Source organism: Cervus canadensis, chromosome 10 (assembly GCF_019320065.1).
Source record: "Cervus canadensis isolate Bull #8, Minnesota chromosome 10, ASM1932006v1, whole genome shotgun sequence".
NCBI lineage: Eukaryota > Metazoa > Chordata > Mammalia > Artiodactyla > Cervidae > Cervus > Cervus canadensis.
The window spans coordinates 72,956,291-73,027,776 of record NC_057395.1 but is presented as its reverse complement, the minus strand read 5'-3'; the positions used below and the strand labels follow the sequence as shown (position 1 = coordinate 73,027,776).

The following is a 71,486-nucleotide window of genomic DNA, read 5'->3' as shown; positions in this document are numbered from 1 at the left end:
GATTACCTGGAAACTAATCCCATCACCATAAAACCTGAGACTGTAAACCATGTGACAGAGCAGTTCTCCTGGGTTCCCTTACCCTCCTGCTCTCCACCCGGGTGCCCTTTCCCGATAAAATCTCTTACTTTGTCAGCATGTGTCTCCTTGGACAATTCATTCCTGAGTGTTAGACAAGAGCCTGGTTTTGGGCCCTGGAAGGGGTCCCCTTTCCTGCAACAATAGCACTGCATAGAGTTCCATGTGCTATACAATAGGTCCTTGTTGATTATTCATTTTGAATACAGCAGTATGTACGTGACCTTCCCAAACTCTCTATCTCCTCCCATTGGCAACCTTAAGTTTATTTTCTAAGTCTGTGAGTCTCTTTCTGATTTGTAAGTAAGTTCATTTGTATCATGTCTCTTTAGAGTCCACAGGTAAGGGCTGTCATATGATATTTCTCCTTCTCAGTCTGACTTACTTCACTCAGTATGACAGTCTGTAGGTCCATCCATGTTGCTGCAAATGGCATTATTTCATTCTTTTTAACGGCCGAGTGATACTCCTTTGTATATATGTACCACATCTCCAGGTTGTTATCTCTTAAAAAGGCTGCATAATCACTGTTGAGATACCCAAACATATCGAAAAGTTCAAAGAGGAATCTCTCCTGGCCCGTAGATAATCTTTGCTGGTGTTGATATGGGGAGCAATCAGCCAAAGTGCCTGTGATTCTTTTGTCATTCAACAGTGTGTTGAATGAAGATACATATGTTTTTTTATTGCTATTCTGTTTTTTAAATAATCAATTTTTTTTTATTTAGCAAGGCTTTTGTTCAATTTCCAATGGCTTCAAAGTCTTTAACTTTCAATTTTATTTCAACAAAGCCAGCAGGTGTTTTAGATGACAAAGCCTCTATCTTTTTTCAATGCTTCTTGAGCTTTCAGATAGATTGCTATTGATTTTTCTGATACTGAGTGTTTGTGGTTTCAGTGTTAAGGTTCTTTTGCTCTATCATGATCCATTTGATATGGAGTTTATGTGTTTCCATTTTTACTGTTCTCCCACTTTAAATTTTTACTTTTCTTTTTAAAATAAAAAATAATTAGCCATCTACTACTTATCTCTTTTTTAAAAAAATGTTTGGTTGCACGCCATGGCATGTGGTAGCCTAGGTCCCCAGTCGAGGATCGAACCCACATCCCCCGCATTGGAAGGCAGAGTCCCAACCACTGGACTGCTGGGGAAGTCACTCTTTAAAACAATTTAAAAAAGGTCCCTTAAAAAAAGTCAATTCTGCTTCATTGACTATGCTTAAGCCTTTGACTGTGTGGATCACAACAAACTGGAAAATTCTTAAAAAGATGGGAATACCAGACTACCTTATCTGCCTCCTGAGAAACCTGTATGGGGAGCAGGAAGCAACAGTTAGAACCAGACATGGTTAGAACCAGAACAGTTAGAACCAGACAACTGACTAGTTCAAAACCAGAAAAGGAACATGACAAGGCTGTATGTTGTCACCCTGCTTCTTTACCTTAAATGTAGATTACATCCTGTGAAATGCCAGACTGGATGAATCACAAGCTGGAATCAAGATTGCGAGGGGAAATATCAACAACCTCAGATATACAGATGATACCACTCTAATGGCAGAAAATGAAGAGGAACTTAGGGAGCCTTTTGATGAGAGTGGAAGAGGATAGTGAAAAAGCTGTCTTGAAACTCAACATTCAAAAAACTAAGATCATGGCATCTGATCCCCTCACTTCATGGCAAATAGAAGGGGAAAAAGTAGAAGCAGTGCTAGATTTTATTTTCTTGGGCTCTGAAGTTACTGCAGACAGTGGCTGTAGCCTTAAGATTAAAAGATGCTTTCTCCTTGGAAGAGGAGATATAACAAACCTAGACAGCGTATTAAAAAGCAGAGACATCACTTTGCTGACAAAAGTCCACCTAATCAAAGCTATCATTTTTCCTGTAGTCATGTACTTATGTGAGAGTTGGACCATAAAGAAGTTTGAACGCTAAAGAATTGATGCTTTCAAATTGTGGTGCTGGAGAAGATTCTTGAGAGTTTCTGGACTGCAAGGTGATCAAACCAGTCAATCCTAAAGGAAATCATCCCTGAATATTCATTGGAAGGACTGATGGTGGAGCTCCAATCCTTTGGCCACTTGATGTGAAAAGTTGACTCACTGGAAAAGACCTTGATGCTGGGAAAGACTGAGGGCAAGAGGAGAAGGGGGTGGCAGAGGATGAGATGGTTGGATGGCATCACTGAATCAATGGACATGAATTTGAGTAAACTCCAGGAAATAGTGAAGGACAGAGGAGCCTGGTAGGCTGCAGTCCATGGAGTCACAAAGAGTCAGACACGACTTAACAACTGAACAACAAACAACAACTTGTGCAATGAGAATGCCCATCAACAGGGAGTCTTCCCTCCCGTCCCCCCCCTCCCCCACCACAGGATCTTAGTTTCTCAATCAGGGATTGAACCCACTCTTCCTCCAGTAAAAGCACAAAGTCCTAGCCACTGGACCGCCAGGGAATTCCTCCAAGTGGGTCTTCTCAACCTTCTCAGGTGGGCTCAAGAGCTGCATTTTTACTAAGCTCCTAGGGAGTGCCGAAGCTGCTGGGTTTTTTTTTTTTTAATTATCCTTCTTATGTTACATTCTTCTTTCTCCCCACCATGTTTAATTAAAAAAAATTCACAAAAGTCCTTCTTTGGAATACCAGAATATAGTTTTGAAAGACTTCCATGGAAATGACACGAGTCTTGTTTCATAACATTGTGTTTCAAAATAGTCAGAGGCAGGAAACTCTTGAGAACCCATGAATGGGCACCAGGTAGGTTATACCCATGACGTGAGGCCTAGAACAATCTGATCAGGACTCAGAAGGGGCAAGATACTGCACTCTGACTCAACACTTACACAGGAGTAGTTCCTGGGTGAGGGGCTAGGGTGACATCCCTAACCTATGCTTTCTGCCAGTTGCAGAGATATCTCCAAGGCTGTTTCCACAGCCCAAAGGCAGGGGTTGCCATTGATGGAATTAAGCTGGAATGTTTAGCACATTCACATGTGGCTTTGCTCTAAGCTATGGCTCCCCTTACTGTTTATAGTCCTTCGCATATTGGCCTACTCTACACATATCTTTAGGGGCTTCCCCTGGTGGCTCAGCTGGTAAAGAACCTGCCTGCTAATGCAGGAATCACAGGAGATGCTGGTTCCTTTCTTGGGTCAGGAAGATTCCCCTGGAAAAGGGCATGACAACACACTCCAGTATTCTTGTCTGGGAAATCCTGTGGACAGAGGAGCCTGGCGGGCTACAGTCCATGGGGTCACAAAGAGTTGGACACAACTGAGTATGTATGTGCACACACTCGTATCTTTGAACCCATTTGTGAGTCTGGTTTTGATGAGACTATGGATAAGGCAGTTAGGGCAAAGGGGAATGATACTCTATACTCTGACTGTAGAGGTTCAGCTTGGTTTAAGATTTTCAGTTCCCAGCTGCAAAGTCACAATTTCTGTATTTCAGGCACTTGGGAGCACCCGAGACATTTTTCTAGCATACAAGCATTGTTGGGGGTTGGATACTTGTTGATTGGAGCAGAGGAAATAATTTTATGATGATTCTTTTTGTGCCACTTACATGGAAGTCCACTGGAGTCAGTGACAAAATACGAAAGCAAACTCAGGTTTGGAAGGGCACGCCAAGGAGATGGCAACAATGATTGCTTTAATACAGATTGACTCATTATATGGGTAGGTTGGTACCTCAGAGAGATCATTTGTAGTTGATGTTGGAGAAATTTAGGGTGGGAGAGGTGAATTAATTTAGATCAGGGCTTGCCATATAGAAGTTTTTCAGTTAAAATTTTACATATATAATCAGTGTGAAGGGCAAATCTGGGCAAAGAAATTAGTAAGAAATCTGAAAACCTTCTTGCAATATAGCCTGATTTATTTACTCAGAATAATTTGGGCATAATTCTTCATAAGGAATATTTCTTTTCCCTTGTTTCTGCCTTCTGTTGTGTTAACTTGCTTGCTCCTCATTAGTTGTTTCTTTTTCTCTGTCTCTGTTAAAATAAACAAATTTAGTGATTCATACAGACATTGGAAGAATCCATGAATCTTTTGAACGTTAGCAGAACTTCATAGCTATTCTTAAAATGCTCCTATCTCTCCTGATCCATGTATTTATTCATAAAATATTAATGAGCAACTAAAGTGCTAGACCCTGAGAATAGACAAATTAATGAAGTGATGGCTCTGCTCTTGAGCACAAGTCTAGTGTTTGGACATTCACTATGGATACTGAACCACCTACTCTTCTGACACTCCCATTAACTTCTCTTCTAGCTGTGCAAACATAAGGAGTTGGACAGAATCTCCAAGATCTGAGGCCATCATGGTAGTAGAGACACACTGGGGCTGGAAGTCAGAGGGTCTGGATCTATGTCCTTCTTCCAAGTTGTTAGCCTCCCTGGGCATCAATTTTCACAGTTTTGTTTTTTGGCCATACCAAGTGGCGTGCAGAATCTTAATTCCCCGAGTGGGGATGGAAACCAGGCCCCCTCCAGTGGGGGCATAGATTCTTAACCACTGGACGACCAGGAAAGTCCCTCGATTTTCACAATTTTGAAAGAGTTTCATCAGGACTAAATGACTTGAGATGTTGGAAATTGGTGCCTGTGACTGACTTTTCCCAACCCAAGTAAAATATCTCGTCACCCTTGCTCCATTTCTCCTGACCTCTTCCTTGATTTTTCTGGAAAAACCATGGTTCACTAATATTTGGCGTCATTGAAAGTGGAGGAGAGGGGGCTGAGAGATTTACCTTTCAGGAAGACAGAATTTTTCACAGATATATTTTTGTTTAAAGTTGTTTCTGTTGCTTCCGCAGCCACTGAAGATGAAGGGCTCACAGTTAAAGGTCAAAGTGTTGTAGTAGTATCTGGTCAAAGCTAATTTACAGGTGCCCGACACAGGAGGGTAGTTGCAGTAGTCTGCGGGAGAGTCCGGGAGTCAGGTTTTCTTTTCCGGGGCCAAGTTGGCATCCCCCTCCTCACAGACTCAGCCTACTGATGTCCATTAGCCCGTGTGAATCTGCCTGACCCTGTAACACTGGGAGAGTCCCTTGAGCCTGAATTTCACTATGTATTGATACAGAGCAAGGATTCTAGTCTGTAGCCTGGGTCTGTGACTCAGATCCACAGCTGGAGAAGGACAGTAAGGGAGATCTGCTACCTTAGAGAGGAAAGCAGGAGACACCTGAGGCTCCCTGAATTTACCCCAGTACTCCTTCTGGATTTTAAATCTATCCCATTTCCTGACTCTCCACGTCACCAGAGGTCAACATCTCATCTGTTCGCCCAGGCACACGGGTCAGAGCACTGAGTATCCCCTCCATAGAGTGCAGACACATAAGATAAAAAGGCCTTTGGCTCTCTACATCTCCTCCTGAAGGATAGGCTTAAAGTGCTCCAACTGGCACCTTCACCAGAGTCTGTGTCCTCTCCCATCCCTCACCCCCCCACCCCACCCCCTCACCCCTCCACCCCACCCCCTCACCCCCCCATCCCCCCCCACTCCCCCACCCACCCCTGCCACCCGCCTTTAGGCCTAGCCATTCAGACTTACCTGGCCTCACTGAGACCATGGAGATTGGTGGTTAGAGCAGGAGAAATGATGACCATATTGGAGACAAAGGAGGAGTTAATGTCAGTCTTCAAGAAGTCTTCAACCACAGCCTTTACCCACAATGGGGAATTTGCTCCGTTTACTCAAAGTATTTTTAATACACGTCCATTAGAATGTGAATCGAGGGCTTCCCTGGTGGTATAGTTAATCTGCCTGCCAAAGCAGGGGATATGAGTTCGATCCCTGGCCCGGGAAGATCCCACATGCCGTGAAGCCACTAAGCCTGTGTGCCACGACCACCGAGCCCATCTGCTGCAACTACTGAAGCCGGTGCGCCTAGAGCCCAGGCTCCACAACCAGAGAAGCTGCTGCAATGAGAAGCCCGCGCGCGCGGCACCACGGAGTAGCCCCTGCTTTTTGCCACAGCTAGAAAAGAGCCTGCATGCGGCAATGAAGACTTAGCACCGCCAAAAAATTAAAAAAAAAAAAAGGAATGTGAATTGAGCAAATTAATGTTTTTTTGAGCAAATTAATTTAAATAGGTAGAATGTGAGTGCCCTAAGTCTGTGAATGATGACTTCTGCTTCCCTGTATCTGTGGAATGTAACACAGTGGTCCTGGACATATGTGTTACATAGAATTGAGTTCACCTGACACACACACATTCATGCACACATATATTCACACCAGTAAAAGAATTTCCTGGACACTCCTGACATCGATCTGATGTTCACAGTCCCCACTCTTCTTACACTGAAATCTCTTGGAAAAAACTTAACTCGACTGTACTTTCTGTCTCCCTCCTTCTCTCATCCTTAGGAAGAACTTAATGGAAACCCCAACCTTTGATACTCTAAGAGCCATGCTGTTTGAGACGGGAGGGCTTGATTCCTGCTTATTGGCAGCAATGTCTTCCTGGATGCTGCCTAGATCCCTTTTCACAGTGCCCTCCTAGGTTACCCCTTCTATCTTGCCTTACTTCCAAGATATCCGATTTCACACAAGGTTCTTTTGAGAGCTGGAGAAAATATGAAACCGGAACGTGCATGGAGGGGCATGGAAAAGATGAGGCCCAGAAAAAAGTGAATCCATCCAGACTTCATGGTGCTGCAGATAGCAGATAGGAAGAGTCCTGGATGGGGCTGGTGTTATATACTGGGGGTGAAACTCCTTCTCTTAAGGGGAGTTGATCCATCTCTCTGATTCCATCTCCCTAGGGCCCATGTCAGGGCAGGGTTTTGGTGCAACAAGAATCAGCCTAGTGTGTAGGACAGTAGATTCTTGGCTACCCAGCCATGAAGCTTGCAAGGTCCTGTTTTGTCAAAGCCCCGTGGTGAACCCCAGCTTAACCATTTCTCATCCACGTCTAGAGGTCATGACTATTTCAGGATATTGGCATCAAATCAACATCTTCATAATGAACAGCTGTAAATGAATTGTTATCAGTGCTTTAATATATAAATGTAAACATTGGAAATCTTCCCTGGTGGCTCGGATGGTAAAGAATCTGCCCACAATGCCGGAGACCTAGGTTTGATCCCTGGGTCCAGAGATCCCCTGGAGGGAGAAATGGCAACCCACTCCAGTTTTCTTGCCTGGAGAATTCTATGGACAGAGGAGCTTGGCAAGCTGCAGTCCATGTGATCACAAAGAATCAGACACAACTGAGTGACTAACACACACAAACATTGGAGAAATCAGTTAATGTAGCCCTGGACTTAAACTGGAACCAAAATAGCAAAATAAATATAAAATAAAGTAGACAAAATACGTTGATGAGGGTAGTGATGGAAAAGAACAAATTAAAAAAGGAATCACTAAAACTGCCAAATAACATGAGAAGTTTCTACTCTAAAACGCCATTAAGATGACAAAACTTTGGCAAGCATGGTTAAGAAAAACAGAATAAATAAGTGTCTTCAATAAAAGAGAATGTGAAAAGTACAGAACTCAAACATCGAGGAGATGAAAATTCACTAGGAAAAGTTTGTATGTGTTTTTATGGTTTGTTGTTGCTTAGTCACTCAGCTGTGTCTGACTCCTTGTGACCCCGTGGACTGTAGCCTGTCGGGGATTTCCCAGGTAAGAATACTGGAGTGGGTTGTTATTTCCTTCTCCAGGGAATTTTCCCAATTCAGAGATCAAACCCCTGTCTCCTGCATTGGCAGGTGCATTCTTTATCACTGAGCCACCAGGGAAGCCTCATTTTTATGGTTAAAAGTATAAAAATCTCCATAGAATGGAAATATCAAACAGACTCTATATTGCAACATGCCTGAGGTCATTAATAAAGATACACGCAATTTAAATAAATGCTGGCTTAACTGGTGAGATGATTATACTGGTAAGTTTGGTTAAACATCTGTTAATCATTTTCCATGCCTTTTAAACCTTACTAGAGGGGCTTCCCTGGCGGCTCAGTGGTAAAGAGTCCACCCTCCAATGCAGGAGACACAGGTTTGATCCCTGGTCCGGGAGGATCCCACGTGCTGCAGGACAGCTAAGCCTGTGCACCACAACTATTGAGCTTGTGCTCTAGAGAATGAGAAGCACAGCTACCGAGTCCATGTGCCACAACTACTGAAGCCCACACACCCTAGAGCCTCCAACGTGAGAGAAGTCCCTGCAGTGAGAAACTCGTGCACCAGAACTAGAGAGTAGGTAGCCCTTGCTTGCCGAAACTAGAGAAAAGCCTGCTGAGCAATGACGATCTCGTACAGCCAAAAAAAAAAAAAATATATATATATATATAAATAAAATTTAAAAAACGTTAATGGAAGAATATTTAAAATTTACAGAAGAAATGAAAAGATTTCTATCCCGATCAATTTCTTTACTGAACTGAAGAAAGTAAGAAAGTCACTTCTCTCCCCCCTCCATCCAATCTCCAACTTTTCCTCATATGCTTAGAAACCTATTACTTGGTTTCAGCATTCTTTGCTCCTCCAAATGCCAGAATCATCCTTCTGAGGGTAAATTATATTTTTAACCTTCTACTACTTGTGCCTCCCAAGGTGGGAACAAATTATTCAGTTTACTTTATATAGGAAATAGAATGCCACTTAATTAATTAAGTGTGTTTCATTAAGAGAGCTTCTATCTTATTTAAAAGAAAAACAAAGACATAATTGAAATCATACTACACAGATGCATCTGGGACTTACTTTTATCCTTAACATATTGCTGAGTTTTAAAAATAACTACATGGATTACATCATAATTTACATCATTTAAGCATCATAATTTACATAATTATGTATTTACATATGTATTTATATATTACATTTATGGTAACATTTACAAAATAATTACATCATTAAAGTATCATAATTTACTTAAATTTTTGGTATTAATGGCCAATTAAATAGTTTTTTAATTTTATTGAAATACAGTTGATTTTCAAAGTTGTGTTCATTTCTGTTGTACAACAAAGTGACTCAGTTTTTAAAATATACATAAATATAAAAGAATATATATATTTCTTCCAGAAGAATTCTTCCAGAATATATATATTTCTTCCCCCTCAACATTTTAAAGATTCATCCATGTTGTAGCATGTATCAATACTTCACTGTTTTCTATGCTAAATAATATTCTAATAAATGAATACAGCACATTTGTTTACCTATTCATCAACTGATGAACATCTGGGTTACTTCCATTTTTTTGCTATTATGAATAATCCTTTTTTTCTTTTTGACTTGGCCACACAGTTTGTGGGATCTTAGTTCCCCAAAGAGGAATCAAACCCTTGCCCCCAAGCAGTGTAAGCATGGAGTCTTAACCACTGAATTGACTTGCCAGGAAATTCCCTGAATAATACTTATTTGAACAATTTATATATAAGTTTTTGTGTCGACACATGTTTTCATTTCTTTTGAATGTACACTACGGAGTGGAATTGCTGGATTGTAGAGGAAATCAACCCTGAATATTCATTGGAAGGACTGATGTTGAAGCTGAAGCTCCAATAATTTGGCCACCTGATGCAAACAACCAACTCATTGGAAAAGACCCTGATGCTGGGAAAGATTGAAGGCAGGAGAACGGGGCAACAGAAGATAAGATGGTCGGATCGCATCACTGAGTCAATGGACATGAGTTTGAGTAAACTCCGGGATATGGTGAAAGACAGGGAAGCCTGGTGTGCTGCAGTTCGTGAGGCTGCAAAGAGTCAGACATGACTTAGCGACTGAATTACAACAGCATAGTAACTGCGTGTTTAAGTTTTTAAGGAAATGTCAAACTGCTCTCTAGAGCAGTTTCTCCACTTGACAATCCCGTCAGCAACATATGAGGGTTCCAGTTTCTCCATTCTTTCAACCCTTGTTATTGTCTAACTTTTTAAAAAATTATAGCCATCCTAGTGGATGTGAAATGGTATGTCATTGTGATTTTTTGAAAAAATAATTTTATTTATTTATTTATGGCTGTTCTGGGTCTTTGATGCTGCTTGGTCTTTTTCTTCTCTCTAGTTGGGGCAAGTGGGGCTTTCTCTTTGTTGTGGTGCACAGGCTTCTCATTGTGGTGGCTTCTCTTATTGCAGAGTACAGGCTCTAGAGCGTGAGGGCTTCAGCAGCTGTGGCATGTGGGTTTAGTTGCTCCCTTCCTGGACCAGGAATTCAACCCGTGTCTCCTGTATTGGGAGGCAGATTCTTTACTACTGGGCCACCAGGGAAGCCCTCATTGTGATTTTGATTTGCATTTCTGTAATGACCAAGGGTGTTGGGCATCTTTTCATGTGTTGATTGTCTATATATCTTTGAGGAAATGTTTACTGAAACCCTTTGCCAATTTTAAGATTCAGTTCAGTTCAGTCGCTCAGCCGTGTCTGACTCTCTGTGACCCCATAGGCTGCAGCTTTTTAATATGCTGTCTAGGTTGGTCATAACTTTCCTTCCAAGGAGTAAGTGTCTTTTAATTTGATGGCTTCAGTCACCATCTGCAGTGATTTTGGAGCCCCCCAAAATGAAGTCAGTCAACACTAAAAAATGTTTTCAGTGTTTCTCCATCTATTTTCCATGAAGTGATGGGACCAGATGCCATGATCTTTGTTTTCTGAATGTTGAGCTTTAGCCAACTTTTTCACTCTCTTCTTTCACTTTCATCAAGAGGCTCTTCAGTTCTTCTTCACTTTCTGCCATAAGAGTGGTGTCATCTGCATATCTGAGGTTATTGATATTTCTCCCGGCAATCTTGATTCCAGCTTGTGCTTCATCCAGCCCAGCATTTCTCATGATGTACTCTGCATATAAGTTCAGTCCAGTTCAGTTCAGTCACTCAGTCATGTCTGACTCTTTGCAACCCCATGAACCGCAGCACGCCAGGCATCCCTGTCCATCACCAACTCCCAGAGTCCACCCAAACCCATGTCCATTGTGTCGGTGATGCCATACAACCATCTCATCCTCTGCCATCCCCTTCTCCTCCTGCCCTCAATCTTTCCCAACATCAGGGTCTTTTCCAATGAGTCAGCTCTTCACATCAGGTGGCCAAAGTATTGGAGTTTCAGCTTCAACATCAGTCCTTCCAATGAACACTCAGGACTGATCTCCTTTAGGATGGACTGGTTGGATCTCCTTGCAGTTCAAGGGACTCTCAAGAGTCTTCTCGAACACCACAGTTCAAAAGCATCAATTCTTTGGTGCTCAGCTTTCTTTATAGTCCAACTCTCACATCCATACATAACTACTGGAAAAACCATAGTCTTGACTAGATGGACCTTTGTTGACAAAGTAATGTCTTTGCTTTTCAATATGCTGTCTAGGTTCATCATAACTTTCCTTCCAAGGAGTAAACGTCTTTTAATTTCATGGCTGCAATCACCATCTGCAGTGATTTTGGAGCCCAGAAAAATAAAGTCTGACACTATTTCCACTGTTCTACCATCCATTTGCCATGAAGTGACGGGACCGGATGCCATGATCTTAGTTTTCTGAATGTTGAGCTTTAAGCCAACTTTTTCACTCTCCTCTTTCACTTTCATCAAGAGGCTTTTTAGTTCTTCTGCTTATTTAATTTATATGCATTTTAAGATTAGTTTGTTTTAATTATTGTCTTTTCATTTTTACTTTTGAGTTATAAGAATTCTGTATACATTCTGGCTGAAAAAAAATTGAAAGTGTCAGTTGCTCAGTTGTGACCCCATCAGCTGTAGCCCACCAGGCTCCTCTGTCCATGGAATTCTCCAGGCAAGAATACAGAATAGGTAGTAATGCCCTCCTCCAGGGTATCTTCCCGACTCATGGATCAAACCTGGGTCTCCCACATTGCAGACAGTTTCTTTACTGTTTGAGCCACCAGGAAGCCTGTATTCTGGCTACTAGTCCTTTATCAGATATGTGATTTGCAAAATTTTCTCCCATTCTGTGGGTTGTCTTTCCACTTTCTTTTTTTTTTTTTGGCCACACTGTGTGACCTGTAGGATCTTAGTTCCCTGGCTAGGGATTGAACCTGTGCCCCCTGCAGTGAAGCATAGAGCTCCTAATCTTTGGACCACTAGGATATTCTCTCAACATTCTTGAGAGTGCCCTTCAAAGTTCAATTTTTAAAGCTTTGATGAAATATAAGCTAGTGGAGGTGATGGAATTCCAGTTGAGCTACTTCAAATCCTAAAAGATGATGCTGTGAAAGTGTTTCACTCAATATGCCAGCAAATTTGGAAAACTCAGCAGTGGCCACAGGACTGGAAAATGTCAGTTTTCATTCCAATCCCTAAGAAAGGCAATGCCAAAGAATGCTCAAACTACTGCACAGTTGCACTCACCTAACACTCTAGTAAAGTAATGCTCAAAATTCTCCAAGCCAGGCTTCAACAATATGTGAACCGTGAACTTCCAGATGTTCAAGCTGGTTTTATTTATTTATTTTTTTCATTTATTTTTATTAGTTGGAGGCTAATTGCTTTACAACATTGTAGTGGTTTTTGCCATACATTGACATGAATCAGCCGTGGATTTACATGTGTTCCCCATCCCGATCCCCCTACCGCCCAAGCTGGTTTTAGAAAAGGCAGAGGAACCAGATATCAAATTACCAAACATCTGCTGGATCATCGAAAAAGTCAGAGTGTTCCAGAAAAACACCTATTTCTGCTTTATTGACTATGCCAAAGCCTTTGACTGTGTGGATCACAATAGACTGTGGAAAATTCTGAAAGAGATGAGAATACCAGACCACCTGATCTGCCTCTTGAGAAACCTGTATGCAGGTCAGGAAGCAACAGTTAGAACTGGATATAGAACAACAGACTGGTTCCAAATAGGAAAAGGAGTACGTCAAGGCTGTATGTTGTTACTCTGCTTTTTTAACTTATATGCAGAGTACATCATGAGAAATGCTGGGCTGGATGAAGCACAAGCTGGAATCAAGATTGCCGGGAGAAATATCAATAACCTCAGATATGCAGATGACACCATCCTTATGGCAGAAAGTGAAGAAGAACTGAAGAACCTCTTGATCAAAGTGAAAGAGGAGAGTGAAAAAGTTGGCTTAAAGCTTAACATTCAGAAAACTAAGATCATGGCAACTGGTCCCATCACTTCATGGCAAATGGATGGTAAAACAGAGGAAACAGTGGCTGACTTTATTTTTCTGGGCTCCAAAATCACTGCAGATGGTGATTGCAGCCATGAAATTAAAAGACGCTTACTCCTTGGAAGGAAAGTTATGACCAACCTAGACAGCATATTGAAAAGCAAAGACATTACTTTGTCAGCAAAGGTCCATCTAGTCAAGACTATGGTTTTTCCAGTGGTCATGTATGGATGTGAGAGTTGGACTATAAAGAAAACTGAGCACTGAAGAATTGATGCTTTTGAACTGTGGTGTTGGAGAAGACTCTGAGAGTTCCTTGGACTGCAAGGAGATCCAACCAGTCCATCCTAAAGGAGATCAGTCCTGAGTGTTCATTGGAAGGACTGATGTTGAAGCTGAAACTCCAATACTTTGGCCACCTGATGTGAAGAGCTGACTCATTGGAAAAGACCCTAATGCTGGGAAAGATTGAAGTCAGGAGGAGAAAGGGAAACAGAAGATGAGATGGTTGTATGGCATCACTGACTCAATGGACATGATTTTGTGTAAACTCCAGGAGTTGGTGATGAACAGGGAGGCCTGGTGTGCTGGCCATAGGATTGCAAAGAGTCAGACACAACTGAGCGACTGAACTGAACTGAACTGAACTGAATGTATCTATTTGCTTATGGCCACATAGCTGGTAGGACCTTAGTTCCTTGACTAGGGATTGAATCTGTGCCCCATCCTTTGGAAGTGTAGAATCTTAACCTGGCAAGTTAAGATGATTCTTAACTGAATTACCTGAATTGCCTGAACCAACAGGCAAGTTCTTCAGTGTTTTCTTTTGTTACTTGTGCTTTTAGTGTCAGTCTAAGGAACCATTGCCTAATCCAAGGTGACTAAAATTTGCCTCTGTTTTCTTCTAAGAGTTGTACGGTTTTAACTCTTACATTTAGATCTTTGATCCATTTTGCGATAGTTATTGTATATGAAGTGAGGCAGGGGTCCAATGTCCCTCTTTTGCATGTGTATGTCCAATTGTTCCAGCACCACTTGTTGAAAAAAACTATTGAATTCCCCTAAACTGTCTTGGCCCCTTTGTTGGAAATCAGTTGATCGAAAATGTAAGAATTTATTTCTGGATTCTCAATTTCATTCAACTGACTCTATCAGGAGAAAATAGAGTTAATGTTGTCACAATAGGGAGAGTGAAGCATAAGAATGGGGTTCCTGAAACACTGAATTGTACCACTGTATTATGCAGTAAAGTTTAATAGAAGATAAAAAACTGGAAATATAGAAATATGAAGTAACTAGTCAGGCCTATCCCACCCTTCAGCTTTATCAAAGTTCAGTTGATAATTAAAAATTATATTTAAGGTGCACAACATGATGTTTTGATATACGTATACTCTGGGTTGGAAAGATTCCCTGGAAGAGGACATGGCAACTCACTCCAGTATTCTTGCCTGGAGAATCCCAGAGGAGCTTGGTGGGCTACACCTCATCGGGTCGCAAAGAATTGGACACAACTGAGGGACTTTCACTTTCACTTCAAAGCGATAACAAATTAATATATTGATCACTTCATATAACTACCATGTATGTATGGTGGTGAGAACATTTAAGATCTACCTGCTGCTGCTGCTAAGTTGCTTCAGTCATGTCCGACTCTGCCACCCCATAGACAGCAGCCTGCCAGGCTCCCCTGTCCCTGGGATTCTCCAGGCAAGAATACTGGAGCGGGTTGCCATTTTCTTCTCCAACTAAGATCTACCTAGTGGAAGCTAGATTCTATTTTTTTTTTTTTTTGGTATGAACCATTTTTAAAGACTTTTCTGAATTTGCTACAATATTATTTTTGTTTTATGTTTTGGTTTTTTTTGGCCAGGAGGCATGTGGGATCCAAGGTCCCCGACCAGGGATCTAACCTCCACCCCCTTCATTGGAAGGTGAAGCCCCTTCACTGGGCACCAGGGGAGTTACCAAAGCTAAATCCTTGATGTCTATCCCTCACTGTTGGGTCAGGAGTCCGAAGGTGCCTTGCTCCATGATTGCAACAGAGTCAACATTTTAACAGTCAACAGCTTAACTTGCTAACTAACCCAGCTTTCAATAAAAAGAAGCCTGGGTGATGGCAAAACTAATTGGAATAGGACCCCTGGTGGCTCAGTTGGTAAAGAATCTGCCTGCAATGTGGGAGACCTGGGTTCAATCCCTGGCTTGTGAAGATCCCCTGGAGAAGGGAATGGCTACCCACTCCAGCATTCTGGCCTAGAGAATTCCATGAACTGTATAGTCCATGGGGTCGAAAAGAGTCAGACATGACTGAGTGACTTTCACTTTCACTAGGCTATAATGAGTTGAAAAAATATCTCCAGGATGCTGGATAACTTGGTGTTTTGCATGAAGTATCTCTCTAGTCATGTGTGGTGAACGTCATGTACTGCATGTCACTGGGGGGAAGAAAGTGAGATGTTCCATTTCAGTGGAAGTCATATAGTGCAACATTTCAGATGAAAGAGATAAGAGGCAGAAAACAAGAGGGGTCATTAAATTTCCTGTATTTATTTTTTGGCATTTCATTTTCTGCTCTGTCTAGTCGAAAACTAATAATGGAAGTTTCTTGAGAAATGCCTGAGGGACTCACGCATCCAGTAGCATTCCATTAGAGAGAAGAAAGAGTTTGTATTTGGCCAGGCAATTTCATTGGATGTATATTTCACTTCTGGCTATGCCTCTTTTTTCTGTGGTCTAACAGCTTCCTTAACCCACATTTATGGCTTCAATTGCAATTCTCTTGCACTTGGCAAAGCAATAAAAGGAGGATTATATTTTTACCTAAAGTGAATGAGCCTGACTATCAAGGGGGAATATGGTTAATGCTTCACTGAAGGGACTCTGAAGCCCTAGAGCATTATTGTATTGAGGTGATCATGAAATTAGAAAGCCTGAAAGCCTGAAAGAGGGAAAGATTAAAAACTGTCCAGGAAGTCCCACCATGAGCTCACATTTCTTCTGTCTAGAATGTTAATTTGGGCTACCCAATTTGTAAAGAGCTCAGTTAAACAGAGGTTCTGGACAAAGGTGGGGCAATATGGAACATATTTGGAGGAAGAATATTATTAAAACTAGCTACAGCAAGAGTGTGATGGTAAAGTGGTAAAGAATCCAACTGCCCATGCAGGGGACATGAGTTCGATCCCTGGTCCAGGAAGATCCAACGTGCTGTGAAGCTGCTAAATCTGTGAGCCACAGCTACTGAGCCTGTGCTCTAGAGTTCTGGAACCACAACTATTGAGCTCATGTGCCCTAGAGCCTGTGTCCTGGAAGAAGAGAAGCCACTGCAGTGAGACGCCCATGCACCACAACTAGAGAGGAGCCCCTGCTCGCTGCATCTAGAGAAAAACCCATGTAGCGATAAAGACCCAGCACAGCCAAAAATAAAATAAATGAAATTACATATATATAAAAAACTAGCTACAGTACAAACAGGCTTCCCAGGTGGCACAGTGGTAAAGAATCCACCTGCCAATGCAGGAGACGGAAGAGGGTTCGATCCCTGGGTTGGGAAGATCCCCGGGAGGAGGAAATGGCAACCCACTCCAGTATTCTTGCCTGGAAACTCCCACGGACAGAGGAGCCTGGCGAGTTTTAGTCCACAAGGTTGCAAAGATTTGGACACGATTGAGCATACACATAGCACAAACATGGTCTCTTTTCCATTTTACCTACTATTTTATTTGAGGTTTGTTGGTTGATGTTGAAACTTGCCATTTGATACACTGGTTGCAGAATTTCCTGGCAGGATTCAGGTCCTGCTAAAAGATAAGGGACTTTACCTGTAAAACCCTAGCCCTGAAGTTAGTTGAGGTAGGGAATGGGACTGCCAAAAGTCTCTTTTTGGGTTTTGTTAAATGTTTTTGGCTATGTTAATCATAAACCTTAAAAAGTTTATGATTGGAAAACAGTACATATGAGTTGAAAAGTCAAGGGATGGGATGTAGTGAATATTTTTGGTTTTGCTTGCTATTCTCCACTTGGTAACAGCATCCCAAGTTTTCTTTGCAGAACTTTCCCCCCACATACTGGACTCTCAGTCATGATGTCTTTTCTTTTCTAAAAGTGTGGGCAGAAGCAGCTCATGAATGGGAGCATTGGGATCTGTGAGTATCTGGTTAAGAGTCAAAACTTCCCTGGTGGCTCAGCGGTAAAGAATCTTCAGTGCAGGAGACCCAGGTTTGATCCCTGGGTCAGGAAGATCCACTGTAGAAGGAAATGGCAACCCATGTCAGTATTCTTGCCTGGGAAATCCCATGGACAGAGGAACCTGGGCATTACAGTTCATGGGGTTGCAAGAGTCAAACACGACTTAGTGACTAAACCGTCACCACTAGAGAATCCAAGCTTTTAATGTTCAGGGATTTTTGTTCATACTGGGCAAATCTTTATCTATAATCTTATTGGTGCCAGAATTTTTCTTTTTGCTAAGGGCATTAACTTTTTTTTTTGGACTTGGACTTGAGTAAGAAAGGATTAAAATGTTTTAGCTTATAATGCATAGACTATATAAATTCTGTTACATATTATCTCCATGTGATTAATAATATATATTTTGTGTGGCAACAAATATAAGCAACCTTGATTTAGATCTAGGTGGGATGCTATTTTTGAAAAATGTTAAACTTACATTTTAAATTTTTTGGTAGCCTTTAAATATTTTTGCATACTTGAGTTCTAGAGTGTCATTATAATCCAGCCCTGTGTTGATAATGTAATCAATATACAATTACATAGTTTCTCTGCTCTTCTAGGTCACATACTGTTTGAGGAAGCCAAATGAGACAAAATTCCTTTCTTTAGGGCTTTCATAACTAAATTGTATGGGGCTGCCCAGGTGATGAAGTGGTAAAGAATCCTCTTGCCAGTGCAGGAGACACAAGAGACTCAGGTTCTATCCTTGGATGAGGAAGATCCTCTAGAGTAGGAAATGGCAACCCACGGCAGTATTCTTGCCTGGAAAATTCCTTAGACAGAGGAGCCTGGTAGATTGCAGTTCATGGGGTCACAAAGAGTCGCAAAAAAAGGGGGGGGTCGCAAAGGGGACACAACTGAGCGACTGAGCATGCACAATTAAATTGTATAAAAGACTTGGAATCTGATTTAATAGTCCGTGGGTAGAGGCTAAGTGTCTTGGGTTGGCTGGAGTACATTCTCCACAGCATGGAGTAAGATCAGGGCCAGCAGCTGCAGTAAAAGGAATGTGAAAGCTTTGGTTCTATAGTTTCAACAAGACCAACATCTTTGCTTGGCCTGGTCACCAGCTCTATTGTCCTTAGTAGGACAAGGCTGAATAGTGGCTGGGCTGGGAAGGAGAGGCCCTAGGCTATGATGAAGGAATAAATATGTTCCAGAGTGCTGAATGCCTTGTATTTCCCCCCAATGTGCTCAGTAGACAGGCTACGTGATGGCACTGTTATTTAAATATTGGGCTCCTAAATCACTGCAGATGGTGACTGCAGCCATGAAATTAAAAGACGTTTACTCCCTTGGAAGGAAAGTTATGTCCAACCTAGATAGCATATTAAAAAGCAGAGACGTTACTTTGCCAACAAAGGTCCATCTAGTCAAGGCTATGGTTTTTCCAGTGGTCATGTATGGATGTGAGAGTTGGACTGTGAAGAAAGCTGAACGCTGAAAAATTGATGCTTTTGAACTGTGGTGTTGAAGACTCTTGAGAGTCCCTTGGACTGCAAGGAGATCCAACCAGTCCATCCTAAAAGAGATCAGTCCTGAGTGTTCATTGGAAGGACTGATGTTGAAGCGGAAACTCCAGTACTCTGGCCACCTGATGTGAAGAGCTGACTCATTGGAAAAGACCCTAATGCTGGGAAAGATTGAAGTCGGGAGGAGAAAGGGACAACAGAAGATAAGATGGTTGGATGGCATCACCAACTCAATGGACATGACTTTGTGTAAACTCTGGGAGTTGGTGATAGACAGGGAGGCCTGGCATGCTGCGATTCATGGGGTTGCAAAGAGTCGGACATGACTGAGTGACTGAACTGAACTGAACAGAAAGTTCCCATATGGTCATGTGCAAGTGTGAATGTTCTGAACTTTAGGTCCTCAGGGAGAGAAGATGAAACTTTCCATTTCAGTGTGTGGGGATCTAAGATAGTGGGTGTAAATTTATAGGGTGGAAAACAGTGAGGGTCATTAACTCCTTGCTTTGCCTGGAAAAAAGCTTGCAAAAGAAGGGTGTTTGAGAAAAGCTTGGAGTACTTGGTAAACCCACTGAAAGTCCTTTTAAATAAGGAAGGAGTCTATATTAGACCAATTATGACATGGTCCCAAAGGCACAAGTAAATTTTATGAGCAAGCAATTTACACTCTTAACCTATGGAATATGCTCTTCCTGTTGTGTTGCACTGTTACAGTATTTGAAATCCACACTTGAGGTTTCTTCAGGGATGACTAATGGTGAAAAAATTGTCTGATTTGCACAATCCTTCCATGTATGTGTGTTAGGACTGATTGAAAACAACTGTTTCAGCATTTATAGCTTCATTACCCTGAAGAACAGTGAGGAACAAAAATTTTCTGAGTGGGCAGATCTTGAGGAAATATCTGTTCTTGTTCACTTTACCTGGAAGCAAAGACAACCTAATTCATGGATTTATGGGAAATTATAATGGTCTGTCTTTATTGCAAGGGTAGTGGAATAAGTAAGATTAAAAGTTGGTGAGAACTGGGACTTCCCTGGCAGAGGAACTCCGTGTTCTCAGCGCAAGGGCACAGATTTGGTCCCTGGTTGGGCAACTGAGATCTCACATACCTCATGGCACAGTGGCGAAAAATCTAAGAACAAATTTTAGAGAAGGAAATGTGAACAGAAATTTTATTAGGACACATAATTGTTGCTCAAGAGTAACTTATGAAATAAATGAACCCATAATGTGAGACCATTCACATTCATTACAGATCATCAATATGGAAGAGATTCCTAATAGTCAAGTGGACCAGATATGTCACTTTGTAAATATCATGATCCTCTTGCTTGAGTAGCCCATCACTTGGTTAATAGACTCACAATAATCACAGCTGTAATTTTAGATGTAGAAGCTTTGTTGTTGTTCAGTTGCTAAGTTGCATCCTACTCTTTGTGATACCATGGACTACAGCACACCATGTTCCTCTTCTTCACTATCTTCTTTTGCTCAAATTAATGTCCATTGAATTAGTGATGCCATCTAACCATCTCATTCTCTGCTGCCCCCTTCTCCTTTTGCCTTCAATCTTTCCCACCATCAGGGTCTTTTCCAGTGAATAGATATAGAAGCTATGCATAAATTTAGCCAAAGAGATATCCAACTTCCCTGTGTCCCATTTGCTATGATATTAATTTCTTATGATTCTTACAATAGGATCAAATACTAGATCATTTTGGGACATAAGTATACTGCTATAACGAACTTAGATTTTTTAATTATGGTAAAACATGCGTATCATAAAATTTATCATTCTAACCACTTTTAAGTGTACAGTTTTGTGAATTAAGTACCCTCATGTTGCTGTGCAGTTATCCTTACTATCCATCTCCAAAACTGTTTCATCATCCCGTTAGATTTGATTTTTTTTTTTGTCCATTATATTTTTGTCAATACCAACCTTAATGGACTTAGTGAAAGCTTTATAGTTTTCCTAGTAAGTAGTATTATATTGTTCCTGACTATTTTAGGAATTTATATCCCAATACAAGAAGTAATAAAATATAATAATGCCTGTCAATTTATTTACTTTATGTTTTCCCATCTCTAGAGGCATCTTGTCTTCTTAAAATTTCCTCCTACTCTTTCTTCCCCTAACTTATGGAATTTATTTTTTAGTCTGTTAAACCCATCACTTTCTCAACCATGACATTTTTAGAGATGGTATTGTCTCTGCCTGTTCTTCTATTATCTCATCATTCCTCTGTGTCATCCATTAGGTTTTGACTCAGTTGTGATTCCTTCTGTTAACCTTTCCATGGCTTCCCTGATCAGGGCAAGCCCTCTTTTCTATAATTTTATAGCAATATGTACCCGTCATTGGTAACACTTATAAAAGCTGTACTTTTATTTATGTTGTATTTATTTATATACTACTTGATTGTTATACTATTGTAACTATAGTTATAATACTATAATATACCATAACACTATAGTTAGTAGTATTGCTACTAATCATTTGATAATGATAATTACTAACTAATTATTTGATTCAATCTCATCTACTAGAATGGAACTTTGGAGAAATGATGATGGTTTCACTAGCTGAAAGTCTTTGCAATTTAGGATATATTTCCTTGTTTTTTTTGTTTATCAACCTCAGAACATGGAGGAATTCCTTCCAGACATGCTGATTGTTATGATTTAATCTCGACGGGCTATGTATGTCCTAGGTCTAGAGGAAAAGAGAAAGGGTAGAGAGACACAGAAGACTCAGATGACATGGTCTCATCACTCATGAACTCAAAATTTGGCCAAGAGAAGAAAATCTGTTTATCTATAAGAGATATGTATTTTGTTCATCTTGTAGTTTATTGTACTTTTTGGATATTTATATTCATATCTTTCACCAAATTTTGTAAGTTTTCTGTCATATTTCTTCAAAAACTTTCTCTCCCTTTTCTCTCTCACTTCTCCTTCTGGGACTCCCACAATGAGTATTTTGATATATTTTTATAATGTACCACAGACATTTTTTTTTTTTTTTCACAGACATTTTTTTGTTTCTGTTCTTCAGACTTGATAATTTCTATCATCATTCAAGTTCACTGCTTTTTTGTTCTGCCTGCTTAAATCTGCCTTTGAATCCCTCTAACGACTTTTTCATTTCAGTTCCTGTATTTTTCAGTTCCAGAATTTCTTTTCTGTTTGTTTTTAGTTAAAAAAAATCTCTTTATTGATATTTCCATTTTATTCATTCATTGTATTGACTTTCTTCAAGATAGTTCCTTGAACATTTTTTTTTTTGCATCCAAAATCTTTTTAATAACAAGGTAGACTCTTGGGTTAGTTTTTGCAGCCAAGGCTGGCTCGTCGGCCTCTGGCGCGCTCGAACTTCCGGCCCTTGGAGCGGACATAGGGTTTGGGGTGGCTATGCTGGGTTACTGGGGCCTTGCCAAAATGCCTTGTACACCTCTCAGCCCTCGTGAGGACCAGCGAGGAGGACAGTGCTACAGCCCTTGGGAGAGGCCAGGGCCAGCTGGTCAAAGGTGAGGATCTTGTCCCCTGCCTTGAGGCTGTGACTCTGGGCGCGGCTGCTCACTCGCAGAGCACACAACCTTCAGTTTGGGCACCTCCTGGACACGAACCTGATGCGAAGAGCTGACTCAGTGAAAAGACCCTGATACTGGGAAAGACTGAGGGCAGGAGAAGGGGACGACAGAGGATGAGGTGGCTGGATGGCATCACTGACTCGATGGACATGAGTTTGAGTAAACTCCGGGAGTTGGTGATGGACAGGGAGGCCTGGCGTGCTGCAGTTCATGGGGTCGCAAAGCGTCGGACACGACTGAGTGACTGAACTGAACTGGGCTGAACTGGACATGAACATCATCGGTTACAGTCCCCACGGCCACAGCTGTTTTGCCTTCCCGGCCAGGAAGCTTCATCTTCCGGATCATCCGGGAAAGGGACCATGGTGGCTAGTTGGTATGGCTCATGAGCAATCTCTTCAGGACGACCTAATTGAAGGTGGAGTTGGTTCCTCCGGCCAGAAACCCGTACAGTTTGACCAACAGCCCCAGGTAAATGTCCTGGCTCTTGGGCTCCTTGCGTGGAACCGTTTGGTCCTTGTTGTGGTGAATGTCAACTCCAAAGATGGCGCCTCCTCCTTAGCCAGGTCCAGAAAGCTCTTTAAGCATCTTTAAGACAGTTGTCTTAAAAAATCTTTCTCTAGCAGATCTTCCATCAGATCTTCTTCAGGGACAATTATTATTGATTTATTAAGAAAGCTTTCATATTTCTTTGTATGCCTTGTGACTTTTTTTCTTTTTTTACAAAAATCGGGCATTTGAATCTAATAATGTGGTAACTCTGGAAATCCATATCTCTCCCTTCCCTAGGGAGTGATTTTATTTTGTTACTGTTTTTGTGAGTGCTGTTTTGTTTCTGTTTGTTTTTGATTGCTTTAGTCTGTCCCTATGTTGAGGATCAGTCTGAAATGAAAGCTTACAATATTTTCACATTTTTTCTGAGCCCTTTCCAGGACATGCATTCTCACTTTCTAACTTCTCCTATATACGTAGTTATTTTTTAAATGTCTGGCTCCCAGAAAGAGAGAAATGAAGTGTAGGGAAACGGGCACTGGCCCTGGAAGTCACTTTGACCAGAGGGGGAAGGGCTTGTAACAATGAGAGGAGGTGCTTCTTTACGAGATCAGAAGCAGCAATCGCCAGGCAGAGCGTAGATCCCTGATATTTGGAGAACAGAATTCTTTTCGCCCAAGTTGGCTGCCACAGCTGTGTTTAAACTTCTCCAGGAACACGTGCACAGTTGTCTGTCATGTGGGTGGGGGTGGGGAATACATAGCTGCTGCTCCCCTAAGAGCTGAAATTGACTGAAATTAATTACAACTATTATCCCCCCCTGTTTTTTGCCCTGCTTTATTTAGTACTCCAATGCCAAACTTGCCTGTTACTCCAGGTATCTCTTGATTTCCTGTTATTGCATTCCAGTCCTCTGTGATGAGAAAAACATCTTTTTTTTTTTTGGTGTTAGTTCTAGAAAGACTTGGAGTTCTTCATAGAACCATTTGACTTCAGTTTCTTTGGCATTAGTGGTTGGGGCATAGACTTGGATTACTGTGAGGCTGAATGGTTTGTCTTGGAAACAAACAGAGATCATTCTGTCATTTTTGAGACTGCACCCAAATACTGTATTTCAGACTCTTTTGTTGACTATGAAGGCTGCTTCATTTCTTCTAAGGGATTCTTACCCACAGTAGTAGATATAATGGTCATCGGAATTAAATTCACCCATTCCTGTCCATTTTAGTTCACTGATTCCTAAAATGTCAATGTTAGCTCTTGCCATCTTCTATTTGACTACATCCAATTTACCTTGATTCATGGACCTAACAATCCAGGTTCCTATGCAATATTGCTCTTTACAACAATGGACTTTACTTTCACCACCAGACACATCCACAACTGGGTGTTGTTTCCACTTTGGCTCAGCCTCCACATGGAACAGAAAATTGGTTCAAAATTGAGAAAGAAGTACATCAAGGCTGTATATTGTCACCCTGCTTATATAACTTATATGCAGAGTACATCATGTGAAATGCTGGACTGGATGAACCACATGCTGGACTCAAGATTGCTAGGAGAAACATCAATAACCTCAGATATGTAGATGACACCACCTTTATGGCAGAAAGTGAAGAGGAACTAAAGAGCCTCTTGATGAAAGTGAAAGAGGAGAGTGAAAAAGCTGGCTTAAAACTCAACATTCAAAACACTAAGATCGGGGGTACTCTTTTGCCCCCTCCTGATGCCTATGTCAGAAGCTTTCTCTATCTCCTTTATACTTTAATAAAACTTTATTACACAAAAGCTCTGAGCCATCCAGCCTTGTCTCTGGCCCCAGATTGAATTTGTCTCCTCCGGAGGCCAAGAATCCCACATCTTATTGTTCAGCAACAACCTTTCATCTTGGGGGCTCGTCCGGGATCCTTCAGGACAAGGTAAGGATGCTTGGAGCTCTAGTTCTTTGTTCTCCTAGCGAACACGTTTTCCGCTGTACTTTACTAACTCTAAGGTGTGCTTGTGTGAATGAATGAAACGTCCTGTGCGAAGCAAGTGAGGAGCCCTGCTCTGCGGTTCCGCGGTGACCTCATAAGGCTTATGGCAGAAACCTGTCGGGGGTTTATACCGACCTGCCAATGCCAAGAGGCAACCAATGTCTCCTTCGGGAATCGACCAGAAACGGGCAAAGCGTGTGCACCGAACCCTCCTTTCCCGGTCAAACTTTTCGGTCTCTTTGACCATTTCATAACTCCTTGGGAACTAGAAGTACTAACCTAATCTATCGGATCATAGGCTTTCAAGGGGCTTGTGATCTATGTTGCTACTCTTCTGTGGTCTAGGTCTCAAACTGGAATTGGTAGTCAGGAAGCGCCTAGCCTCGCTAGGAATCGAAAGTTCGGAAACTCGTTGGAGCTCTAACTCTAAGAGCATCTCTGAGGTTAAAGGTCACTCGGATTGGAACTGCAATGGTTTTTTTCCTTTGGTAACACTGGCTCTTAGTGGACCAGAGGAGGCTCTTATTATACCGGTGTGGTGACACTTGGAAGGAACATCTAAAAAAACAAAAAAGAAAACAAACAAACAAAAAAAACACTAAGATCATGGCTTCTGGTCTCATCACTTCATGGAAAATAGATGGGGAAAAAGTGGAAATGGTGACAGATATTCTTTTCTTGGGCTCCCAAATCACTTTGGATGGTGACTGCAGCCATGAAATCAAAAGACACTTGCTCCTTGGAAGAAAAACTTTGACCTAGACAGTGTATTAAAAAGCAGAGACATCACTTTGCCAACAAAGGTCTGTCTAGTCAAAGCTATAGTTGTTCCAGTAGTCACATATGGACGTGACAGTTGGACCTTTGGTGCATATAGGAAGAAGACAAAACAATAAACTCTGTGTCTGGTTAGTCCAATTGCATCAGTTTTTTATTTCATTTATTTATTTATGGCTGCACTTGTTCCTCATTGCTGCATGAGGACTTTCTCTAGTTGAAGCAAGCTGGGGCTATTCTCTAGTTGTGGTGTGTGGGCCTCTCACTGCAGTGATTTCTCTTGTGGAACGTTGGCTCTAGGGTGCATGGGCTCAGCAGTTGCGGCAACACGGGCTTTGTTGCTCTCTAGCATGTGAGCTCTTCCTGGACCAGGGGTCTGAGCCTGTGTCCTTTGCACTGGCAGGCAGATTCTTAACCGCTGGACCACCAGGGAAGCCCAATTGCACTTGTTTTTATGCACACCTTACTCTAGCTGGGCGCTGGGGCTGCACATGTTATCTCAGTTGCCCTTGTGGTATCTTGGGGCTATTACTGCTTTGCCAAGGAGACAAGGGAAACACTGACAGACTCAGATTTTTGTGTTGAGGAGGATAACACAAGTTAAAAGCCATCATCCAAGTCATTCTTCCACTTTTGGTCCCCAACTGTCTTGGGCATCAAAATATCCTTTCCTCCCCAAGGTATAACTGCCCTCTTTCCTCAAAGGATTCTTAGTCTTGAGTTTAGTTATTAATATTTACATACCTTTTTTTTTTCACTTCTCTGGCTTTTCCAGGAGTTGACTGGAAGAGGAAGCAGACAGTCTAAGGGAATATGTTATGCATTTTTGTACCCAACAAACCTTCTACTCTGGGACACCCAGTTTCATGTCTCACCATAGGAAAATCTCAGAACTTTCATTTCTGCGGACCAATCAGATTAGCCCAGTGCCTATATTTCAGGCTCCATAGCATGTCTCCTATGGCTGATGGGGTTCAAGAATGATTTGTAATTCTAGAGTCTTCACCTAAGTTGGAATGTACATATATTCAGAGTAAACCCTGTCTGGATGAGAGTCTCATCTTGAAGTAATCAGAAGTTTTGCAGAAAATTGTCTCAGTTTAGCGGACTTGTTTACTTATTCTTAAGACTGAGCAGAGACCCAAACTTGCATGTCTAGTGACAAGATTTCACTGGTTCATAATGCCCCTGACATTGGCCCTAGTGACTGGTGCTGCAGGATGTGATTCACAGTTGAAGGATTGGACTCCATCAAAAAGACAGACAGGGAAGGGGTTCACGGAAGGGATGCCTAAAGAAATTCAGAAATGAGATGGCTAAGCTGAGTGTCCTGCAGCTGGGAAGATCATGGTCATGTGGAACCTTGGAGCATTGTGTTCAGAAGACTTGGCAAACAGTGTCAGGATGGTCACTCTCTTGGGAGCTAAAGCACACTCACTGAACTGAAGCTGAGAGTTCTTTTCTCAGCACTGAGAATAGCCAAGTCAAATGTCAGTGATGGAGGCACTGAAAAATGTCCAAGTATTCAATAACTGTGATAAATAGAGATGATATCAGGAAGATAGTTAAACAAATTGGGACTCCTGGCTTGGTGAATATGAATCAGAAGACACTGCGAAGAAAAATTTGTTATGAGTGCAAGAACATTTCATTTGAGTTTCAGGGTCACTGCTTGGTTTGATTTCAAGGACAAAGAGTAGTGTAGATTTGGTACTTTGGTTCTACTATCTACTCAGCCTGAGAGGTGAAGTGATGCAAACCCATCCGGATTTGGCTCATCACATCTCCAACAGTGTGAGCATTGACTATATGCATGAGGAATGGTTCAGGAAGGAGTAGGGAGTAATGGATTAGGACCAGCTCACATTCCAGCTCTGGATAAAGGGGTGGGGGGTGGGGTGGGATATGCAGAGAGGAAGAAGGGCTCACACACAACATTCTTTCATTTTAATGATCATACAGTTATTTCTCAGGAAACACAACACTAACATTAGGAAAACAGTAAACGGATGCACATTTCAAGGATTGTGGGGTTTACAAAGATCTTAAAACTGGTCTGATTTTCCCCACAGCTTTGCTTCAGACGGTGTATCAATAAGCTCCAGCATTTTTTATGCTTCCTCAGATGACCTGTTTAAGCAAAACAAACAAAGAAACAAAAGAAACAGGTTATAGGTTTTGTAAAGTCTCCCTGGACTATGTTAGGTCATTTTTATCTCAGGGAAAGCCCAGAGGATTGCATCTCTTTCAGTGTCCCTCTACTTCCATTGATTAAACTTTCATTCTTCATTAATCTCTCTTTCATTCCCTCAAAACTTAGCCATTGTCTTCTATGTGCCAGGTGCTACAAAGAGTCACTAGGGATATTAAATAAATAAATAAAACAAATTTTCTGCTTTTGAAGTATTCATAAGGCCATGTTCCATCTCACTTTCCTAGAGATCACCTACACCATAGCCCTGTTAGCTCTGTGGACCTCCTTCTAGTTTTATGACTGGGCAATGGTGAGGTGTGGGCTGGGAGCTTAGCTGTATAAAACAGCATGTTGCTACGAGAAGTTCACAGGTCTTGGAGTTCAAGGTTTGGGTCTGGGTGATCCTGTGCATGTAAGATGATTCAGCCATGGATGACCAGATTTGGTTAGAAACCTTGCCATGCCATTTATTAATGTGATCTTGGGCCAGTTAGTTACCTCTATTGGACTTTGTTTCCTCATCTGCCATATAAAAATAATGATACACACCTATCTTAGGGTGATTTTAATTTTAAATTCTATCAATATATGTAATTACTTAGTGTAGTACCCAGAATTGGTGGTAAATGATGGCTGTAATTTTCTCTCTGGACTTTTGATTTCCTAACTGCAAACTGACAAGTGATTATGAGATCCAACCCAACTGTTAAATGTTTTGATTATGACAATCATGCCACTTCCCCTCCCCAGCCAGGATTTGTCCTGGGATCTCAGAGCCTCTCCTTTTCCACTCCCCAATAACCAAGGATAACATTAAATTCCTTACTTTTTGAAATCTTTCTCACAGGCTAGTTGACATTCTATTTTAAGCTTGTAGTTGTTAAGATTGCCATCACAGCCAGAGTAGACAAAACTTTCACATAATTTGGAGGTTTGGTTGTAGAAATATCTGAAGTGAACTTCATAGCAGCTGCCAAATTTGATCGACATCGAGCAGGGATCTGCGTGAGAGGTTCACATTGAATTAGGGGAAATTAAAGAGCTTGTCTTCACAGGTCTTTACACATTTGCCACGGTAGTCTGGAAATACCCTATTCAAGGTCACTGAAAGACATTTGGTTTTCTCTTGGAATTAAGATCACCTGGCAAGTTTGCCCTTGGGCATGCAAATTGATTAAAACTCCAGTTTCTGGTCTTCAGCAGTGATTTGAAGAGATGGTGAGCCATGAAAAAGGAGGTTCTATCAGTGGTGGTAGTGGTGACTTAGTCACTAAGTCTGTCTGACTCTTTGCAACCTCACGGACTGTAGCCTGCTAGGCTCCTCTGTTCATGGGATTTCTCAGGCAAGAATACTGGAGTGGGTTGCCATTTCCTTCTCCACGGGGTCTTCCCAACCCAGGGGTTGAACATGCATCTCCTGCTTGGCAGGTGGATTCTATAACACTGAACCTCCTGTGAAACCCTTTACCAGTATCTTGTGCGAAGTAATGATGTTCACCTTTCACATCTTACATTATATTAAAGCTCAATCTCCTTCTCATCTTTCTCACCTGTTAACTGCCTGGACAGGACATACAATGCTTACCTTCCAGTTTTCATAGACTCACTATACTAACCATGTCCCCAATTTAAGTTAACTGTGCTTGCTTCTCAAACAGGATGCATACCAAGATGCATAACCTGGAGGTAATACTCATTCACCCCCACACCCTGTCATCTCTCCCGTTGTCTGCTTCCCAGAGGCAAACCTTCTGCTCTTAGTGATAAGAAAGCACTTATGGCCACAGCAGGGGAAGGAGAGGGTGGGATGAATTGAGAGAGTAGCACTGAAACATATACATTACCGTAGGTAAAACAGATAGCCAATGGGAAGTTGCTGTATCGCATAGGGAGCTCAGCTAGGTGCTCTGTGACAAACTAGACGGGTGGGATGGGGTAGGAGGTGGGAGGGAGGTTCAAAAGGGAGGGGACATACGTATACTATGGTTCATTCATGTAGATTTATGGCAGAAGCCAACACAACATTTTAAAACAATTATCCTCCAATTAGAAATAAATTAATTTAATACAAAAATACCAAAAAAAAAAAAAAAAAGAATCACATAGTAAGTGATCCAAGCAGCTACAACATGGTTGTACTGGCAACCCAGAGATTGTTGTTCATCCTACTCAAGCAGCCAGACTGGAATTTATTCCTTGGTAAAAGTACCCATTTAAATACAGTGACATGCACAAGCTTATTTTATACATACATCCTCTGATACAGGCTTTCTTTTGATCCACACTTTATACAAGTGAAACTGAAGCTAAGGGATGGTATGGGATTGAGTGACTTGGACTAGTGTACTAGTGTGCACATTTGTTAAATGACAAAGCTGGAATTTGGGGTGTCTGACTTACAGTGTAGACTGTGTTACTTTTTCCCTATGTTCTGGAAGCACTTGAGCCTGTACATAGTACCTGTGAAAGAAAACTTCATTGTCTTTTATGTCTACATTGTAAGCTTCTCTAAACAGTAACCATATGTTCAAGTATTCTCTACTTCCCCAGAGCCTGTGGTAGTGCTAAGTCACTTCAGTCATGTCCAACTCTTTGTTACCCCATGAACTGTAGCCTACCAGGCTCCTCTGTACATGGAATTCTCCAGGCCAGAATACTAGAGTGGGTAGCCTTTCCCTTCTCCAGGGGCTCTTCCCAATCCAGGGATTGAACCCAGGTCTCCTGCATTGCAGGCGGATTCCTTACCATCTGAGCCACCGGGGAAGCCTGGTTTGATTCTTGGTGCAATGCAGGAGACCCAGGTTCGATTCCTGGGTTGGGAAGTTCCCCTGGACAAGGGATAGGCTACCCACTCCAGTATTCTTGGGCTTCCCTGGTAGCTCAGATGATAAATAATCTGCCTGCAAGGCAGAAGACCTGGGTTCAATCCCTGGATGCGGAAGATCCCTTGGAGGAGGGCATGGCAACCCACTCCAGTATTCTTGCCTGGAGAATCCGATGGACAGAGGAGCCTGGCAGGCTACAGTCCATGGGATCGCAAAGAGTTGGACATGACTGAGCAACTAGGCACAGCACAGATAGCTGATTAACAGAGTTGTGATTTCAGGCGAACAGCGAAGGAACTCAGCCATACACACACATGTATCCATTCTCCCCCAAACTCCCCTCCCATCCAGGCTGCCACATAACATTGAGCAGAGTTCCCTGTGCTGGACCGTAGGTCCTTGTTGGTCATCCATTTTAAATATAGCAGTGTGGACATGTCTATCCCAAACTTCCTAACTATCCCTTGCTCCACTTCTTCCCCCCCGCATGCCCTTGAATGGTCTGGAATTTTTGAAATTTACCGTGAAACCCATAATTCAGAATACTTTTAGTCCTTTGCACTTCCTACAAAAGAGAATCCCATTTGGAAAGGACTTATTTGCATCACAGTTTTTTTTTTTTTTTCTCATCAGACATCCACAGGATGCCTAGAGTAGATGCCTCAACTCAAGGTAGTCAGCATTTATGGGTATTGATACTAAAGGAGGACCTTCTTGGACCATCTGCATATCAATTTTTTTCTAATTCTTTCTTCCTCATTCTTAATTGGTCCCTGGATTTATTTTCTGCTTCAGTTTCATACCTTTGAATTGTCCACATACCATGTCAGTAATCCTAGTCATACCACCCATTAATGGAGTAGTCAGCAAGGAGAAGGTGAAGAGCCCCAGAAGAAATCCCAGCTTGATCAATTTCATGGTGCAGCCAGTAGCAAGAAGGAGAGTTTTGGTATCAACTAATGTTATATTCTGGGCCTGATACTTGAGAGGGCTGGGCCCACTTACCCCAAGGGCCAGGACTGGGCATTTCCTAGTGATGAGTTGGACAGTGAGTGCTTGGGTATCCAGCCATGAAGCTGAAGGTCCCAAGCTGATTTAGACCCCTGATAGTGAGTCACGAGTTTATCTAGAATGCAGGGCTTCTATGTATGTTTAACCATGGAGGGTAGAACCATCAGAACATTGAATTAAAGAGATTACTTCCTTTCCTCACCTTAACCTTCTACAGCAAAGAAGAGACCTATCCTGGTGCAGCAGAAAGAATGTAATAAATACAACAGTAATGACAGTAGCTGTATGATCAGGTTACTCAAGATGGCTGTTCTATTGTTCTCTGTACATCCTCCATTGGACCAGTGCTGCTTCTCCTACTCAACCCTCCTACTCAACTCCTTCTCCTGCTACTTTCCTATGTACTTGCCTCAGTATTCAGCTAGTGATTGTTATCAAAAGGGTGGTGAGAGGCATGCCCTTTTACTAGTTTCCCTGGTGACTGATGAGACAACCTGATGTCAAGTTCCCCTTTAACTACTGATCTCTGCCCCCTCAATCTTGCTGGCCTCCAGAATGAAGTCTGCTGCCGTGTCCTGTCCACTGTCTGCTGCACACAGTGGAGTGTCCTACAGATTCTCCCATCCATTAAACCTTTGATGTCTCTGTTGATGACTTTGGGCTCTTTTTTGGTCTTGAAGCTGGACAGGCCTTGCAGGCCTGCTGGGTGCAACCCAACAGTAGCTAAACCCTATAGCAATTTCTTCAAGAAAAGCACTGTTTAATTGAAACCTTATATCTAAGTCTATATCTACATCTATTTCTATCTCACTAAATAATCACATGAACCCCATGAATTAGGTGCACTTGTGATCATCATTTACAGATGAAGATACAGGCTGAGGTTAAGTTATATGTACAAAGTCACACGGCCATTATGTAGTGAACACAAGATTTGAACTCACAACACTCTATTACCTAGGAATGTGGGACATATTGGTTTTGTTTTCTTGTAAGACTTTTGAAATTTTGACTTTCGCATTTGCACCTCTAAGCCACCTGTTGTTGTTGTTCAGTTGCTAAGTTGTGTCTGACTCTTTGTGACCCCATGAGCTGCAGCATACAAGCCTTCCCTGTCCTTCACTATCTCTCTCAAACTCATGTCCATTAAATCAGTGATGCCATCCAGCCATCTCATCCTCTGTTGTCCCCCTCTCCTCTTGCCCTCAACCGTTTCCAGCATCAGAGTCTCTTCCAATGAGTCAGCCCTTCGAATCAGGTGGCCAAAGTATTGGAGCTTCAGCTTCATCATCAATCCTGCCAATGAATATTCAGGGTTGATTTCCTTTAGGATTGACTGGTTTGATCTCCTTGCTGTCCAAGGGACTCTCAAGAGTCTTCTTTAGCACCACAGTTCAAAAGCAACAATTCTTTAGCGCTCAACCTTCTTTATGGCCCAACTCTCACATCCATACGTGACTACTGGAAAAACCATAGCTTTGACTTTACAGACCTTTGATGGCAAAATTACTCTAAGTTTGTCATAGTTTTTCTCCCAAGGAGCAAGCGTCTTTTGATTTCATGGCTGCAGTCACAGTACAAGGTGATTTTGGAACCTGAGAAAATAAAATCTGTCATTGTTTCCACTTTATCTCCACCTATTTGCCATGACCTTGGACATGGGGTATCTCCTCTCGGCTGCTTGCCACTCCAGCGTTGCGCAAAGAGTTTTGCCAAGAGAATGCACTGGTCATAGCAAACACCCTCTTCCAACAACACAAGAGAAGACTCTACACATGGACATCACTAGATGGTCAACACCAAAATCAGACTGATTATATTTTTTGCAGCCAAAGATGGAGAAACTCTATACAGTCAGCAAAAACAAGACCGGGAGCTGACTGGCTCAGATCATGAACTCATTGCCAAATTCAGACTTAAATTGAAGAAAGTAGGGAAAACCACTAGGCCATTCAGGTATGACCTAAATCAAATCCCTTATGATTATACAGTGGAAGTGAGAAATAGATTTAAGGGACTAGATCTGATAGACAGAGTGCCTGATGAACTATGGATGGTGGTTCGCGACATTGTACAGGAGACAGGGATCAAGACCATCCCCAAGAAAAAGAAATGCAAAAAAGTAAAATGGCTGTCTGATGAGGCCTTACAAATAGCTGTGAAAAGAAGAGAAGTGAAAAGCAAGGGAGAAAAGGAAACATATACCCATTTGAACACTGAGTTCCAAATAATAGCAAGGAGAGATAAGAAAGCCTTTCTCAGTGATCAGTGCAAAGAAATAGAGGAAAACAATAGAAGTAATGCTCAAAATTCTCCAAGCCAGGCTTCAGCAATACATGAACCATGAACTTCCAGATGTTCAAGCTGGTTTTAGAAAAGGCAGAGGAACCAGAGATCAAATTGCCAATATCCGCTGGATCACTGAAAAAGCAAGAGAGTTCCAGAAAAACATCTATTTCTGCTTTATTGACTATGCCAAAACCTTTGACTGTGTGGATCACAATGAACTGGAAAATTATGAAAGAGGTGGGAATACCAGACCACCTGACCTGCCTCTTGAGAAACCTGTATGCAGGTCAGGAAGCAACAGTTAGAACTGGATATGGAACAGCAGACTGGTTCCAAATAGGAAAAGGAGTATGTCAAGGCTGTATATTGTCACCCTGCTTATTTAACTTATATGCAGAGTACATCATGAGAAATGCTGGGCTGGAAGAAGCACAAGCTGGAATCAAGATCTCCAGAGGGAAATATCAATAACCTCAGATGTGCAGATGACATCACCCTTATGGCAGAAAGTAAAGAAGAACTAAAAAGCCTCTTGATGAAAGTGAAAGAGGAGAGTGAAAAAGTTGGCTTAAAGCTCAACATTCAGAAAACTAAGATCATGGCATCTGGTCCCATCACTTCATGGCAAATAGATGGGGAAACAGTGGAAACAGTGTCAGACTTAATTTTTCTGGGCTCCAAAATCACTGCAGATGGTGATTGCAGCCATGAAATTAAAAGATGCTTATTCCTTGGAAGGAAAGTTATGACCAACTTAGACAGCATATTAAAAAGCAAAGACATTACTTTGCCAACAAAGGTCCGTCTAGTCAAGGCTATGGTTTTTCTAGTAGTCATGTATGGATGTGAGAGTTGGACCATAAAGAAAGCCGAGCACCGAAGAATTGATGCTTTTGAACTGTGGTGTTGGAGAAGACTCTTGAGAGTCCCTTGGACTGCAAGGAGATCCAACCAGTCCATCCTAAAGGAGATCAGTCCTGGGTGTTCAATGGAAGGACTGATACTGCAGCTGGAACTTCAATACTTTGGCCACCTGATGCAAAGAGCTGACTCATTTGAAAAGACCCTGATGCTGGGAAAGATTGAGGGCAGGAGGAGAAGGGGATGACAGAGGATGAGATGGTTGGATGGCATCAAGAACTTAATGGACATGAATTTGAGCAAACTCAAAGTTTGTGTAAGCTCCGGAAGTTGGTGATGGACAGGGAAGCCTGGTATGCTCTGGTCCATGGGGTCACAAAGAGTCGGACAAAACTGAGTGACTGAACTGAACTGAACTGATTTGCCATGAAATGATAGGACTGGATGCCATGATCTTCATTTTACCTAAAGTTGATTATTTTTGGTAAAGTATAAAGTAAAGGTACAATTTCTTTTTTTCAGTGCCTCTAGATCCGTTTATTAGTGACTTCCTCTTTTGTCCAGTTCCTGAACTATTTATTTTACTCTGCTGTATATTCCTGCTCCAAAATCACGCTTAATTGCTTGCATTTTGTATTATTTTAGGGTTTTGCATTTTCATATACATTTTATTTATTTATTTTGGATTAGAGAAAGGTTTATTGTGGGGCCAAACAAGGAGAACTGGTAGCTCATGCTCAAAACCCCCAAACTCCCCAAAGGTTCTGAGGAGAGGAGAAGTTTTCATAGGCAACATTTGGGGTGAGGGTTGCAGGGTATGTGACTTCTTTCTGATTGGTTGGTGGTGAGGTTATGTGGGTTGTCCTCCAGGAATCTTGTGCTCATCCTGAAGTTACCATCATCTGCCTGAGTGTAGGCCTTAGTTCCGAAAGAAGAACTCAAAGATATTGTATATATTCCTCAAGGAGGAACCAGGACTCTGTCCCAAGTTTGCACTATTTTTCTTGACTGCTCCTACCTTGTTTCTGCATCCCTTCCCTTCCCTGATTAGCACATGTTTGAATCTGTTCGTATACATTTTATTTTTTAAATTTTTGATTGCACTAAGTCTTTGTTGCTATGAATGGGCTTTCTATAGTTGTGGTAAGTGGGGGCTACTCCTTATTGCAGTGGCTTCTCTTGTTGTGGAGCACAGGTGTAGTTGCAAGGGCTTCAGTAGTTGCAGCATATGGGCTCAGTAGTTGTGGTTCGTGAGCTTTAGAGCATGGGTTTAGTAGTTTCAGCACACAGGTTTCAGCTGTTTTTGTGGCATGTGGCATCTTCCAGGACCAGGATGTGTCTGCTGCACTGGCAGGTGGATTTACTCATTTACTCATAAAATGCATTTACTCATACATTTTAGAGTCTGTTAAGTACTTCAAAAGACCCATCTTGGATATTGTTTTGAATTGCATCGAATTTACAGACCAGTTTGAAGAGAATGATATCCTTACAATATAGTCTTCAGGATACAGTTCATCTATACAGGTTTTCATTATTACCTGCCAAGAATGGTTTATGGTATTTACCATACAGGTCTTGCAGTCTTAATTATATTTTTGATATTATTGTAAAAGTTACCTTTAAACGATGCATTTTTCCTCTTTCTGATGTACAAAAAGTTATTCATATTATACATTAATCTTGTGTCCAGCATAAACATTTCCTTAATGAGTAGTGATGTTGGTGATTTTTTCATATACTTATGTCATATACTTATGTTCATTCTTATGTCTTCTTGGATGAATGTCTAGTCAGGACTTTGTCCTTTTTAAAATAAGATGTTTTGGCTTTTCCTCCCTAATGAATTGTAGGATTTCCTTATATATTTTGAATATAAACTCTTTACCAGATATATGGTTTACAAATATTTTCTCTCATTCCATAGGTTGACTTTTCATTTTGTTGCAGGGAAGAGCCAATTCTTACTCTATGTTGGATCTGTTTCTTTGACTTTAACCTTTGCTTTTGTTATTATATTCATACATAATGGCCTGTCTCAGGGAACCTAGCCTCTCTGCTTGACTATTAAACTAAAGTGCCTTTATTCAGCTCACAGATAAACAATCTGAGCCAGCCCACCTGTGACAGGCTGCAGAAAAGAAGACATTAACACATACCCTCCTATTTTGCAGGATAAATGGGTTTTTTTACTTCCCTTCCTCCCTCCCTTTCTCTCTCTGTTTTATAAAAGAAAGCAGCATCCAGACCAAGACAAGATGGTTATTTTGATACATGAGTCTGCTGACTTTCTGGATAAAGTCATGTTCCTTGCCTTAACACCTCCTCCTTCAGTTAGTTGGCCTATTGTGGGGCCAATAGTGTGAGCTTGGAGTTGGTAACAATTTTGTTGATTGTTTCCTTTGTTGTGCAAAGCTCTTTAATATGGTGTAGTCCCACTTGCTTATTTTTGGTTTTGTTGCTTGTAATTTTGATGTTATATCCAAAATATGATTGCCAAAAACTATTATCAAGGAGGTTTCTTTTTATGCCTTCTTCTAGGAGTTTTACACTCTCAAGTTTGAGAAATGGAGTATTTCCTGCCATATTGGTAAACAAGGATGTCACAGTAACCAGCAGTTGCAGCCACCACGGATGGTGAACTAGTGAACCCTGAAGGAACTCAGGTAGGAAAGAACACCTGCCATCTAGGAGCCATCAGACTGCAGCCATTCCCCGCAGCAAGCCCTGAGGAAACTCATGTGTGAAAACACAGGACACTGGCCCCAGATAGGTGAAGTGCATATCAAAGGAATGATTTTAATGAGCCCAGACTCATGCATCTTCCCAAACATAGAAAAGCAAGGAATTCCTTAACTTGACATGTTTGGTTTCTTTAATTATCTGTGATCTTTTGGTGTCCCAAGCTACCGGCCCTATGTTGCAGAACTCCTCCCTTCACCTCCTTGGAGAAGTTATTACTCAGGAGTATCTGAAAAAAAATTTAAAACCTAGGTGAGAATTTGAAATTGAATTTGCAAAAATCTCTTCTGTTTGGTGTGGCAAAGCACACTCCTTCCTGGTAGGTATATGGCTCTCCTTCAGTCTCATCAATATAAGTTAAAAAAACAAAACAAAACTGGAGACCAATATCCTCTCCTGCTAGGGTTTCATTTCTTAAAATATCAAGGTAACAAGGTTCATTATACCAAATGTTTGTATAATTTCTCTTTTAAAAAGATTATTTATTTGGCTCAACTAAAGAATAAAAGATTCTTTATTATTTCATTGAAGCAGATGGGATCTCTTTCAGTTGCAGCATGTAGGATCTTTAGTTGTGGTATGTGGGATCTAGTTCCTTGACCACGGGTCAAACACCAGGTCCCCTATTTTGGGAGCATGGCGGTCCCAGCCATTGGTCCACCAGGGAAGTCCTGTATAATTTCAGTGTGAAAAAAACTTACATATGCTATAATCAGTGAGATGGATCACAGAGAAAGCGGTGAGGGACTTCGCTGGCAGTCCAGTGGTTAAGCCTCCATGCTCCAAGGCAGGGGGTGCAAGTTTGAAACCTGGTTGGGGTACTAAGATCCCACACACCTTTGGCCCAGCCAAAAAAAAAGAAAAAAGTGAATGATATAAGCTAGTGCTCCAAACAAAGTTCTTCCCACAAATTTTTGATTCCTACAGTGCAATTTTTGTATAAGTTTTACATTGAAGATGATTTCTCAGATGTAGTCATAAACCCTTACATCAGATGAGTTTTCAGATCAGTAGACTGGGCAAGGAATTCACAGAAAGAAGTTATTTCCAAATCTAAAGCCCAGGATGGGCTGGGTCAGGCCCTAGTCACCTGTTTGCAGATTTCAGACTTCTTGGGTATCTCAGTATATTCAATGTGAAATAAACAAAACAAAGAAAAACCCAGCAGCTATAAAAAAGAATGAAATAATGCCATTCGCAGTAACATGGATGAACCTAGAGACTGTCATACTGAGTGAAATAAGTCACACAGAGAAAAAAAGATATATGATACCACTTATATGTGGAATCTAAAATAATAGTACAGATGAACTTGTTTACGAAACAGAAATAGAGTCACTTGACATAGAAAACAAACTTATGGTTACCAAGGTAGAGGTAGGAATAAACTGGTAGATTGGGACTGACATATACACACAGCTATATATAAAATAGATAACTGGTAGCCTATTACATAGCACAGGGAACTCTGCTCAATACTCTGTGGTGACCTATATGGGAAAGGAATCTAAAACACAGTGTTGCTGTTGTTCAGTTGCTCAGTTGTGTCGACTCTTTGTGACCCTGTGGACTGCAGCATACCAGGCTTCTCTGTCCTTCACTGTCTCCCTGAGTTTGCTCAAAGTCATGTCCATTGAGTTGTGATGCCATCCAACCATCTCATCCTCTGTCGTCCCCTCCTCCTCCTGCCCTCAATCTTTCCCAGTGTCAGGATCTTTTCCAATGAGTCAGCTCTTCGCATCAGATGACCACAGTATTGGAGCTTCAGCTTCAGCATCAGTCCTTCTAGTGAATAGTCAGGGTTGATTTTCCTTTAGGATTGACTGGTTTGATCTCCTTGCTGTCCAAGGGACTCTTAAGAGTGTTTTCCAGCACCACAGTTAAAAAGCAACAATTCTTTGGCCCTCAGCCTTCTTTATGGTTCAACTCTCACATCCATACACGACTACTGGATATCTATCTATCTATCTACATGGATTATATATATATGTATATATATGAGTGGAGACATATATACATACACATAAAGAAGTGGATATCTATGTGTATATATGTATGTATAACTGATTCACTTTGCTATACAACAGATGCTAACACAGGATTGTAAATCAACTCTAATACAAATTAATTAAAAAATAAATATCCTAAAGAAACCCCAAACAAACTAAAAAAACCCATCCCAAGTCTTATACCAAAATATAGACTCTGACTTAGAAGTATGGTTTTAGTTTGTTTTTTTTTTTTTTGAATAAGACTTTTTGGTGGTGGTATGGGGTGAAGTTTGAGACATAGTTAACACTTATTTTGTCAAGATACCAATCTAGAAAGCATATGCTATGTGTCCAAATGCAAAAGGCATCAAGGAACCATAGTATCAGGGGAAAAAATCTACACTGGACAAAAGATACGGTTAGTCTACATATTTTGAAACAGTAATTTGAATCAAGGGTAAATGCTGAAAAATCATGCTCAGTTTCATTTATTTCTTGCTTTCTTTTTGGCTGTGCTGACTCTTCATTGCTGTGAGGGCTTTTCTCTAGTTGTGGGGAGCGAAGGCTACCCTTTAGTTGCAGTGTGGGGGCTTCTCATTGAAGTGGCTTCTCTTGCTGTGGAGCACGGTTCTAGGCTGTGTGTGCTCAGTAGTTGTGGTTCCCGGGCTATAGCGCACGGACTCAGTAGTTGCAGCTCACAGGTTTAGTTGCTCTGTAGCATGTGGGATCTTCCTGGACAAGGGATCGAACAGTGTCTCCTGCATTGGCAGGCAGATTCTTCACCGCTGAGCCATGTGGGAAGCCCCATGTTCCCTTTTTCCCAGAGACAAAACGCACCTTCTCCTATTTCCCGAAATAAAATTGTACAGCTTACTATTTAATCTTTCCCCGCAGTTTCAGTTTTCTCTCAGTATAAAGCAACAGTTACATACAAGTAATGAAAGGTCTCTGTGTTAATGTAGTAATTCCCCTGGCTCATCCAACGTGCAGTGACGGAATACAGTTTCAAAGACCACAACTTGGAGCAAGTATAGAAGGACTGAAAAAAAAAAACCCCAAACACACCACAATTCAAGTTTTAAAATTTGCTCTTAAAATCATTCATAGGACATCTAGGTCATTTTAACTTCTTACAAATGTAAAAGTGTTTGTACTGTCATACGATTATCTGTCCATTATATACATTATCCAGAATGTACTTTATCAGATGCCAATTTGGGGGACTAGACATGAGATTTAATAAGTACTCTATTTCTGGACTTCTCTGGTTGGCACAGTGGATAAGAATCCTCCTGTAAGTGCAGGGGACATGGGTTCTATCCCTGGCCCAAGAAGATCCCATGTGTCCTGCAGCAACGAAGCCTGCAAGCCAACAGCAGCTCCTGAGCCTGTGTGCCCCAAGTACGGAAGCTGCGCACCTCAAGCCTGTGGCCTGCGCTCTTCAACAAGAGTTGAATTGCGATGAGAAGCCTGCGCCCTGCAGTGAAGAGTACCCCCCTGCTCAACCCTCGGCTCGTTGCAACTAGAGAAAGCCTGAGTCCAATAATCCTTTCAGGGTAAAGGATGATGAAACATTTTTTTTTAAAGGAGTCAGTTATATCAGCTAACTTAAGTCATTCAGTCTGCTCTCTCTCTTTTTGGGCCACACTGCATGGCCTGTGGGATCTTAGTTTCCCAACCTGGGATGGAACCTGTGCCCCTTACCATGGAAGTTCAGAGTCTTAACCACTGAACAACCAGGGAAGTCCTTAATCTGCTCTTAGTCTGCTCTGTTTGTGGGATGTTTGGCAGCGTTCTTTCTCTCTCTTCACTGCATTTTAGTAGAAACCATCTCCTGCTCAATTTTGCTAATCCCAAATTTCTCTCAGTTCAGTTCAGTTCAGTCGCTCAGTCGTGTCCAACTCTTTGCGACCCCATGAATCACAGCACGCCAGGCCTCCTTGTCCATCATCAACTCCCGGAGTCTCCTCAAACTCATGCCCATTGAGTCTGTGATGCCATCCTGCCATCTCATCCTCTGTGGTCCCCTTCTCCTCCTGCCCCCAATCCCTCCCAGCATCAGGGTCTTTTCCAATGAGTCAACTCTTCCCATGAGGTGGCCAAAGTATTGGAGTTTCAGCTTCAGCATCAGTCCTTCCAATGAACATTCAGGACTGATCTCCTTTAGGATGGACTGGTTGGATCTCATTGCAGTCCAAGGGACTCTCAAGAGTCTTCTCCAACACCATAGTTCAAAAGCATCAATTTTTCGGTGCTCAGCTTTCCTCACATCCATACATGACCACTGGAAAAACCATAGCCTTGACTAGAATGTTCCTTTTGGGGAAAATTGCCCCTGGTTGAGTGTCTTGGCCAGAGACACTGATTTCCAGATCACCTTAATCCAATGAGTCATTGTGATGGTTCAAACCTAAGTTAATATGCCCTGTAAAGAGTATCTATTTCTATTTCATCTTACTTTTAGGATAAAAGGACTTTGATGTTCATTTCAAAAACTCTGGTGTTCCCTAGAGCCTCCCCTTCCCACCTTAGCAGGCAGGTATCGACAAACATGACGAGTATGCCAAATCTGCCATGTCATTTATGATTGTAAATGAGGCTTTGCTGGAACACACCTCCACTCATTCATTTATATATTGTCTATTTTTTTGTGTGTGTGCTAAACGGCAGGCTTGAGTACTTGTGACAGAGATCAGATAGCCTGAAAAGTCAAAAATATTTACTGGCTGATCCTTTCCAGAAAAAGTTTGCCAACTCTTGAGGTAAACCTTTAGCCTCTATTTAATTATACTTTTATATAAATTGTAATTCTTGGAGACATCATGATGGAATGACAAGGGTGCTCTCCAAGGGATTATAGTCTTCATGTATTCATATTCAGTCTTCTCCAGGGGGACAGAAAGTAGAAAGTAAAAAGACACTTGTCTTTCATTCTGTCCCCCAAGTATCATTATTAACTTGATGTAGCCTCACCCTGCTGCCCCCCAGGAATTGAGGACCTACTGATCTGTCACAGTCTCAGCTGGGGGTGGACTGGAAAGAGAATTTCTAGCAGTTGTCAACAGTATATTCATAAGTGTCATTGTCTTTCTTGGCCCATTTTATTTTGGCCATTATTGTACCCAAACCCTTGTCCCCCAGCTTCCCAACCTTTACTCCCTCCCCAGGAAAAGCTGGACCAATCTATGAGAGCATCTCCTAAATTCCCCATTCTCGTCACTTCTTCTTTAATACATTCAATCAACTCAGGGAAATCAGTCCTGAATATTCCTTGGAAGGACTGATTCTGAAGCTGAAGCTCCAATACTTTGTCCACGTGATGCAAAGAACCGACTCATTGGAAAACACCCTGATGCTGGGAAAGATTGAAGGTAGAAGCAGAAGGGGACGACAGAGGATGAGTTGGTTGGATGACATCATCAACTTGATGGAAGTAAGTTTGAGCAAGCTCTGGGAGTTGGTGAAGAGCAGGGAAGCCTGGGGTGCTGCAGTCCATGGGGTTGCAAAGAGTCAGACATCACTGAGTGACTGAAGTGAACTAAAACTCAGGCTGGGGTGAAATATCCTTTCATGAGATTCCATCCTGGAATATTACTCAGCTATCAAAAAGAATGAAATAATGTCATTTGCAGCAACATAGATGAACCTAGAGGTTATCACACTAAGGAAAGTAAGTCAGAAAGAGAAGGACAAATACTGTATGATATTGTTTATATGTGGAATCTAAAATACAAACAAATGAACAAATCTACAAAACAGAAACAGACAGACACAGAGAATCGACTTGTGGCTGCCTAGGGGGAGACAGGGTAGGGGATATCTGTATCTATACATATATATCTATATATACAAGTATCTGAGTTGCTTTGCTATACAGAAGAAATTAACACTATATTGCTATATTAACAATATTTACTATAATAAATCAACTATACTTCAATAAAATAAAAAAAAGGAAAGGTAAAGAAAAAAAGAAATTCCATCCTGGAAGGTCAGTCCCTTTTGTGTGGTATATGTGCCAGGTTTTTTTCAGTCCAGCCTTGTCTCCCTCCAAGCAAGTCAAGGTGCTTAGAATGTATTAGTTGAGGAAGGGGGTGATAATCCATTTCCCTTCTTTCTTTTTAAAAATTTCTTTATTTGGCTGCTTTGGTCTTAGTTGTGGCATGCAGTATCTTTGTTTCAGCACATGGACTCTCTAGTTGCTCATGGGCTTAGTTGCTCCACAGCATGTGGGATCTTAGTTCCCCAACCAGGGATTGAACCCATGCACCCTGTGTTGAAAGGTGGATTCTTAACCACTGGACCACAGGGAAGACCCTAACTCTTTGGTCTTAACTTAATAGGCTCTCATTGCAGCTCAGTAGCCTCTGATCCATCTCTCCCAAGTCCTCCCCACCCCCCACTGTGCGTGTCCTTGGTTCATGATGTGGTCATGAAGCCTTGAAGGCTGGCTGCAAGCAGGTTACTTGCAGTGCAACACCTGATTGAGATTTCTCCTTGAGCTCAAATATGGGATCAGTTTGCCTGGTGAGTACAACAGATTGTCAGTAGGGATTGTCCAGATGTGAACACAGTACTACCTTAAGGCCTTCATTAGGGCATGTAGTATTGATTCCGTGCCCCCTCAGCCTCCACCCCTTCACCCCGGGTAGGGACAATGCTGCCTGCCTCCATGCTTGGATGAGGCTACTCCTTCCTGACTCATCCTGGCAGGCAGTGAGCCTTGAGAAGAGCACACGAGTGGCCTGAGGCTTAAGCTGCATGAGTTTCATGGTAAATTAGCTTTTGCAGCCAAGCTCAAACTCTATTTGCAAGTCAGATCATGTTGGGGAAAGTGGTCTCAAATTTATTGCTTCTCTGGAATTCCCTGGTGGTCCAGTGATTGGGACTCGGTGCTCTCATTGTGGAGGGCTTGGGTTTATTCCCTGGTCAGGGAACTAGGATCCTATAAGCCACAAAGTGTGGCCCAAAGGAAAAAAATATCTATTTCTACCCAATATCTCTCTAAAAGTGGACTAAGAAAAACAATAGTGTGGAGTCTTATGGGGAAAAGGGAGGGGTAACATACCCTTTTTTCCTTCTGGATTCTTTTTCTCTTTGACAGTCAATTTTATGATGTTTCGTAGTCTCCCTCGTGGTTCTGTCATACTTTATTACCCTTATATCTTCTATGCTCTGTCTTCCTTATATCAGCTAAATTTATTTTTAAAAATACAATGTGTTATAAGTCTTGGTAAGCTGCCTTAAACCCTTCTGAAACTAGGTTGAATAGGAATAAATAAATGAGTAAACCCATAAGCTAGCTTGAACTCAGTCTTCATAATAAAATCATTTTTATTATTTATTTATTTTATATTTTTATTTTTGTCTGCACTAGGTCTTTGTTGCTGCACGCAGGTTTTCTCTAGTTATGGTGCATGGGGTTCTCATTGCTGTGACTTCTGTTGTTGTGGAGCACAGGCTTTGTTGTCCCAGGCTATGGGGGATCTCTGAGGACCAGGGATAGAACCTGTGTCCCTTGCATTGGCAGCTGGATTCTTAACCACTGGACCACCAGGGAAGTCCCCTAAATTATTTTTTTTAGGGTAACATGCTGCTTGGAATGTGGAAAGGGTGAAAAGGGGCTTTGGAGACTCAAGGTCACCTCCTTGGTTCATTAGCTTCATGGCTGGGGACCTGGCACATCCTGTTCTGCCCCCGTGGCTGACAGGTAGTGAAGTGGGATGAGTGGGAACTAAACGCAAGTAGAGCTGCCAAGAATTTACTTAAAAGAATAGTCTCATCTCAGAGAAGCCATCTCCCTCTTTCTCCTAATAGCATCAAGGAGGAGGTTCATCTGAACCCTTCTTTGAGCTTTACTTGCTTCTCCAGATGACTAGAAAAGATGGTAAGAGCAGTAGTGAGATCCCCAGGAGAGGCTATATTCATGCCTTAGCCTGTACCCTGAAGTAAAATTAGAAGTGATTCAGTTACATATATATATACAACTTCTAATTTCTCAGTTCAGTTCAGTCACTCAGTCATGTCTGACTCTTTGCAACCCCACGGACTGCAGCACGCCAGGGTTCCCTGTCCATCACCAACTCCTGGTGCTTACACAAACTCACGTCCATCGAGTTGGTGATGCCATCCAACCATCTCATCCTCTGTCATCCGCTTCTCCTCCTGCCTTCAGTCTTTCCCAGCATCAGGGTCCTTTCCAGTGAGTCAGTTCTTCACATCAGGTGGACAAAGTGTTGGAGTTTCAGCTTCAGCATCAGTCCTTCCAATTCTAAATTTCTTATATATGTTGGGGCTTCCCTTGCGGCTCAGCTGCAATGCGGGAGACCTGGGTTTGATTCTTGGGTTGGGACGATCCCCTGGAGAAGGGAGAGGCTACCCACTCCAGAATTCTGGCCTGGAGTCTAAGCCATCAGGGAAGCCCATGTTTATGTATATAGAACACACACACACACACATTCTTTTTCATTGTGGCTTATCACAGGACAGTGAATATAGCTCTCTGTGCTCCACAGTAGGATGGCTTCCCTGATAGCTCAGTTGGTTAAGAATCCGCCTGTAATGCAGCACACCCCAGTTTGATTCCTGGGTTGGGAAGATTTGATGGAGAAGGGATGGGTTATCCACTTCAGTGTTCTGGCCTGGAGAATTCCATGGACTGTATAGACTATGGGGTTGCAGAGTCAGACATGACTGAGCGACTTTCACTTAACTACATTAGGACATTGTTGTGTTATCCATTCTGTACATAATAGTTTGCATCTGCTACCTTCAAACTCTCACTCTATCCCTTCCTCACCCTACATTCTCTTTACTCTTAGTTTTGCTCTTTTGGACTGTAATTTCTTTGGTATTCAATCATTACCATCGCCATGGAGAATACCTTGTTAACATTCTTTCACATTATTTAAATGATGGGGATCTGAGAAGTACAGCCTTCTTCCTTGTTCTCCAGCTTTGATCTTTCTAGCTTCCCTCCATCTTGCCCATTGCTTCTATTACAATGTTCATAAACACTGTTCATACTATCATGCTTTTCTAAAATTTTCTGAGTCACGAAAAGGAGCATTTCTCACTTTTGAAATGCAAAGTATGAGTACACTGGATTCATTATCCTTCTGTAGTATTTAAGTTACTCTCTTTCTTGTAAGCCTTATCAAATATAGGCTTTTTATTACACATCTACTTTGGTACAAAGACTTTCAGGTGAACAGACTACTCTCTCTGTACTTCCTATCTCCTTGACTCTGGACTTGGTTTGTTATTTGCTTTGGTCAAGTTTGAAATGTGCTTGGAGAATTGAAATTTCCTCCTTTGACTTCTGCTTTTTTCCATGAGAAGAATGTTTCTTGAGAAACCACTGGTCCCAGAAGAATGAGAAATGTATAGATCAAAGTGGACCCTCCCCTCAGCCTGGATTCAAGCTCAGCTAAACCCAGTTTAGGTAGTCAGATGTCTGTGTTTCTGCTGATATGTGAGAAACTTCTATTGTTGCTTGCCACTGAGATTTTCTTGGTGAGGGATGATGTTGCTCAGCAATGTTGACTAAACCACTCATGAAAAAAATTATGATTTAAACATTACATACACACACAGTATAAGATAGTAGGAGATGGGAAAGAATTAACATAGATAGACCCATATATAATATTAATGATATATATATTTATAAACATCCATGATACAGCAAGAAGGAGAACGTTATGGTTCACTTTTCTGACCAGAATGTTGTGGCTGATATTTTTGATCTTTTCCTCATGCTATTCATCCACATTCCCTTTGTTTTCATCCAGCAATGTATCAGTGGGTTTGTGTGTGCTTTTTTTTAAACCTGGTAGAATTCTCACTCCAAATTCTCATATCTGAAGCTTGCGAGACTTTCATGGCTCTGTCTTTATTGGTTGCTGTAATCTTCTATTACATTAGACCTAGAAGTTTCCTATGTTCTAGGTCTAATTCTTACCTTTGTAGTTTAGCAGCAGTAGGCTACCCACTCCAGTATTCTTGCCTGGAGAATTCCAGGGACAGAGGAGCCTGGTGGGCTATAGCCCATGGAGTCACAAAGAGTTGGACATGACTGAACAACTTAGCATAGCAGTCCTATTTCTTTTTTATAATAGTGATTGGCCACTACAGTCAACAGGGAAACCCCTCTTGATTCGTTTAGTGAAATGAAGAGCATGAAATGGCCACTTGGCAATCTTACCCCTTCTTCCAAGTACAGTTTTGTGAGCCTTGGTGGAGGAATTCCATCCTGGGATGTTAAAAAAAAACTGCACAACACCCAAGTTGGTAGATCACAGTGGCTATTGCTGGAGACATTCTTGGATCCTTAGAAGAAAAATCTGTGTTAAGACACAAGGGAATGCTCTCGCCTTCTGAGATGGGCCGCTCTCTGTCTGTGGATCACGTTTCTCCCAGAGCCATTCTTGCCTTTTAAGATGACCCACATTCTGTTTGTGGAATGTGTGTCTCTCTAAATAAACCCACTCTTTACCTAAAAACAGAAAATCAAAGGAGAACTGGGAATCCTGGATTGATGAGTCTTTGGAAGCCATTCAGTCTATCTTTCCTCAAGGTATGTCAACAAACACCGGGTGCACCAGGTCAAAGGGGTGTTTTTCATTTCCAGACTGCAGCCTTCTCTAATGGGGTGGTTAAGGGGCTAAGTCCTTCTGTAATTGCCCCTGGCAACACACACAAGGAGTTCAGAGCTGGAAGTCTTCTTGCTGAAGTTCTTCCTAAATGTCTCAAGCCTGGCTACTTCTCTGTTATTTCCTTGGCTCACAAGAAATCTGGGGCTTCCAAGTCCTTTCAGACTCTGGAAGGCAGTCTTCTTCCTTTGCTTCTCACTGTCTAGGTGAAACAGAGCAGGACCCTACGGTCCTTCCACCAGGGTCCTCTGCCTGCCTTTTGTCTGCAGAAAACTTTAGTCAAAGAATAAGTTTAATCAGAGAAATGAGAGCATGTGGAAATGAAGTAAAACAGTCCAATGAGACCAAATAATGAAAACGTACTCATTAAGCATAGTCAAGGACCTTTAGTTCCTTCTCAAAGGATATAGATAATATTCTGAGCCATGTTCTGTGAGCTATCTATAAGACAGCTCACTAAAACAGCAGGTGGAAGAAATTAACTACATGATGACAGACTGTACCCATGACATCAGCTGCCACAATTCTGAGAATTGGCCTCAAAGAAATGGGAATAAATGCACCTTGGAACGGAAGATTGCTGCTGCTGCTAAGTTGCTTCAGTCATGTCCAACTTTCTGCGACCCCATGAACTGTAGTCCCCCTGCAAGCTCCTCTGTCCATGGGATTCTCCAGGCAAGGATACTGAAGTGGTGTGCCATGCTCTCCTCCAGGGGATCTTCCCTATCCAGGGATTGAACCTGTGTCTCCAGCATTGGCAGGCAGATTCTTGACCACTAGCACCATTGGGGAAGCCCTGGAACTGAAGATTAACTGCACCTAAAACAATCAGGAATGACGCTGGTCAGACCGCTGATGACCAGTTTGAAGATGACTGTCAGAGATCACTGTGCTGTTTCTGCATGTAGCCCCGCCCCCCCTCCCCCCACTTCTGTCTGTAAAAGTTCTTGCTCCACTGGTTGCCAGTGGCAGGGGGGAAGTCAGCCTTTGGAGATGCCCACCCTCCCCCTGAGTTGTCAGCATCTGAAATAAAGCAAACTTCCTTTTCCACCAACCTGGCCTGTTTATTGGCTTTTGAGCAGCGAGCAGCTGGACCACACACCTTTTAGTAACATAGGCGAGAGCCTAATGCCCCCCAACTTCAGGAAACACATCTCAATCTCTTCCAAGCATTCTTCCATGCTCTGCTTGGATAGCAACAGTGGTAGGGAGTCTCATGTCTCTGCAGGTCAGCGTGGGGCTGGAATCTCTTCCCTTCTAGCACAATATATCTTAATACATCTATGAATGGTTAGTTTTTTAAAAAGTCTCTGATTTGGTGTGCTGGAGGGAAACACAGCATGCTAGATCTATGACATCCCTTCCAAAAACATATTCATCAACCCTCTCTATATTGAGGCTCTAAACTTCTCTCTGATGGCTGAAGTTGAGTGATGGTCATTGGACCATCTGACCACTTCTAAATGGCTTCCTCTTTAGGTATTTAATAATTCTCTTTAGAATGAATGGGCACTCTTCAATGATTGTCTTTTTTTAAAAAAATTGAAGTATAATTGACCTGTATGCAGGTCAAGAAACAACAGTCAGAACCGGACATGGAACAATGGACTGGTTTCAAATTGGGAGAGGAGTACGTCAAGGCTATATATTGTCACCCTGCTATTTAACTTATATGCAGAGTACATCATGCAAAATGCCGGGCTGGAGGAAGCACAAGCTGGAATCAAGATCGCCAGAGGAAATATCAATAACCTCAGATATGCAGATGACACTACCCTTATGGCAGAAAACAAAGAGGAACTAAAGAGTCTCTTGATGAAAGTGAAAGAGGAGAGTGAAAAAGTTGGCTTAATGCTCAACATTCAGAAAACTAAGATCATGGCATCTGGTCCCACCACTTCATGGCAAATAGATGGGGAAGAAATGGAAACAGTGACAGACTTTATTTTCTTGGCCTCCAAAATCACTCAGATGGTGATTGCAGTCATGAAATTAAAAGATGCTTGCTCCTTGGAAGAAAAGCTATGACAAACCTAGACAACATATTAAAAAACAGAGACATTACTTTGCCAACAAAGGTCCGTCTAGTCAAGACTATGGTTTTTCCAGTAGTCGAGTATGGATGTGAGAGTTGGGCTATAAAGAAAGCTGAGCACTGAAGAATTGATGCTTTTGAACTGTGGTGTTGGAGAAGACTCTTGAGAGTCCCTTGGACTGCAAGGAGATCCAACCTGTCCCTCCTCAAGGAGATCAGTCCTGGCTGTTCATGGGAAGGACTGATGTTAAAGGTGAAATTTCAATACTTTGGACACCTGATGTGAAGAGCTGACTCATTTGAAAAGACCCTGATGCTGGGAAAGATTGAAGGCAGGAGAAGGGGATGACAGAGGACAAGAGATGGTTGGATTTGAGCAACCTCTAGGAGATGGTCAAGGACAGGGAAGCCTGGTGTGCTTCCATGGGGTCGTGAAGAGTTGGACACAACTGAGTGACTAAATAGCAACAACAACATAATTGACCTACAAAACTGTGTTAGTTCCAGGTGTACAACATAGTGCCTCAATATTTCTATACATCACAAAGTCATCAGTCTAGTTACCGTCTGTCACATACAAAGTTTTTACCAAACCATTGAGTATATTCCATGCTTTACATTTTATCTTTGAGATTCATTTATTTTGTAACTGGAAATTTATACCTTTTATCTTCTTCATCTATTCCACTCATTCCCCCACTGCCCTCCCTGCTGGCAACCACTTGTTTGTTCTGTGTATCTATGAGTCTGTTTCTGCCTTGTTTCATTGCTTCATTTGTTTTTAGTTTAATTTTATTATTTCTTCTTCCAGTTTTGTTAAGTTATAATTGACATGCATCACTGTATAAGTTTAAGGGGTACAGCAGAATGATTTGACTAATCATGAAATGATTAGTACAGTAAGCTTGGTGATGATCCATCATCTCATATAGATACTAAATTAAATGAATAGAAAAAAGATTTTTTCTTATAATGAGAACTCTTGATTTACTCTCAACAACTTTCATATATAACATAAACAGTGTTAATTATATTTATCGCATTGTACATTATACCCCTAGTAATTATTTATCTTGTAGCTGGAAGTTTGTACATTTTGACTTTATATATGTATTTGGCTGTGCTGGGTCTTTGTTGCTGTGCAAGGGCTTTCTCTAGTTGCCATGTGTAGGGGCTACTCTCTAGTGGTGGTATGAGGGCTCTAGGATTCATGGGCTCAGTAGTTGTGGTTTGCCAGCTTAACCACCCCAAGATATGTGGAATCTTCCCAAACCAGGGATCAAACCCATGTCCCCTGCATTGGCAGGCAAATTCTTAATCACTGGTTCACCAGGGAAGTTTGATAGCTGTCGCTTGAATGGGTCAACCTTAACGTGAGAGGAGCAGCTCACTAGGTCAACTTGAACACATCTGGTCAACTCACGGTGCTAAAGGAGACTGCAGAGTTTTCTGAACAGTTTCCAGCTCTTAGGCAGGGTTTATCAGGGATCCGCAAGTAAAGAAGGGTGTCATATAAGAGAGGGGTAGGATATGGAATTGTGATACATTTATCTTGGGAAAAGTTCATTTGGAGGAGATGTGATTGGGGCAACATTGAATGGTGGGACTAGGTGACCACAAATTTCCAAGTTGGTAACATTTACATGGGACTTGCAGAGAGAAGCGACATCTTTTTTAGTTGCTGGAGGTTTAGTAGAGAAATCGAGATCATTGTTAAATTAGCTGAGCTTTTATTTGGTTTAATCACACAGTCTTTCAGGGATGGAGTGCTTTTCATAAATATGCCTTGATCCATCTTAGAAGCTATTTCAAACATCAGACACACGATACTTGTCTTTGAGAGCTAATGTATGTGGAACCTAGAGAAAAGTTTTTTAAGAAACATAAAGTTTAAGGTAGAATGTACACTTTGATTCCTTTATAAAACAAGAGTTTTGGACAAACAAGGAATTGGGATTACTGAATAATAATAGTCACATTTTCCTTAGACTCTCTGCCAGGCACTGTGGCATATGCTGTTACCTGTCTCATCTCATTTTGCCTCATGACACAATTCATCCATTTACTGATGAAGAGATTGGAACCCTGAAAACTTGGAGATACCCAGTGTCACCAGGTCAGCAAGCACAGAGCTGGGCTGAGTTCCACAGCAGCCAGGACCCCTAGCCCTTACTCCCTCCTAGTCCCCCTTATGAACGGGATATTTCCACACTTCTTTTTTGCTTGTTTTTCATTCTATTTCTATCTTCAAAATCAAGTATAAATGAGTCTTTAAGGAAAAGAATTTGCAAAACACCTGAGTCCAGCAGACAAAAATTGAAACAGACAGCTCCATTTGAATGCTTCTGGGCTAGCCAGTGAAGATTTTCTTTGGGAGAGGAATTGATGAAATGTTAGGATTAGACTACACCTTGCCAGCCTGCTTCTCATCCTCATTTGAAGTCAGAATTATGTCCTTACTACGGGCTTCCCTGGTGGCTCAAATGGTAAAGAATCTGCCTGCAATGTGAGAGACCTGGGTTCAATCCCTGGGTTGGGAAGATCCTCTGGAGAAGGAAATGGCTACCCACTGTAGTATTCTTGCCTGGAGAATTCCATGGACAGAAGAGCCTGGTGGGTTACAATTCACAGGGGGGCAAAGAGTTGGACATGACTGAGCAACTAACACTTTCACTTTTCACTATGTGCAAGGCATGGTGTTGGGTTAAAGGGTACTGTGGCATAGAAATCAGACACAGTTTCTACTTTTAGGAAACTCATATTCTAGACAAAGAAAATACTAAGGTAAACAATTACAGTACAATGTGATAAAGTAGAAGGTAGGGCCAAGATGAGGTTCTGTGAAAAGGCAAGAGAACCATTCTGTCTGGGGTGAATTGGTGAAGCTTCCATGGAGATCTTTTTCTTAATATGAAACTTGAAACATGATTGGGAGTTTGTTGAAAAAGTGGGAGAAAGACATTCTGGGCAGAAAGAAGAGCTTGAGTTAGAGGATAGCTGGAGAGAGAGTGGCTGGGGCATTGGCAAAAGATCAAGTTTAGTGAGGCAGGTTTCTAAGCCTGAAAGGGCTTAGAAAGGAGTATGAGCCCTAGTTGACAGCTGGATGAAAGCATCAGTGGAAACATTCAGTGGAAATAGGAAGTGTGAGAATCTACTCAGTAGAAATGAACTAAATCGCTCACAGCGACAATCCTCTGGGCTTGTCACCCCAAGCCTCGGGTTTGTAATCCAGCTCCACCACTGACCGGTTGGCTAATGCTGAGATTATTACTTTAACTCCACAATTCTCGGTTTCTTTGTCTGTAAACTGGGTATTATTGTTGCTGTGAGGATCCTGTGAGATGAAGGACATCATGGCTAAAAATGTTGGTTTTCATTGACAAAGTTGGAAGCCCTTGACAACACCCAGCGGAGCCCAGGTTTCCTGGGAGACTGTGACGGGATCTGCCTGGTCTATGCTATCTTCCATTCCCTGTGTCCACAGGAAGCTCAACACTGCCTTTTCTGGGAATAAGATCAGTATTATTTTTCAGGCTCTCACTGGCACTACCATCTCCTACCTTGCCTGAACTTCCCAGCCAACACCGGGGTCTCCACGGTAGGAACTGTCAGTTGAGGGGAACCATTCTGCAAAGGACAGGCTGCAGGGTTGGGGACAGCAAACACGGTGACACAAGGATCTAACAGATCTGACAGTGAATGCTGCACGGGTCCTGGACTAGTGTTGATGCATTGGTTGCTGGCCAGTGTGTGACTCGGGAAGTTAATTATTATAAGGTGCAGAGGAAGTTAGCATGGCTGCCTCCTCAGGACCTGAGCGACTGTGGTCCACATGCACTTCAACACCTTCACTGGCCTCTGCTCGCTACCATTTATCTAATGAGTACAGAGTTTCTAAGCTGAAATACCAAGGTTCTAACTTGGAAACTCTGTTGACTTCAGAAGGGCTGTTAGAAGACCCTAAGTTCTTCATTTCCCCCCAGACAGCCTGAAAAAAAAATGCTACCAAGATGTGAAGTGAAGTGAAAGTCGCTCAGTCGTGTCTGACTCTTTGTGGGTAGCCGTTCCCTTCTCCAGGGGATCTTCCCAACCCAGGGATAGAACCCGGGTCTCCCGCATTGCAGGAAGATTTCTTTACCAGCTGAGCCACAAGGGATGCTCCCAAGATATGAAGAGTAGCTTTCTTTTGATGGTGGAGTTACAGAAGACTCCATTTTTCTCCCCTTTCTTGTAATATTGGTAAAACAATAAAGATAATTCCACCCCCCCACCCCCCACACACCTTTTGCTTTGGCCAAGCTGCCAAACATGTGGGATCTTAGTTCTCTGACCAGGGGTAGAACCCGTGCCTCTTGCAACAGAAGCGTGGAATATTAACAACTGGAATGCCAGGGAAGTCCTCCCCCTATTTTTTTTTTTTTTAAAGAGGAAAAGCCTGGAACCCAGAAAGTGTGAGTTGCTGGCAACTTCTAACCTATACAGCGTCTCTGCAATGACCAAATTATTCCATTCCACATGGCCTCGTGTAATCCTCACAGAACCTGAGGGACAGATGTTCTCTTGTCTTTCCCATGGGGAAGTTGGTGGTCTCAGAGACATAAGGTGAGCTGATCAAGGCCACACAGTGTGAAGGGTTCAGCTCTCCTCCCTGCCCAGGGCACTGTCAACCTGAGGCTGGCAGACCCTGGTCCCTGGCATAGATTCAGATCTGAGTGTCCTGAGTTCACCTTGGGCCATGACCCAGCCTCCTTCGCTGTTCTGTGTTGCTGAACTGACTCTGGACCACATCCTGCCCCAGGGAGTGAGGACATAGCCTCAGGAGGGGAACAATGGAGGCAGGGCCATCAGTGACAAAAGGCTATTCTGACCTTTTGGGAATCTGTGAGTCACTGGAGAGGCTGGGGAAGGAAAACTGGAGAAAACTTGTCTGGGGAAGCCCAGGTCCAACTGTGATACTTACAAAATGCTCTGGAAAATATGCCTCACTCGCCAACCCCGTTGTTTCTCAAGGTTTTGCTTTTGGGTCTGTAGAAGAAAAACATTTTCAAATGTTACCTGATGAGGTTTTTTTCTTAGAGATATCATTTAAAAAATTTCCACTACTTCCATGATTGCAACAAAATCGTGAAGCTAAGTCCTCATGTCATAGGGAAAGCGGAACCTCAGAGAACCCAGAGAACACAGAGGTTCAGACTTAGGCTTGTGCCTTCCAAGGTGGAGCTTTGAAAGATGTCGAGCTGAATGGTAAGGGCCAATCCTGAGAGAGAAGTGGTTGTCTCATCACTAAAATTTCCTGAGTAATTATTATGTGGCAAAGGGCTTCCCTAGTGGCTCAGACAGTAAATAATCTGCCTACAATGTGGGACCCCTGGGTTTGATCCCTGGGCTGGGGAGATCTCCTTGAGAGGGGAATGGCTACCCACTCCAGTATTCTGGCCTGGAGAATTTCAAGGACAAAGGAGCCTGGCGGCCTATAGTCCTTGGGGTCACAAAGAGTTGGGCATGACTGAGAGACTAACACTTACACAGAAAGGAAAGAAGATAGAATTACGTGGCAAGCAATGTTTTTAGAGATTGTCTGGGTTTTCTACTTTAATTTCACTTTTGCTGTTTCGGTTTTAAAGATGGGGAAGCTGTGGCCCAGATCACTCAGTCAAGAAGTGGTGAAGCCAGGATTTGGGTCCAGAGATCTAGTTCTGGGCTTGTATTTGATCACTCTGGGTCCTATGTGGGCTATAATGCTCAAGGCAGGGAATGTAGCAGAGAGTAAGATAGTTCAGAAGCTCACTGGTTACGTCTCCTGTCTTGTGGGTCTCTTGAGATCTTGTCTATACCTCCATAACCATCTTGCAAGGCTGGAAAAAAAAGAGTCTCCATTTTCCGCATGAGAAAATGAAAGGCAAAAATAGGGAACTGCCCTACTCAAGGTCACAGAAAGAGATGGTTGCAAGATAGGATTAGAAACCAGACATTTCATCGGGCCTGTAATACCCTTTCTCTCTTCTGGGAGTTCTCCCTGTTCAGTGGAATTGGGGCCGGTGCTGATGCCTGGCCAAGTAATCAGAGCATCCCTTGTACCGGAGCATCTGCAGAAACCAGAACACTGGGGGTGGCGGGGGGGCGGAAATGTGGTGTTTGGTAAAAGAGGGTGAGCAAAACCAGAGAACAGAGTTGCTTTGGGATTCTGGTGATGCAGCTCCAGATGCAAGGTCCCAGAGCATGGATTCAGAGACAGGTCAGTGAATGGAGAAGTTTATCAGTGTGTTCAGAGAGACAGGTACAGAGATTGACAGGTATGATGGTAGGGAGAGAATGATTATGTAGTTCTTGAGTGGAGGAAGGCTCCTTCCATCAGGACATTTATGGTAATTATTCTTGGTAAAGAGAAAGAAAATGTTAGAGAGAAAGAGATCCATCATCGTGACTGGTAAGAGAGACTCTTTTATTGAGCTCTCACCAGCAGTGCTACAGTCAGGGTTGGGCAGGAGAGGCCCTTACCTTTCGCGGTTTACATATTTGTTTAATGTACAAACTATACCACAGAAGGCAGAACAGCACTGAAATCCTGGTTGGCAATCTTCCTGCAGTGTGCAGAAATCGGTACAGTTTTCCGGGTCTGATCGGCAGGGTGGAGGTTCCAAGATATACCCTGGAACACAGAGTAGAAAAGAGAAGCCTGGAGTGACGTTCAGAACTCTACAAGTCCAAGGAACTGCCGGGGAACCAGGCACGCTGATCCCCTAGTGTGGTCACAGGGAGGTAGAGTGAGATTTTTGGGCTGAGAACTCTTTCTATCAAAGACTGAGTTTGGGAGAATCCTGCACGCAGGGGTCACTCATCACACTGGCAGATCAAATGCTAAGTCCCCATCGGCCCTGGTTGAGTCTGGTTCAAGGGAATGAATGGCATACGTGTGCCGGTCCATTTGTTCTGATTCATTGTGCAGACTCAAACAAACAATAGTTTATCCTAGGGTTTGACCTAACGTGTTATTTGTGCATAGGAAGAATGAGTAAAAGAGAAGATTTTTGAAACGGATAAAGACCGCGTAGCACACTCAAGTTATTGGCATCAGAATGCTAGAACTCAAATCTCAAATGAGTTCTGGGGGTGACTTCTTTCATGGGAAGAAGGATGGGTATTTCAGAACAGGGTGCAAAGATCACCTGTTTCATCTTCCCAGGTCTCTAGCGATTGTGAGGTCAGAGTTCCAGGGTCCCCCACTTTCTATTGTTAGAGAAGAATAAATATTTTACTTAGGCATTCCTTTACCCCACCTACCAGAAATCAGATCAAAGCCAAGAGCACCTCTACCAGGGGATCCTGCCCCAAGGCTCCAGCTCACAATATTCTCTCTGTTCCCGAACTCTAAGCCATTAAGAACAAACCCATTAACTCCTTTAGTCAAGACCTGCCAGATCTTAATTTTCGTTCCTTTTGACTTGTCTTTTCTTTGGGGCAAATGTCATAAGAAGAGCATTCTGTAAGCCTTTGTTGGTTTACTGCTCTGCAGGTATTTGCAATTACAAGGGGATCTGTAGGATATCATGCTGATCTAAAAGGAGTAAGTGATTAATGAAGCTGGGGCTATAACAGTAATAGCAAATGATACCGGAGATGGTGGGTAAGAAGCCAAGAACCAGGCTGATGACAATTTGGCAGAAACCAAGGCTTCCCTAGTAGCTCAGACAGTAAAGCACCCGACTGCCGTGCAGGAGACCTGGGTTTGATCCCTGGGTCAGGAAGATCCCCTGGAGAAGGATATGGCAACCCACTCCAGTATCCTTACCTGGAAAACCTCATGGACAAAAGAGATTGATGGGCTGTACAGTCCATGGGGTCACAGAGTTGGACATGACTGAGCAACTAACACACTGTACTCTGTACTCAGCCTGTCATTCCTTAGCTCACTGGATCCATGCAAGAATTTGGGCTTCCCTGTTGTTTCAGTGATTAAGAATCTGCCTGCTAATGCAGGGGACATGGGTTCAGTCCCTGGTCTGGGAAGATTCCACATGCCGTGGAGCCACTAGGCCCTAGCGCCACGACTACCGAGCCTATATGCTGCAACTACTGACGCCCGTGTGCCTAAGCCTGTGCTCCACAACAAGAGAAACCACCGCGACAGGTAACCTGTGCACTGCAATGAAGAGCAGCCTTTGCTTGCTGAAACTGGAAAAAACCCTCACGCAGCAATGAAGACCAACGCAACCAAAAATTAAAAAAAAGAAATTGGACCTGATCCTCACTTTGGAGAGCTTGGGGCTCAGTGGAACACTCTGGAAAAAGAGTCCATGAGCCAGGAATCTCAGAGAGGTTGACCTTCTCAACTTTTGCTTCCTTTACAGGGTATCTGGTCCTAATCTCTCTATGGTACTTACCAATCTTTCATAAAGCCTCTGTGTCTCTCTCTCCTCAAATTTTAGCCTCTGGTTCTCCAGCTATTCCCTATCCTGGATAACCCCATTCTCTTGCAGCTAGTTTAGCCTTCCTTGGTTAAACCTGCACTCTCTCTCTGAGAACCCTAACATAGGACCTTGCCTCCCTAGATACATGAGATAGTACACATAATCCTCTCCTGAGCCTGCAATATTCTGAAGATACATCTCCTATGGAGAAGTGCAGGGATAATGAATGACAACTCATTTTCCATTTGGTTTTGGTCATCAAAGTAACTGTGGCCAGAGCTCTTATTTGGTTGGAGCTAGGCAACAGTGGCTGCAGAGATTAACTCCACACCTTCCCGTGGGTGCTAATCTCTGATGACTGTGCAGGCACCTCTGAGCATTTAACATGGGAAATGAAATGCAACACTTTGTTTCCTTTCCTCGCAAAAAATCCTCTGAGGCTGAGATTATGTAGGTCGCAGGTTGAATTCTGCCAATTTACTTTTCCTCTCTGTTTCAATGCTTGAAAAGTTGGCCCAAGCATCCATGAAGAAGCTGGATGATGGAGCGGATAACATTTACAGTAGTTAATACTTATCGAGCACTTACCCTGGTTCAGTAGGGGCACTCTATGTTTACATGCATTGTCTCCATTTCGTCTCCCAGCTACCCCACTCTCATTCTATCCATCACAAAGATAAACTCCAAAGGTCACACACTCTACTTAAGCTCACTCAGTGTGAAACAGAGCGGGGATTCAAACCTAGATCTTGCTGACAATAAAACTCGGACTTTTGAACACGAAACTGTATTTTTTCATGAGATGTACCCATCCCTCACATCCTCTCATCTCTCCAGATGCTTCTTCCCTCCCCTGGGCCCAGACCCAGCACCTACTCCTAAAATGTTGCTTGGGACTCCCAGACACCAGCTGCGATGCTAAGTGAGTCAACAGCAGGAGCTGGAGAAACAGCGCAGGCTTCATGCTGCTGGTAGGATGGTTGGGCAAGTCCTGGTCAAAGTTGTGACCAGGCACAGCTTAGAACAGAAGGCAAAGTGAAGGCGAGGAGCTGTGACTGCCTTACACTGTGTCCGCCAATCAGGAGGCTTTGGCAGAAATCTGAGCACCTCCCAACCACGCCTACTGCAGGGTCAGGAAGCATTTTCAAATCCACACTCTCGTCACCCCCCTCATCCTGACCTTGTTAGGTCTCTCATCTATTTCTGTCTTGTTAATATCCTTTCACAAAGTTTTAATAAGTTCTTCCATGTAGAGTTCTGGCTTGTCTTTGTTATATTTATTCCTAGAGGTTTGAACTGTTAAAATTGTAAACAACATCCTAGCTTTTTAATTATTCCTTTTCGTTTGTTGCTAATGTAGATAAATGGACTTTTGCGTACTGATCTGTAGCCAGTTATCTTGCTAAACTCACCCATTGTTTACTGTAATATCACGATGTGTTCTTTTCAGTGTTCAAAGTATTCAACATCATCTGCAAATAATGACAGTTGTATCAGTTGTATTTTTCCTCTTGGAACTTTATTGCCTTTTTTTTTTTTTGGTTACACTCTGTGGCATGCAGGGTCTTATTTCCCCAGCCAGGGATTGAACCTCGTCCTTTGGATTGGAAGGTGGATTCTTAAACACTGGACCATCAGGGAAGTCCCCATCATTTCTTTTTAATGACGATAATATTTAAGATTTATTCTGTTAGGAACTTTCAGGTATATAATACACTAAGATTAGTTGTAACCACTAGGCTGTACATTCCATTCCCAGAATTTATTAATTTTATAGCTGAAAGTTTGGACCATTTCCCCAAATCTCCTCTTGTCCCCCAACCTCCAGCTCCTATGAACCACAATACTACTCTTTGTTTCTATGAGTTCAGTTTTTTAGATAACACACGTGTGATATCATTTATCTTTTCCTGTCTGGCTTTTTTCACTTATCCTAATGCTTTAAGTTTCATCCAAGTTGTCATCAGTGCCAGGACTTCCTTCTTTCTCATGGCTGAATAATATTCCATCGTATATATATATCACATCTTCTTTATCCAGCCATCTATGGTTGGACTTTGGTTGTTTCTGTATCTTTTAAACTATGTTCCTTCTTTAATTTTGTTTATGAATTATTTTATAAACAAAATATAGAGCTACTGTTTTTTTGCAGAAAAAATAGTTTGTTTGCAAAAGGAGACGATTAGCTGTGAGAGGAGGACCGTCCCTGTAGGAGCCCCAGGGTCACAGGAGTGGGCCGTGGTGAGGGGCAGGCCAGGGGAGGAAACAAGGGCTCCTTGCTCTGCCCCGGCTTGGCCAGGAGAGGCAGCCAGGAGCCCAGGATCACCTCTCCTTCCTTCCCTTCCCCTCTCCCCACTCAGCTGTCCAGGGGAGTCCAGGCCAGACGGAGTGCTCACCACTCTGGCCAGAGTCATGAGAACCCAGGCTCTGCTGTCCATCTTGCTTCTTTGCGTCCTGCTGCTGCAGGCCCGGGGAGGGCAACGCAGCCAGGGGATGAACCGTAGGTGATGGGGCAGGGGCGGGGCGGGGGCGGGGGTGACATGTCCAGTCTAAGGAGGACCTGGGAATTAGAACTTTCCGACACATCCTATTCGGACCATGGCACTATGAAGACTCTGGTTCTTCCCAAACCACGGTCCTCCTGGCTTTTTATCTGGCTCTGGGAAGAGTGATGGGGGTGGAGGGGGAACCTGCATCTTTTCATTCCCCATCCCCCAAATCCAGAGACACGTGGTGCCTACAACGGGGAAAGATACACCTGAGTGAGAATCAGGTGGGAAAACAAACAACTGTTCTTTGGTTTATGCACACAGGTGACAGGTAAACATCCCGAGACTGTCAGGGGAGTAGGTGTAGAATGAAAGTACATGGGAGAGCAACGTTTGGGGTGCAAGGGTCAGGATAAATTTATCTCAGAGGGAGCAGGATGGGGAGAGTAGAAGGGAAACGCTGAGGGTGCTGTGTGGCTGGGAAGCGGCAGGGATCGTGCAGACAGTGGCCGCGTGAGAGGAGAGAGGATGAAGGGGCAAGTTCACCTCCCTCTCTGGTCCCTGCAGATGGTGGTGAGTAGGGGAGGGTTAGCAGGTCATCCTTGCCTTTGTGGAGTTCTCAGGGTTTGGGTGCAGGTTCTGTGGAGGTGATTTGGCCAAGGCCATGACTAGTATGGGAGACGGAGTCCTGTTGCAGGATTATGGAGAGAGTCCAGAAGTCCAGGCATCGAGGTCTATTGGGGAAGAGGAGGAGGAGTGGGATTTAAGATACTACCCATCACCAGGATCTGGTGAAGGGCGGAGGTGAGTTCCCTGAAAAATCCAAGTTTCTCCTGAGTAAATTTTGAGGTCTCAGTTCTCTGGGGAGGCTTTCAACTCGAGAGGAGTGCTCTGTGGAGGCTGGTTCCATTGACCCTGCTTCTCCTCCTGCTCTTTTAAGATCTCAAAGCTAAAGCCTGTACGAAGCGACCCAAGGAGTTTACTTGTGAGAACCACTGTTCATACTTCCAGCACTGTCCACAAAATACCGTATGCTGCTCAACCTTCTGCGGGAATGTTTGTATGAACATCCTGTGAGTCAGAGAGCAGGGGACCAGGCATCCTGCCCCTGCCAGCCGTCTCCGCAGACACTGTGCCTGCGGCTGAAGACAAGGACATGACCCTGGACACAGGATGTAACAAGAACGCCACCCTGTCCAGCCAGTATCTGAACAACCTGTCCCTGTCAAATAAACCAGAACAAATGTGGGAGGACCTGCCTGGCTCACTCCCGGTGCCTGTGATCATGGAGGACCCGGCGCAGACCCCACAGGGCCCCCCCTTTCTGGGTCCAGGTCTCTGATCTCTCTCCCCTTGTCAAGCTTCTCTGCTCCCCCTCCCCACCTCCCTCCTGCCTCTCTGCCAGGCCCCTGCGAGCCCAGCCCCCCTGTTCCTCTGCTCACTGAACCAGGACTCCCAGGGGGAGGACCCGCTCATGTGCGGCACCTCCTGGTCTTCAGGAGAACATGCCTCGCCCGGAGCCACAGAGGGCCAAGTTCAACATGAGATGCCGGGAGGCTAGACCCTGGGGCACAGAGGGGGAGGTCCCCGAGAAGGACTCTTCGTAAACTTGGTCCACCCCCATCCCATCCTGCTCATCGTCCTTGAGAGGTTCAGGTCACTGTCTCTTTGCAACGAAGAAAATGAATCCCAAGGAAGCGAGAGGACATGTCCAAAGGCAAAGCAGAGGGAGAAGTCGTGGGCTGCTTGGAGGACGAGGTTTCCTCTGTGCTCCCTTCTGCGCCTCCCAGTGAGACGGTCCACGGGGACTGAGTCCTGTGCTGTCCCCGCTCCAGCACCAGCGACAGGCTGCTCGTGTTGTGGGGCCCGGCCTGCGACCCCTGAGACCCCGGCCCTTCCTTTAACTGCATGAGCCCAACCTTTCCTTGTGGCCTCATCTTTCTTCTTTTTTTAACCTGGAGGAAGGAACAGTTGGTTCAGGGTGATGTGACTAGGCTTGACTGGCACAGGATGCCTTGGGTCTTGCCCCTGGTTTCACGATGAGTCAGTAGAAATTCATCCCTGGGGTCCAGAGTCCCCCTACTCTGTGCAGTCACCCCTCCTCTGCTGTGGTCCTGGACTAAGTCCAGAGACCCGGGCACGTGTGTCCAGCTGGGACATGGGGTCAGTTGTGAAGCACTCGGGAGGGCAGGCCCTGCTGGAGGCGGGGATGTGGTGTTAGGCTCCAGGCCAGTGGTTCCTGCTGAGCATCAGTGAAGGAGACAGGACATGCCTGCATCGGCCCAGAGCCTCTGACCCATCTCAGGAGCATCACAGGGCTTCTGGTACTGGAGGGTGTCCTCCACTTCCGCTAAGAGCTGCCCTTGGACAGGGGGCCCCTAGGAAAGAGATTGTAATCATAGGTGCCAGGCTGACCTCTTCCTTTCCACAGTCTACCCTGCCCTAGAGAACTCAGAGGCTATACCTAGAATGTTATAGGTAGGAGGAGTGCTTGCCTGGACACCAGAGCCTTTTCTGGCTTTATTGAAATAATTGTATGCATCTTTATTACGTAAAAAGGAAGAGTGGGGTGTCCCTTGGAAGACCTTGAAATTTATGGAGGCAAAGGAAGAAACAAATGCAGATTCTGCTTTGATTTGGGTCTCTAAAAGGTCAAGTTCCAGCCTGCAGAGAATTGCAAGTCAGAGCTGATCTGCTGTGAGCCAGCCCATCGCCTCATGGTTGCAACGACTTTTGCATGACTTGTTCTCGTCTCCTGGTCTTCTCTATGTCAAGCATATGAAAGGACTCTAGAAGTATCCTCCTCATCTCATACATCATAATGGTGGTCAGCTCCTGCCTGCTCCATGCTTTGACTGCCCCCAGTGTTCACAGGTGGGTTCATACTGATGCCTTCATCAGCAAGTGTACTCCATCCCACGTTTCATAGCTCTCTGTGTCATAAGCAGACTCAGAATGCCTAATTAAGAAGCTCCAGGAAGATATCTGGAATGCAGATGTTGGGGTTAGGTGCTGGGTGCAAGATTTACCACCAAGAAATGCTCATCAGCCCAAGTATATTGGTTCCTTGAACCATTCCAGGAAGATTTTCTTTCCAGAAGGAGATGTTCTTAAGTCTAAAATAACATTATCTAGGAGTGTGTGTGCATGCATGCTTGGTCACTTCAGTTGTGTCCGACTCTTTGAGACCATATCTACTGTAGTCCACCAGGCTCCTCTGTCCCTGGGATTCTCCAGGAAGAATATTGGAGTGGGTTGTCATTTCCTTCTCCAGGGGATCTTTCCGACTCAGGGACTAAACCCGTGTCTCCTGCATTGGCAGGCAAGTTCTTTACCACTGAGCCACCAGGGAAGCCCCTGTGTGTGTATATATAGGGTTGACCAAAAAGTTCATTTGGGTTTGTCCATAAGATCTTACAGAAAAACCCAAGTGAACTTTTTGACCAACTATATATATATATATATCTGAACATGAGTTCATATTGATATCTCTGATTTTAATCCAGTAACCCAGGGTTCATCCTAGCATTTTCCTTTTGCTTATTTCCAACTTCTCTCACAGAAACCTGGCTCTTATCTACCAGTTACTTACCTGTTCAATCTTTCATACCTGTAAAATAGTTTTAGAATTGTTTACCCATACCCTGTGAAAAACAAATTCATCAGAGGCCTGCTCTCTGAAAAACTGAAAGAAACGGCTGCTTGCCAGTTTCCCGCATTAAAATGGCATTCGAGAAATAAACCTCTATTCTTGAAGTCCATGATTTAGCCTGTTAGTTCTAAGGTAATCAAATGGGGAAGCAAGATTTGGAAGCAAGAGTTGGAAACTTATGTACACACTATAACAATAGAGGGGACTGTAATAATGGCATTCAAGGGTAGTGGAATGGAGTGGGAAAAATGTCAAGGACCGCTGCTGGTGTATGAGTTTATTTGCCAAGGAGTTACTCCTTCCCAGCCCTCAGTCTGAATGAACTGGTGTCTCAGTGGGAGGGTAGAGTTTTAGCTTCTTCAGTGATTAGCTGCAAGAGAAAAAGGTTAGATGCTTAGAGGCTCTGGAAATCTGGGAAGCAAGAATTCATTCCCAAGCTTAATATTATTCATCTTCACCAGACCTTGGAACAAGAATACTTCATGTAACAACAGGAATTGTCCACTTCTGATTTGGAGGAGGGGATGGTATTAGTTCACTGAATAGACGAAGGTAGAAATCTGGGACCTGGATAAGCTAAAATGGTTCATGGAAAAGTCTGACTATGGATGCTATGGCTAGAAATCTGGACTGAAAAATAGAGAAACACCAAGCTGTTGAAATACAGAATGAAGACATCACAGGCATTAATTATATATTGAAGAAACAAGGTTCCCCAAGCTGGTATCTCGGTCTATTTGCCAGTGAATTGGCTTTCAGGTTTAGGGGAAATGGTCTTCTGCTACATTTGTGCCTAGGATTTGGGATCCCTCTGTTTAGGGATAACAGCATCTGAGAAGAAGGTGAGAATCAGTGATGACACACACCCAAGTGTGCACCTCCAAACTCACTGTATTTTCCCAGCAGATGTTTCCACAGTAGGTCCAGCAGCATGTGTGATTTATTTTTACACATCTAAAGCTTCTAGAACACCTCTTGCTACAGTCTCGGATGGTTGGCTCTCCCCAGCACTCATCAAGGAACAATTCCCCCCTGAAAATGAGATGAGATGGTAAGACATTGATGGGGCCATATAGACCAAGTGTGGGGAGAAAAGTCCTTCATAAGCTTAACAGCTTAAGTTAAGCTAGAGGGCCCCTCTAGGGGCCCCTCCTAGAATCCTGGCCCCAAGTCCCCACCAAAGTACCTATCGTCTAAGAAAAATCCCCTTCGTTAGCCTTCTCATTGTATTTTCACTGACCCCATCGCATCTTCACTAACCTCTTAGACTTCTCTGCTCCCGAAGTCCTATAGTGTTGCAGACTTCTGGGTCCTCTTTGAGCATCCTAGAGATAGGACTCCGTATACTCCCAGCATTCATATGCCCTCCTATAAAAGTTGCATCTTTATAATGGGAGATCTCAGAGTCTGAGATAACCTCTACCCTCATTATCACACCTATTTCATAACATGGGAAACTAGATCAGGCAGAGTAAGGAATAGATTTTCCTTACTTTCTTCCCCTCCTTGCTGACCCTGCCTTTAACATAACTCAGCCTCAGGACTTCTCTGGTGGTCCAGTGGTTAAGAATCCGCCTTCCAATGGAGGGGACATGGGTTTGATCCCTGGTTGGGGAACTAAGATCCCACATACTTCAGGGCAACTAAATCTGCATGCCACAACTCGAGAAAAAAAATCATCCTATTAAAAAAAAAAAAAAAAGTAAAGTAATTCAGCCTCTCTCCAAACTCTTCTCTCTCTCATCTCATTTTCTGGGCCCCCTCCATTGATTTCATTTTCTCATCATGTGGCCCCCAACATTGCTCCACTAAAGACCCATCTCATGTCTCTTTTCCATCTTTTTACATTCTGAAATATCCTACCAATGGGTCGGCTTTATCTCAAGCAATCATTCCATTGCATTGGACTTCTGAAATATCCTTCCACTAAATTAAGGGTATATATCAAGAAATGCCATTTGGTAATCATCAATGTGCACAGTTAGAACACAGAGTTGGAAAAATGGGAAAATATGGTAGCTCTGGACTGGTGCCCCCTCTCCTCTAAGATAGCCTGACATGGGAAAATATCATATCCTTATAATTATGGAATGTATCTAAAAGCTGACAGATGTTCATTGATACTTTTAAGGTTGGAAGAAGAAACATTGAAGGATCTCAGCTTGGGAATTTCTTGGATCTCTGTCTATTGAAAAGTATCTATACACAAATGCTCCAACAGGTGATCCAGGGAAGTGAGTCCTGGGTCAGATGTATTAGGCACGATACTTCTTCATTTGTTCAGAAATAAGCACAGCCCCGTCATGCCCTTTTGATCCTCAATCCAGCCTCATCACCTGTTATATCTTTCCTTCACTCCTCCCAGCACAGACAGTAGAACCATACAGAGGAACATCACGGGGAGAGGTGTCCAGAACTTCATGATGTTGACCATAATATATACGTCTGAATAGGGGTCGTCAGGAGTTCTTTCCGTCCCAGTTGCTGCTAGAGATCAAAAGACACAAATAAAGAGAGCTGGGAAGCAAGAGGAAATTCTCATGGAATTTCTTTACACTCTGCCCTCTAATTATTCTTCCTTGCCTTCCACCACCCAACCACAGGTACAAACCAATTCTGGATGTTGACTTTGCTAAAAGGTCTCTCTCCATCTCAAGTTTCATGCCTTCCTTTTGCAGGAAAACCTTTTTTTTTTTTTTTTAATGTGCTATCTTCCCTTGATTAAAAAACAGCTCAAGGGATTCCTGGTAGTCCAGTGGTTACGAATCTGCCTGCCAACACAGGGGACATGGGTTCGATTCCTGCTCTGGGGAGATCCCACATGCTGCAGGGCAATTAAGCCCATGTGCCACAACTACTGACCCCCACTCTGGAGCTTGAGTGCCACAACTATTGAAGTCTACATGCCTAGAGCGAGTGCTCCCCAACAAGAGAAGCCACCACGCTGAGAAGCCCACACACTGCAACTAGAGAAAGCCAGCACACAGCAACGAAGACCAAATGCAGCGAAATAAGTAAATAAATCTTTAAAATAATGATAATTCAAATTTAGCTTACAAAACAAGCTTCATGCCTTACTTTTGCAGGAAAATCTTTTTTTTTTTTTTTTTTTTGCATGTGTGTGTTATTTTCCCTTGATTAAAAAAATGACTCAGGGTCTTCCCCGGTGGTCCAGTGGTTAGGAATCAGCCTTCCAATGCAGGGAACTTGGGTTTGATTCCTGGTCAGGAAACCAACTCACATAGCACAACTAGAGAGCCCATAAACTGCAACAAAAGATGAGCGTGGTGCAACTGAGACCCAACGCCAAATAAATAAATAGAATATTTTTTAAAAGAAAAAAAAAAAAGAGAAAGCGAGTGGTCAGGGAAAGGTATCACAGTAAACTAGCTGGAAAAGAGATGGATTCAGCCAGATCAAGACAACCACAAGTGAGCAACTCCCATCAGTTGGGTGGGGGAAAACTCAAGCCATGAAACCACCCGGGACAGAGTCAACTTGAAGCAGTACTAAGTCCAGAAAGTACAAACTTCAAGAGTGCAACACTGCCCGCCAGAAAGAGCTGTCCTGACTCCTTTATTCTTGCTCCCACCTCCAAAATGGCTCTTAGCTACCTGCAGGAGGAGAGGAAATAGAGAGGAAACTGCCAACTCTCTTTCTAGGTGTGGAGGGAACAACCATTTTAATTCAAGCTTAGTGTTTCAGCTGTTGCAACGTGAGCAACAAATGTTTCAACCCAAGCCCAGCTAATGCTTGGGCTTAGACTTTTTTCTAAATGTATTATATTATATTTTGAAAAATCTAATAATATATTATTGGATATAATAGATATATTATTATATTTTAGGTTTAGGCAGTGACTAGAAAAGTCTATACCCAAGCTCTCGTACAGAACCAGGAAATGAAGTAGCTCTTCTGGATATATTTAAATGGGACAAAGGACAGACTTTCAACATATTACTAGTAACATTCCCAATGAATATTGATGCTTTGTGTACCAGTAACACAGATCATTGGAGAAGGCAATGGCAACCCACTCCAGTACTCTTGCCTGGTAAATCCCATGGATGGAGGAGCCTGGTGGGCTGCAGTCCATGGGGTCGCAAAGAGTTGGACACGACTGAACGACTTCACTTTCACTTTTCACTTTCATGCGCTGGAGAAGGAAATGGCAACCCACTCCAGTGTTCTTGTCTGGAGAATCCCAGGGACGGCGGAGCCTGGTGGACTACCGTCTATGGGGTCGCACAGAGCCGGACACGACTGAAGCGACTTAGCAGAAACACAGATCATTAATATTTTCCCATGGATCATAAGACATATGAAAATTTGTGACTTCTCTTCCTTAGGGGGTAAAAATATCATTGGAAACCCCCTTGCAACTGAAATTTGGTTAAATGCATTTGTAGATGTGGAGGTCCTTGGACAAAGGATACTGCCTGTTTGTGTGATTCTCAAACACAGACTCACAGACTTAGAGAAGGAACTTATGGTTACCAGGGGGGAAAGGCAGTCTGGAGTGATAGAGAGGGAGTTTGGGACTGACAGATACACACTGCTATATTTAAAGTGGAAGGACTTCCCTGGCGGTCCAGTGTTTAAGATTCCTCGATTCCAGTGCAGAGGGGCACAGGTTGGATCCCCAGTCAGGGAACTAAGATCCCGTTTGCCCCACGTGCCTCATGCTGTGGCCAGAGATTGTTTTTTTTAATTTTTAAAAATTAAAACTGGTAACCAACAAGGACCTACTGTATAGCACAGGGAACTCTGCTCAATATTATGCAACAATGGGAAAAGAATTTGAAAAAGCATTTTTAAAAAATAAAAGAAGGGGAGGAGCCAAGATGGCGGAGGAGTAGGACCGGGAGACCACTTTCTCTCCTACAAATTCATCAAAAGAATAACCGAATGCAGAGCAAACTTCACAAAACAACTTCTGATCGCTAGCTGAGGTCATCAGGCGCCCAGAAAAGCAGACCATTGTCTTCGAAAGGAGGTAGGACAAAATATAAAAGATAAAAAGTGAGACAAAAGAGCTAAGGACGGAGACCCGTCCCGGGAAGGGAGTCTTAGGCGGCCTTGCTTGGGCTAGGGTCCGGGCCTGAGTGCCCTGAGGACAATCGGGGGGAGCTTCTGTGAGGTGCCAACTTGAACTGTGGGAGACCAAAGGAGAGAGAGAAAATTGACCGGCCGGAACACACTGCCGGCCGTTCGCAGAACAAAGGGACGGGGAAAGTCCCGAGAAGAGCTCGCAGGCTGCGGACCGGCCCAGCCCCGCCGGAGGCAGGAGGCAGGGGGGGGGGGAAGGTCGCGGCGAGACACAGGGCGCAGGCACCCGACCGGCGCGGGCGGGGACTGGGGCTGGGGACGCAGAGGGCGGAAGGCGCGCGCACCCGACTGGCGCCAGCGGAAACTGAGACTGGGTCCGCGGAAGGGAGTGGGTGCGCCACACCTGGGGATAGCGCGCCCACCAAGCCCCTGGCTGCCTGGACCGCTCTGACGGGGAAGGCACAGAGAGCAGGCGCAGCTTTTCCTTCCGCGCTTTTGTGTAACACCCGAGGGCTGGAACCTCGCGCAGCGCGGGGCGCGCTCCATATAGAACAGCCGGGAGCCTGAGCAGCGCAGACGGAGAAAGCAGCGTCAGCCCCTTCCGGCAGCGCCAGCCCGCCCCGCAGGGCCAGCCCCTCCCCGCAGCGTCAGCCCCGCCCCCGCAGGGCCAGCCCCTCCCCGCAGCGTCAGCCCCGCCCCGCAGCGCCAGCCCCGCCCCGCAGCGTCAGCCCCTCCCAGCAGCGCAACGGAACTAGCTACCTGAATAAGAGTCCGCCTCCGGCCGCCTGTGTCAGGGCGGAAATGAGCCTCTGAAGAGACCGGCAAACAGAAGCCAAATAAACAAAGGGAACCGCTTCAGAAGGGACTGGTGCAACAGATTAAAATCCCTGAAGAAAACACCGACTTCACCGGAAGGGCCCTGTAGATATCGAGAAGTGCAAGCTGGAACGAGGAGCTATCTGAAACTGAGCCGAACCCACACTGACCGCAACAGCTCCAGAGAAATTCCTAGACATATTTTTACTTTTTTTTTTATTTTTCTGTTTTTTCTAAGTAAGGAAAAAAAAAAAAATTTTTTTTTTCTTTTTATATTTTTCTTTTTTATTTTTTCTCTTTTATTTTCCTTTAAAATTCCCTATTACTCCCCCATTACTCCTTAACTTTCATTTACATAGATTTTTACGATTTTTTTAATTAGGGGAAAAAATTTTTTTTTTCTTTCTTTTTTTTTTGTTTTTTTTTCTTTTTTTTCTTTTTCTTTTTTCTCTTTTTTCTTCTTTTTTTTCCTTTCCGTTTTCTCTTTTATTTTCTATTTTTCTTTTTCTCTTATTTCTTTTAAAGTCCTCTAGTACTCCTCTACTACTCTTCATTTTCATCTTCACTACACTATAACCTTACAAAAAAAAAAAAAAAAGAGAAGCCCTATCTTAAAACCGAAGATTATTCCCTCCCAATCTTGACTCTCTGTTTTCTACCTCAGAACACCTCTATCTCCTCTTTTCCCCTTCTCTTCCCCATCCAATTCTGTGAATCCTTGTAGGTGTCTGAGATACGAGAACAC

General features: G+C 43.0%; 3 protein-coding genes and 1 pseudogene across 3 annotated transcripts; 1 reads left to right on the top strand and 3 right to left on the bottom strand.

Annotated features, from left to right (window-relative positions):
• Positions 1-22,164: 22,164 nt before the first annotated feature.
• LOC122448943 lies at positions 22,165-55,115 on the bottom strand (annotated as a pseudogene).
• Positions 55,116-55,309: 194 nt separating this feature from the next.
• On the bottom strand, positions 55,310-59,699 carry WFDC13 (WAP four-disulfide core domain 13). The gene is made up of 3 exons (XM_043480599.1): positions 59,612-59,699; positions 56,826-56,976; positions 55,310-55,352 (listed from the first exon to the last, which is right to left on the bottom strand). The coding sequence occupies exons 1-3, from the start codon at positions 59,697-59,699 to the stop codon at positions 55,310-55,312; spliced, it is 282 nt and encodes a 93-aa protein (XP_043336534.1).
• A 1,448-nt stretch (positions 59,700-61,147) lies between these two features.
• On the top strand, positions 61,148-62,301 carry WFDC10B (WAP four-disulfide core domain 10B). The gene is made up of 2 exons (XM_043480598.1): positions 61,148-61,235; positions 62,165-62,301. Exons 1-2 carry the CDS (start codon positions 61,148-61,150, stop codon positions 62,299-62,301), a joined length of 225 nt encoding a protein of 74 aa, XP_043336533.1.
• Positions 62,302-65,151: 2,850 nt separating this feature from the next.
• WFDC11 (WAP four-disulfide core domain 11) lies at positions 65,152-67,310 on the bottom strand. The gene is made up of 3 exons (XM_043478899.1): positions 67,213-67,310; positions 65,767-65,908; positions 65,152-65,246 (listed from the first exon to the last, which is right to left on the bottom strand). Exons 1-3 carry the CDS (start codon positions 67,308-67,310, stop codon positions 65,208-65,210), a joined length of 279 nt encoding a protein of 92 aa, XP_043334834.1. The 3' UTR covers positions 65,152-65,207.
• Positions 67,311-71,486: the final 4,176 nt, after the last annotated feature.

Coding starts and splice junctions, on each gene's coding strand:
- WFDC13 (XM_043480599.1), bottom strand. CDS start 59,699: ATGAAGCCTGCGCTGTTTCTCCAGCTCCTGCTGTTGACTCACTTAGCA. Junction 56,977..59,611: donor TCCCAAGCAACATTTTAGGA/GTAGGTGCTGGG, acceptor TCTGTGTTCCAG/GGTATATCTTGGAACCTCCA. Junction 55,353..56,825: donor AAATATGTAAACCGCGAAAG/GTAAGGGCCTCT, acceptor TTTCTTCTACAG/ACCCAAAAGCAAAACCTTGA.
- WFDC10B (XM_043480598.1), top strand. CDS start 61,148: ATGAGAACCCAGGCTCTGCTGTCCATCTTGCTTCTTTGCGTCCTGCTG. Junction 61,236..62,164: donor ACGCAGCCAGGGGATGAACC/GTAGGTGATGGG, acceptor TGCTCTTTTAAG/ATCTCAAAGCTAAAGCCTGT.
- WFDC11 (XM_043478899.1), bottom strand. CDS start 67,310: ATGGTCAACATCATGAAGTTCTGGACACCTCTCCCCGTGATGTTCCTC. Junction 65,909..67,212: donor GTGAAGGAAAGATATAACAG/GTGATGAGGCTG, acceptor TCTCATTTTCAG/GGGGGAATTGTTCCTTGATG. Junction 65,247..65,766: donor ACATCTGCTGGGAAAATACA/GTGAGTTTGGAG, acceptor TTTCTCTTGCAG/CTAATCACTGAAGAAGCTAA.